The sequence below is a fragment of the Dama dama genome, chromosome 30 (genome assembly GCF_033118175.1).
Source record: "Dama dama isolate Ldn47 chromosome 30, ASM3311817v1, whole genome shotgun sequence".
Taxonomy (NCBI): domain Eukaryota; kingdom Metazoa; phylum Chordata; class Mammalia; order Artiodactyla; family Cervidae; genus Dama; species Dama dama.
Genome location: NC_083710.1, coordinates 50,706,070 through 50,778,158, shown reverse-complemented (window position 1 = coordinate 50,778,158; position 72,089 = coordinate 50,706,070). Strand labels below are relative to the sequence as shown.

The 72,089-nt window shown below is 39.6% G+C and overlaps 1 long non-coding RNA gene across 1 annotated transcript; it reads left to right on the top strand.

Annotated features, from left to right (window-relative positions):
- Window positions 1–18,827: 18,827 nt before the first annotated feature.
- LOC133049262 (uncharacterized) lies at window positions 18,828–47,053 on the top strand. Its single transcript, XR_009691257.1, has 3 exons — window positions 18,828–18,935; window positions 45,249–45,346; window positions 46,871–47,053. It is a non-coding gene; the product is annotated as an uncharacterized LOC133049262 (long non-coding RNA).
- The last annotated feature ends 25,036 nt before the right edge of the window (window positions 47,054–72,089 follow it).

Genomic DNA, 72,089 nt, shown 5'->3' with positions numbered 1-72,089 from the left:
AACCTTGAAAGCAGGGTAGTGAGGGATAAAATTGCCCAAATTTGCTGGAATTAAGACTTTTGGAAACTTAGGTATACTTGTATACATCAAAAAAGTTTCCCACTCCCTGCCCAACATGATAATTATTGTACTTTTAGTAATCTTTTATAGCAAATTATACATGAAGACAAGTTGCTCTAAATTCACGTTAGAATGCATTTTCACAGCATCTTCATATATTTGAACATTATAGAAATGAGATGTATAGGCAGAATATAGATGTATATTCAGGCTAATATTGAGGAATATATTGGTTCACAGATCCATTGGCATAATAGTTTGGTTCCCTAGAGTCTTCAGCCCTCTGATTAGAAATCACTGGTGTCAGGGGTATGGTAGTAATAGAAGGCTGGAAAAATAAGTACAGGTATTAACATAGGAGGATATTGAATCAAAGACTATGAAGTTTTCTTTAATTTAAAAGAAAGTGTTAAAAGTGTTTGAGCCTATAGTGATATGATCCACAATGTGATTTAGGAAAACTAATTCAGTTTGATGTTAGCTTCATAAGGGCAAAGGATTTTTCTGTCACATTCACCATCGGATATGAAAAGCCTAACATAGGGCCTGGGCCATGACAAGTGTTCAATTAATAAATATCTTTTGAGTGAATGAATGAAGTCATTTATGAAGACAGAATTTCAAAAGTATAGGGAGATAAAAAAATGTGATCAAATGATACAAAGCTTCCAAGGAGGATGAAAATGGAAAATGAGAACATCAAATTGTGAATAGTAAGGGTCTGAAATGATCATCCTAGCAGTCTTTCCTGTCAAGTGCAGGAACAGAGACCAGCCTAAGAAAGATGATTTAATGAAGACAATGACAAACCCAAGATGATTCCAGAAAGTCTGACATCCCCTTTGGAGAAGATTTCAGCATTGTCTACTGAAGCTGAGTTATACATATCCCAGGGCTTAGCAATTGCAGTGGCAGGACTATGGAGAAGGCAGTGTGACCTCTCACTATGGGAAATACAGAGAAGAAAACTTACTGAGGTTTCTTTCCCAAGGCATAAAGATTTAGAGGTGATGGGGTATCATTTTGGCAACTTATTCTCAAGTGGTTTATGGAGAAAAAGTCCTTTATGCTATACTTGCCTATTGCTTTAAATTTAAAAAATAAATTATTAAAAATGCTTTAATGATTTATTGGCTAAGTAAGTAAATAAAGGAAGTTTAAAAAAGTATGGCAAATCAACAAACGATCTACAGATAGATCAAGAACTTGAATGGGAGGCATTGTTACTACATAAGCAGGGGTGGCTTGGTTTTTGGAATCAGGAGAATGTTGATAATGTCAATAGATGGAAGGAGGATCAAATTTGAAGAGAAATACAACCAGAGCCTGTTCTAATCAATGCTTCAATCCAGCATACTAAATGTTGTGAGATGGTAGAAAGAAAGCAGTTATCAAAGAGACCAAGATTCTTCACTTTTGCCTTCAGGAAGATGGATTGCAAATGCCTCAAGACAGGAATACTTACCCTTTTACCTCAGAAGTGAAGTGAAAGTCACTCAGTCGTGTCCAACTCTTTGCGACCCCATGGACTATACAGTCCATGGAATTCTTCCAGGCCAGAATGCTAGAGTGGGTAGCCTTTACCTTCTCCAGAGGATCTTCCCAACCTAGGGATTGAAATCAGGTCTCCCGCATTGCAGACGGATTCTTTATCAGCTGAACCACAAGGGAAGCCCAGAGGCAACTCTAAAATATATTAGCAGGTGGACTGCAGGTCAACCTTGATGGGAATGGACATAACTGTTGGTAGAATTTTCAGTTCCAATGTCCCCAACATTCCTGGACCTCAGCTCCCACAGAAGGCTTTGGTTTAGCCCTCTTCCTGAGTTGGGAAGATCCCCTGGAGAAGGGGATGGCAACCCACTCCAGTATTCTTGCCTGGAAAATTCCATAGTCAGGCGAGCCTGGCAGGCTATAGTCCATAGCGTTGCTAAGAGTTGGACATGACTGAAGCAACTTAGCACACATGCACACAAACACAAGAATGCCAAAGGTGTAGGCTTCCCAGGTGGCACTCTGGGAAGTGGTAAAGAACCACTCTTGCCAATGCAGGAGACATCAGAGGCTTGGCTTTGATCCCTAGGTAGGGAAGACCCCCTGGAGTAGGAAATGACAACCCACTCCAGTATTCTTGCTTGGAGAATCCCAGGACAGAGGAGTCTGGTGGACTACAGTCCATTGGGTTGCAAATAGTTGGACGTGCACATACACATTCTTCCTGGTTACAAGCATACGAAGGCAGATTCCTTAGAGAGGATGTTGATGCTGTGTTTAATCAATGTCACGGTGGTTATACTCATCAGTATGTCATGACCATTCATCAGACTGTGTCCCTATGAACAGTTTCACAGTAATTGGGGCCTGTTTCTACTTATGTCAAAAGGGCTCTGGGAGACAGGGGTGCCATAACTGGGGTGCAAGAGACATACCTACAGAAGAAGTGGCTTTAACTGGCTACAATAGCAGATGGCTATTTTGTTGTTGTTATTAAAGCTAAGTCATCATATATTTGGTTCCATATCTAAAAGTGTTCAAAACTATTTGTAATTATGACAAAAGCAAGGTTAATTTCATTGATTTTTAATGCAAAGTATATAATGATAATATAAAACAGTACATAACTTTAGGTGTTTTATAATTAAAGTACATATGTAAATTCAGATCTAGTTTACTTTTTTATTTTTTCATTTATTTTTATTAGTTGGAGACTAATTACTTTACAATACTGTAGTGGTTTTTGCCATACAGTGTTTATTTTTGTGTGTTTACTGGCTTTCTTGCTTTTTTCCATTTTATTTTTATTTATTAATTTTTTTGGAGTATGGTTGCTTTACAATGTTGTGTTAGTTTCTACTGTATAGCAAAGTGAGTCGGTTATACATATACATGTATCCCCTCTTCTTAAGATTTCCTTCCCCTGTAGGTCAACAAGAACCCTGAGTAGAGTTCCCTGTGCTATATGGCACATGTTCTCACTAGTTATCTATCTTATAAATAGTGTGCATATATGTCCATCCCAATCTCCCAGTTCATCCCACTCCCCCCCTTTTCCCTTGGTGTCCAAAAATTTGTTCTCTACATGCCATAGCTAATGGCTATTTGGGGAGATTAAATGAGTAGGACTGTAATCTTTTTTTAGGAAAAATAATAATTATTTTTTTTAGTCCTTTATACACTGCAAAACTATCATTGCTGCCATCAATTGTGGAAGGCTGTTGTAATTCTGTTTGGTTAAACATGTTTGCAAAACAGGCATAACAGGTAGAGGAAGAGACTCACTCCATAGAATAAATAGCATTTATTTTTGCTGGAAGGGATACAGAATATTATATTATAATTATAGATCTTTAATCATCCCAGGAAAACTTTGAGATGCTGATGGAGACTAGACAAGGGCAATCCTCGGGTCTTCTTAAAGAGGGAGTGAGTCAACATGTAGTGTGAAGATCATGGGGTTTAGATTCAGAGAGTGGTTCTGTTTCATTCCAACTTTGTGGCCTTAAGCAAGCTAGTAAACCTCATTTTCTTCATCTCAAAAATGGGGCTAATGGTATGTTACAGGGTTTTTACAAGGATTAAAGATAATATACATAGAATGACTAACTACAATTATTATCTGTTGACTCATACTGAGTTATACTAGTTAGTATTCATTAGCTATTACTGCTTTTTACATTTACTGTATATGAACTACATTCTAATCCAGTCAGTTTCGAGGCTAACAAACATAGACAATCATCAAAAACAAGCAGAGACAAAAACAGATAAATAAACACTAGCTTTAAATGTCTTTTCAGGTGAAAGTATCTTTCTATAAATCTTCCTTTTTTTTTTTTTTAGGCTGCCATTCCTTAACCTCAAGAAAGAAAAAAATTCTAATAGGGAATGAAGACTAAGAAGCCTGAAATTCAATGAGAGTCAGCTTAAAGAGTTTGTTATGGACTATATCACTTCCCTTTTTATGATATCAGAGCATGTATAAAAATAAGCAAGCTCAAGAAAAGTTCATATTCAATTATGACAATATTATCATGTGATATTTTATAACCTTCCTCTAAATGGGATGGTCCTTTGTCCTGGTTTGCCTGGGACACTTATAGTTTATTTCTGTTATTATGGCTTAATTATTAACAGTTTCTACCATCCTTTCACTCTTAAAGGTATCCTAACTTGGACAACAAGTACGATAATGCTATGCGAAACAGTTTAGACTTGCATTTTTCCAAGAACTCAGGTTAGATGCCATACAACAGAAGGTATTAACTATTTTACCCACAACCTGTGTAAATTATACAAATTGGCACACAGACTGTGAAATGTTTTCACAGGAAATCTTCAAGGTAACATTTTATTACTGAATCATAATATAGCAAAAGAGATAAAGCAAAAAAGAAAGATTTACAGGATCGAGAGGACCAAAGCAAATTGAAACCTACGCCAGATCACTGGTGACCAGGGGAATAAGGAGAGCTTGGACATCACGTGTTTTTGTCATGCACTGGACATTTTGAAATTTCCTTCCAAAACTGATAAGAAAGAAAAGTATTTATTTTAATTCACTACAAAACTGATTTTTAAAAATATAAACACTAGGCAATATTTTTTCAAAAACAGTCAGAGTTCAAAACTTGGTTCATTTTGAATTCCCAAATGTTATACTCTGGAGATGAATTCATTGCATAGTATTAAAGAATAATGTGACATGGAAAACATCCAGTGTCTAGACTGCTCTTTCCTTTCCCTCTCATCATAGCTCTTTGCAGTATATCTACAAAATTTATAATATTTCCAAGGAGGTGAGGGAAACTGGGATTAGGCTTTGACTGATAAAAACTGAGATTTCTGGATTAACTCTAGAAAAAGTTTTGTGAGAAAATTAAAATCTATTACATTTTATAACTTAAATTTTGGAAAGAGTAACTACATGTATTTAAACAGTTTATGAAGTATGAATACACTAATTTTTGTTAGATGTCAGTGTATCACTTTAGAATTTTAAGTATTGTGGTTTTCAATATTATTTATTTACTCAGCCTTACCTCTACTGAGCTTATTACTCAAGGAGTAAAACAAAATGGATAGCTTGACATGAAACAAAGACAGATAGAACAGATAGTTGTCAATACCAAATACCAGATGTAAGTTATTTCAAGTCTAATGAGTACTAGGAAATTATAATCAAAAGGTAATCGTGAATTACAGATATTTTAATCTTTATCAACTTTCTATAAGCAAATACCCATAAGAAAAAAAATTCTGTTGATTCTATGCTTAAAAGATATTCATTCTAAATTCCCCTAATAACCGAAAGACCCTTCTGTCATGAATCAGTTAATAGTTTCCATTGCTGTGTATGAAGAGGCTAATGCATACTTCTTTCTTTTTTAAAAAATTGGACTATATTTGATTTACAATATTGTGTTAGTTTCAGGTATATAGCTTCAGATTCTTTTCCATTATAGGTTATTATAGGAAATTGAATGTAGTTCCCTGTGCTATGTTCTAGGTCCTTGTTTACTTTTTTTTTCTTTTTTTAATATAGTACTGTGTATATGTTAATCCCAAACTCTTATCTTCCACCTCCATCCCCACTATACCTTTTGGTAACTATAAGTTTGTTTTCTATGTCTGTGAGTCTACATCTGTTTTGTAAACACGTTCATTTGTATCATTTTTTTAGATTCCACATGTAAGTGATAAGGGGTTGCCTGGTGGCTCAGATGTTAAAGAATCTTCCTGCAATGCAGGAGACCAGGGTTCAATCTCTGGGTCAGGAGGATCCCCTGGAGAAGAGAATGGCTATCCACTCCAATATTCTTGCCTGGAGAAATCCATGGACAGAGGAGCCTGGAGGGACAGTCCTTGGGGTCACAAAGAGTCAGACATGACTTAGCGACTAACACACACACACATGCATGTAAGTGATATCATATGGTACTTGTCTTTTTCTGTTTGATTTGCTTTCACTTAATATGGTAATCTATAGGTCCATTCATGTTGCTGCAGATGGCATTATTTCATGTTTTTTTATGGCTGAGTTACTTTCCGTTGTGTCTATGTACCACATTTTCTCTTTCTCTTCATCTGTCAATGGAACACTTAGATGGGTTTTATGTCTTGTCTGTTGTAAATAATGTTGCTATGAACATTGGGATGCATATATCTTTTTTGAGTTTTCTTCCAGTATGGGATTGCTGGATCATATGGTAACTCTGTTTTCAATTTTTAAAGGAACCTCCATGCTGTTTTCCAAAATGGCTGCACTAATCTACATTCCTATCAACAGTGTAAGAGTGTTCCTTACAAAAAGGCCAATATACATTTAATTTTTTAAAAGTTAGTTATAGCTAGAACATGGAAGCAGCCTAGATGTCCATCAACAGATGAAAGGATAAAGTTGTGGTGCATATACACAATGGAATATTACTCAGCCACAAAAAAGAACACATTTGAGTCAGTCCTAATGAGGTGAATGAACCTAGAACCTATTATACAGAGTGAAGTAAGTCATAGAGAGAAAGATAAATATATTCTAGCGCATATATATGGAATCTAAAAAAATGGTACTGAACAATTTATTTACAGGGCAGCAATGGAGATACAGACATAAAGAATAGACTTATGGACATGGGGAGAGGGCAGGAGAGGGTGAGATGTATGGGAAGAGTAACATGAAAGCTTACATTACCACATGTAAAATAGATAGCCAACAGAAAATTTTGTTAACAGTCATCTTTCAGTGATGGGGTTATTCCTTTATATGGAATTGTATTTCCTAAATTACTTATGATCATCATAGAAACAATAAAGGTATGTCCTCCCATTTCCCTATTATGAAGGGGGAATTGTCATGGTAAGTAATATCTGGCCATTTTTCAGTTGATTGGGTGTGAAATTTAATTTTCTGTCCAGAAAACAGTCCTATTTATAATCTACTGAAAATCTAAATGGAAAGTGTACTTCATACCTGAAACTTTCAATAATAATGGAAATTTCTACAGATGGAGGTTGTGACATTTGCAAAAAGAAAGCTCACATAAAATGAAAGGTCACGTGTGTTATGGTGAAAAGCAACTCTGTGGGCAGGGCACTCCATTTGGAAGGGAGATTTTGTAATACCTCATGGTTGCGATTTTGAAGGTTGGCATCTCTTGATTTTACTCTCCACCCTGTTTCTTCTTACTTACCAGCACTACATGAGCCAGGTCTTGGGAACCTGGAGAAAGAGTAAGTGGAGGGAATTGGGAGAGAAGGAAATGATGACAACAATGAGAAAACCTTCTTGGCCACAGCTCAGAGAGCAATGCTATCAAGCTCGTAAATTTGGTGCTATTTTTATCTCCAGAAAAAACACAAAAATGAGCCCAAATGACTCCTCTCCCAACCCATGTACAAATTTTAAGTCAAAATTTAACCCAGAGGGGAAAAAATGAACGCAATCCATACATGTACCTAGCTAAATCCCTCACAAAGGAGCCTTCAGGATTTCTTCTCAGCCTAAGAAATAACTCCTAGATCTTCTGCTGAAATGATTCATGAAAAAAAAAAAAGCTAAATATGTTTTCTTAAGAAGCAAGTCAATGTGTCAGAAAAATATGATTGTACTAATCCAGTTTAACTTTTAACCTCAATAAATAAGCAAGAGAAGTTTGCAACCTGAACCTTTCTTACCAGTGAATGTTTCTCTTCCTTCTACTCCTGAAGAGTTTTTCTTTTTTATCCTGGGGATAAAGAGATAATATAATTCATCAAAATTTCATCCCTACAGGAATCTGGACACCCCCAAAATATGAACTAGTGAAACAAATTATGAAACTATCTTTCACAAATATTTTTTTAAACAAGAGGCAGTCACTCATTTGGATGCAATCTGGGGTGAAAGAAAAGAATTAAGGCAAGGCGTTCGGGAAGGCTTTTTCTACCATGAAGAGAAGCAGTGGACTGGGATCTGGACATAGCACTCCACCAGTACTATAGTCCTGAGGAAGTCACTTCCCTATCCCAGACTGTAAGAAGTGAAGAACACCGTCATGGTTGCCAGAGATAGGGATGGGTGAAATGAGTGAAGGCGATCAAAAGATACAAACTTGACTATTCCAAGATAAATACGTCCTGTGGATGTAATGTGCTTCATGGCAACAACAGTTAACACTGTTGTATGATATATTTGAAAGTTGTTAAGAGAGAAGATCTTAAAAGTTCTAATTACAAGAAAAAAAATTGCAATTATTTGCAATTATGTGGTGACAGATGTGAACTAGACTTACTGTAGTGATGCTCAGTCGGTAAAAAATCCACCTGCAACCCAGGAGACCTGGGTTCGATCCCTGAGTTGGGAAGAGCCCCTGGAGAAGGAAATGGCAACCTACTCCAGTATTCTTGCTTGCAAAATCCTTTGGACAGAGGAGCCTGGTGGGCTACAGTTCATGGGGTCGCAAAGAGTCAGAGACAATTTAGCGACTAAACCACCAACCACCGTATATCATGTTGCACACTTGAAATTAACATGTAAGACCATGTCAACTATATCTCAATATTTAAAAATGACATTGGCACAAAAAAAATGGGTCAACTAAACAGCTTTATATATGTCTTGTAGTTCTAAAATCTGATTATTGTAATAACTACTAGGAGGAAAAAGGTACAAGCCAAAATGTACAATATAGTTCCATTTTTGTAAAATAAAGTAGAAACATAGTTGTCGTTGCTGTCCAGTTGCTAAGTTGTGTCTGACTCTTTGTGACTCCATGGACTGCAGCACACCAAGCTTCCCTGTCTTTCACTATCTCCGGAATTTGCTCAAACTCAGGTCCATTGAGTTGGTGATACCATCCAAGCAGCTCATCCCCCTTCTCTTCCTGCCTTCAATCTTTCCCAGCATCGGGGTCTTTTCCAATGAGTTGGCTTTTTGCATCAGGTGGCCAAAGTATTGGAGCTTCACCATTAGTCCTTCTAACGAATATTCAGAGTTTATTTCCTATAGGATTGACTGGTTTGATCTCCTTGCAGTCCAAGGGACTCCCAAGAATTTTCTTTAGCACCACAGTTTAAAAGCATCAATTCTTTGAAGCTCAGCCTACTTTATGGTCCACATCTGTATGTGACTACTGGAAAAATTATAGCTTTGACTGTACAGACATTTTTGGCAAAGTGATGTCTCTGCTTTTTAATATGCTATCTAGGTTTGCCATAGCTTTTCTTCCAAAGAGCTAGTGTTTTACAATTTCATGGCTACAATCACTGTCCGCAGAGATTTTGGAGCCCAAGAAAATAAAATCTGTTACAGTTTCCACTTTCCCCCCACCTATTTGTGATGAAGAGACACAATAATAACACAAAAATTTAAGACAAAGGCTGGAGTGAACTTTAACCAAAATCATACAAATTGTAGCTTTTTCTAACTCTTCATCCAAGGGCTTGGTCAGTACTGTAATATTCCAAATAGTGACTTCTCCCAATCTGTGATTCAATTTTTTATTCTTCTAATGGTGTCGTTTGATGAACAGCTGTTAATTTTAATGCAGACTCATCTAATGTTTTTTCTCTTTAAATTAGCATTTTCTCTGTCCCACTTAACAAATCTTTGCCTATATCATGACGTGAAGCCATCAGTGGGTTATCTTTATCCTTCTGTCTCCAGTTGTCCCACCAGTGGACCAATGGAAGTGCTTTACCCCAAGGAAGTTTCATAAGCAGGTATGCCTTGCTCTAAAATGGACCTTCCTTGAAGGAAATTGAGGAGAAGACTTGACAATCTTTGTTCCACACTGTCTCTGCAAGTCCTCTGGGCATTGATTCTCTCTGTCTTTCTGGGAGACTCTAAATCTCATGCTGCATCAGTGGCAAATTTCCATTTCATCAATATTTTCTCTAAGCTGTCTTGAATCTTCAGCTAACCAAAACTGTCTGGTGTCCCATTCATTGCTCCAAGCAAGAGTGAATCTAGAATTTTTCAAGTCCTGAAATGTATACAGTTTGGGGAACACTTTTAAAGAAAAGAAAGTAGCACAACCCTGGGGCAACTCATGTAAACAAATAGAAAATACCCACAGCTGTCCTGGGAGGGGCCGGTCCAAGTAAGAGTTCTGTCCACAGGTCACAACTCCCTCTGCGGGATTCTCAGGACGAGGCTGTTTTGTATTCATACATCTCTGTAAACAAGATCCTTAAATTGGGCTACGTTGTTATTTTTAAGTCATTTTTCTTATTTTATCACAAGCTCCCACTCCTCCGACATTTGTTTTTCAGACACTTTCTCTCCCTGTTTTTATTACTAACCTCCCTTTGTCCACTTACAATCTTTTTAAATTAATTTTTATTGGAGTATGGTTGATCTACAATGTTGTGTTAGTTTCTGCTGTATAGTAAAAGGAATCAGCCATACATGCATATGCATATGTGTGTCTGTATGTATATATATATAATACATACATATATATATATATATCCCCTCCCTTTTGGACTTCTACTTCAGGTCACCACAAGACATTAAGTAGAGTTCTCTCTGCTATACAGTACGTTCTCATTATCTATTTTATACCTAGTAGCAATCATGTATATGTGTCAATCTCAACCTCCCAATTCCACCCACCCACTCCTTTCCACCTTGGATTTGTTCTCTATCTCTAGTCTCTATTTCTGCTTTGCAAATAAGATAATCTATACCATTTTTCTGAATTCCACATATATACATTAATATACATTATTTTCCTTATTCTGACTTACTTCACTCTGTGTGGCAATCTCTAGGTCCATCCACCTTCCTAAAACTGACCCAATTTTATTCCTTTTTATGGCTGCATGTTATTCCATTGTATATGTATATCGTATTTTCTTTATCCATTCTTCTGTTGATAGGCATTTAGGTTGCTTCCATTTCCTGGTTGTTGTAAATAGTGCTGCTATGAACATTTGGGTGCATGCATCTTTTTGAATTATGGTTTTCTCTGGGTATATGCTCAGTAGTGGGATTGCTGGGTCATAACCTTTTACTGAGTATTTTAGCTCACTTAGGAAAGTTCTTCATCCACTCTGTGTCCCTTAATATCCACAAAGATGACCTGTCCAACACCATCGTTTTTCATCTTTTGAGATTGCTCCTCTGACCCCATGTCTCCCTCTGGCCAACACTACTTTTTCTGGTCTCCTTCACAGTAAATCACCTTACAACAGCTTTCTGCAGTTACTAGCCTCACTTTCCTCACTCCCAATTCAATCCTCAGTCCTCTTCAAATGAAGAAAGTGACCCTCCCAAGTCAAGGATGAATTTCATGTTTCCAAAAACAGTGATCATTTGTCTTCATCTTACTTGTCATCTAAACAGTTGTTCACTCCCTCTTTAAAAAAAAAAAGAAAGCTTTATTTTTATTTTTCCTTGACATCACACTCTCCTGGTTTTCTCATATCTCCTGGGTCATTTATTCTCTCATTTTCCTTCAGAGCCTCCTGCCCCAATGATCAGTCTCTAAATATGGGAGTCTCAATCCTGACTACTGAACTTGTCCTCTTCTCCATCTGCACTCGTCACTGAAGTGATTTCCTCCAATTACATAGCTCTAAATTCTACTTCCATGCATGTGATTCCAAAAATATGTATCTCCACCATTTCCTCTTCCTAAATCTCCTGATGCATATTAGTTTCCTAGGATTGTTCTAACAAACCATTACACTAGGAACCGGGTGGCTAAGCAACGGAAATGTATTGTCTCACAGTTCTGGAAGCTAAAAATCCAAAAGTAGGATGTCGGTAAGGTTGGTTCCTAATGAGGGTTGTGTGGAAGAATCTGTTCCATCTCTCTCTCCCATCTTCTAGCCACTTCAGACATTCTTTGGCTTGTAGATGGTATTCTTCCTGTGTCTTCATATCATTTTCCCTCTATGAATGTCTGTCTATTGTCCTAATTTTACCTTGCTATAAGGACACATTCATGTTGAATTAGGGCCCACACTAATAACCTCATTTAATGTGATTATCTACAAAGACCTTATTTCCAAATGAGGTCACATTCATAAATACTGGAGGTTAGGACTTCAACCCCTTTTAAGGGGACACAATTGAACTCAGAAAACCATCTAGCTTCTTCCCTGACACTCTTCTTGGATGAGAATGTCAAACCCAACATGCACAAAATAGAAATCTTGATCGATGCTTTCCCCAACTGAGTTTTTCTTTAGGCTTATTTACTTTAACAAGTGGTGCCACCATGTACCATCTTAGGTATCATTCTTGAGGGGTCTCTTTTCCTCATGCCTCACTGTCAATGTATCAGTGAATTAAGTCAGTTCCATTAAATTGGCTACTGAAGCTGTTCACTTCTCTCTCTACCACTACCACTTTGATCCAAGCCACCATGATCTCTCATCTGGAGTGTGGAAATAGCCACCTCTTTCCATTCTTGCCTCACTACAACATAGTCTCCACTCTGCCTTAAGTTTGTTTGTTTTGGTCAAAGCAATATATACACATAATTGAAAAATATATGATAATATTTTAAACCTTCAGTAGTTCCTTAGACCAGCCCTTTCTTACCCTTTATTTCCTTGTTTCCTCTGGTGTTTGCTTCCACATTTCTAAATAATATGATTTCTATTTCTTGATTTGTGAATTTAGATCCTCTCTGCTGGCTTCCTTTTATGGTTGGTGAAGACTTAGTTTTTCTATGCCACCATTCTCCACTTCTCATTCTCTGTTTCCCATAGTAATACTACTGTTAATATTTTTATTTAGAATTTTTTTGTAATTTGACAACTTATCAGAGGTTTCTTTATTTTGTTTATTTAGCTATATTTTAATTCTAAAGCCAGGTAGTTACCTTTTTTTACATATTTTGTGCTTTGCTTGTGGAGGTAATTTTGTTGAGACTTTCCATGAGTTACAGATATGAAAATAATTTTATTTTATCCTCAAACTTGATGATAATTTGATTTGGTCCAAATTTTTAGGTTGAAAATGATTTTCTTTGGCACTTTGTAAGCATTCCTCCATTGCCTTTTGTCTGTAGCACTGTTACTACTGAAAAGTTGAATGGTGTGTTTAATGTTGTTACTTTGTAACCTGTTTATTTTCTCTACAGAAGCTCCTAGAAGCTTCTCTTACATGATGCTCTTATGTGTCCTAATGAAAGCTTGAAACAGGTCTTTATTATTCATTCTCCTAAAAATTTTGTAAACTTTTTCAATCTAAGGATTCATGTCGTCAAATTGGATGAAATCATCTCGTATTTCTTTCATTATGTTCTTTCCTGTTTTTTCTTACTCTCTGAAACACTCTGAGTTAAGTGGTATATATCCTGATCCTCCAAGTCTTGTCTCTTTTTTTTCTGTCATTTTGCTTCGGTTCTACTTTTTGGAACTCTATTTTCTTATATTTTTCATTTCATCTGAACTTTTTTTCTTTGTTGGTTCCTTTTTTAGTTTCCGATGGCCTCACCGACTCGATGGGCATGAGTTTGAGTAAACTCTGGGAGTTGGTGGTGGACAGGGAGGCCTGGCGTGCTGCAATTCATGGGGTCGCAAAGAGTCGGACACGACTGAGCGACGGAACTGGACTGAACTGAATCTCATATTAGGTATGCAACGTTGGTAAGAATCTGCCTGCAGTTCAGGAGACCCAGGTTCAATTCCTGGGTTGCGAAGATCCCCTGGAGAAGGAAATGGCATTGCACTCCAGTGTTCTTGCCTAGAGAATCCCACGGGCAGAGGAGCCTGGCAGGCTACAGTCCATGGGGTCCCAAGAGTTGGACACAACTTAGTGACTAAACCATTCAATATAGCATCTTAATGAAGACAAAAATAATTATCTTCTGAAGACAAAAAATAGTTATGTTGCTGTTTGATTTACCTCTGTTTCCTCCAGGGTTTTCCTTTCTGTTTGTGTTTATCTCTTTTTTATTGGAGAGATAAATTGGGGGTTATTGCAAATATTTTATTATCTTCTAGTTAATATTTAATAGTGCTTGGAAACAAGATCTAGTCCATGATCAGGACTGGTCAAGTGGTGGACTTCATTCTGAGTTTAGTAGTCAGGGAATTACGTGAAAGTATATTCTCTAGGACTTTTCAGTTATAGACCAACATTCGTACAACAGGAAAACCAGTTCTCAAGCTTTAGATTAATTTTCTATTTTTATCCTCAAGCTGAATGTATATGTCCTTCACTCTGCCATGCACTTTGGTGCCTTTGCTACTCAAGTTCAAATTCTCTGTAGAATATATGCTCTTTTTCTTTCCAAGGAGCAGCTGTCCTCGGTCTTTTTGGCACCAGGTACTGTTTTCATGGAAGACAAATTTTCCATGGACCAGGTGGGATGGGGGATGATTTGGGGATGATTCAAGAGCATTACATTTATTTTGCACTTTATTTCTTATTATAACATCAACTTCACTTCAGTGCTTGCCTGAGTGTTAAGTTGCTTTGGTTGTGTCCAATTTTGTGCGACCCTGTGGACTGCAACTCGCCAGGATCCTCTGTCCATGAGATTCTCCAGGCAGGAATACTGGAGTGGGTTGCCATGTCATGCCCTCCTCCAGGGAATCTTCCCAACCCAGGAATTGAACCTGCATCTCTTAAGTCTACCTGCATTGACAGGTAGGTTCCTTACACTAGGGCTACCTGGGAAGCCCCCATCTTAGATCATCAGGCATTAGATCCCAGAGGTTGGAAACCCCTGCCATAGAGGATATCACCTTGATGCAGGGCTTAGAATAGGCATCTGAAAACTAATATAATAGCTTCTCGTGCAAACTTTTCATCCAATCCATCTATTTCCAAACTTTGCTTCACCTTGCTCTGTGTGATTTCAAGTCCTGGGCAATAAAAATTGACTCATCCCTCATTGGTATTCTCTGCACATAGTTTGGGTTATAATTACCTGCATCTATCTGAGTCAGTTACCATTCCTCTGTCCATCTGCTTCCATTTTCCGAAAATATGCCGTAATGCTTTAGCTCCTGCTGTCTTCTCTCCTTTCATCATTGTTCTTAAAGTTTAATGCCTTTTTCTTCCTTTACTATTATTTCAGCAAAGTCTTTGGATATGGAGAAAACTACATGTGGCAAATCATTAACCTTAACATCATTAACCAAAATAATAACTTCCTGTTTAAAATTCTCCAGTGGATTTGTATCACATGAAGGATATCACAGTCATCAGCTGATTTTGTCCTCCAGATGTGAATTTCTGAGCCCCAAGAGTACCCAGGAAAAACAATACCTGGAATCCAACAGCCATCAGACTGCAGTTGTTCCCTGCAGTGAGCACTGAGGAAAAACACGTGATACTGGCCCCAAATAGCTGAGATGCATATGAAAGGAAGGATTTCAGTGAATCTAAACTCTTGTATCTTCCCATACATTTGTTGTTGCTGTTCAGTTACTAAGTCATATCTGACTCTTTGTGACTCCATTAGATGCAGCACGCCAGCTTGCTCAAACTCATGTCCATTGAGTTGATGATGCCATTTGATCAACTTATCTTCTGTTGCCCTCTTCTCATGCCCTCAATCTTTCCCAGCATCAAGATCTTTTCCAATGAATTGGTTCTTAGCATAAAGTAGCCAAAGTATTGGAGCTTGAGCTTCATCATCAGGCCTTCCAATGAATATTCAGACTGACTTCCTTTAGGATTGATAGGTTTGATCTCCTTGCAATCCAAGGGACTCTCAAGAGTTTTCTCTGGCACCACAGTTCGAAAGCATCAATTCTTTGGCGACTCAGGCTTCTTTAAGGTCCAACTCTCACATCCATATATGACTACTGGAAAAACCATAGTTTTGACTATATGGACCTTTTTTGGCAAAGTAATGCCTTTGTTTTTGAATATACTATCTAGGTTTGTCATGGCCTTCCTTCCGAGGAGAAAGCGTCTTTTAATTTCTTGGCAATAGCCACCATCTGCAGTGATTTTAGAGTCCCCCAAATAAAATCTGTCACTGTTTCCACTTTTCCCCCATCTATGTGCCATAAAGTTATGGGACTGGATGCCATGATCTTCATTTTTTGAATGTTGAGTTTTAAGCCAGCTTTTTCACTGCCCTCTTTCACTCTCATCAAGAGGCTCTTTATTTCCTCTTTGTTTCGCTAAATTCCTTAAGGTGAGAAATCTGATTTTCTTTACTTCACAAGAATATTTTGATATTCAGACTACCGGACCTTTGTTGCAAAGGTCTATATAGCCTGACTTCTCCCCCCACCTCCCCAGAGCAGTTCTTTCAGAGTTAGTTGAGATTGTGTCTCCCAAGCTTGACATCCTAAAAAATCCCATTAAATAAAACATAACCTTCAAAATAAAAATAATAATAATGAAATTCAAATATATCATCATGACCTTCAAGGCCTTATGTATCTGAGGCTGCATGCCTTTCTTTCTTTTTATTTTATTTTGTTTTTTTCATTTATTTTTATCAGTTGGAGGCTAATTACTTTACAACATTGCAGTGGATTTTGTCATACACTGACATGAATCAGCCATGGAGTTACATGTATTCCCCATCCCGATCCCCCCTCCCACCTCCCTCTCCACCCGATTCCTCTGGGTCTTCCCAGTGCACCAGGCCTGAGCACTTGTCTCATGCATCCAACCTGGGCTGGTGATCTGTTTCACCATAGATAATATACATGTTTTGATGCTGTTTTCTCGAAACATCCCACCCTCACCTTCTCCCACAGAGTCCAAAAGTCTGGGCCATACCAACCTGAACACACCCGATCTCGTCTGATCTCGGAAGCTGCATGCCTTTCTATCCCATCACTATCTTTCCCCCTTTCACTTACTGTACTCCAACATTTACCTCCTTCCAGTTGTTTAGAGTCTTTGTCCTCTAAACCTAACATGGCTTGTTTCTTTCTTATTCAGATCTCAGCTCCACATCACTTCCAAGAAGCCTTCCTGACTTTCCAAAGTACTGCTGCATCAGGATACTCTACTATATCAATTTGTTTATTTGTTTAGATAATGGCTGTAATAATCTCATATTTTTATATTTTCCAGTTTATAGTCTGTATCCTCCCCACCAGAATGTCAGCTTCCTAAGTGCAAAGGGTTCATCAAGCTTGCTCCCTGCAATGTCTGTATTGCATGACATCCTATGAGTGTGTTAAGTCACTTCAGTCATGTCCGACTCTTTGTGACCCCATGGACTATAGCCCACCAGGCTCCTCTGTCCGTGGGATTCTCCAAGCAAGAATACTGGAATGGATTGCCATGCCGTCCTCCAGGAGATCTTCACCCCATAGATAATAAATATTTACTAAATTATAAATGATAGAATGCTTCTGTGTTTAAGTGCCAAGCTGGGCAATATATACTTATCTCTCCTGATACAAGAAAAGAATTTTGGAAAACTTTAGAATTCATTCTAGAAGCTGTGCTCTAAAATTAGTTATTATAACCAAGGAGAATATTAGAGATGCAGGTCAAGGGCCCGGTATTTGGAAGAAGAACCAGGTTAGTGTGTGTTATGTAAACCAAGGGAGAAGTAAATGAGGAAAACTATGAAACACTGCTAATGTGTCTAGAATGTAGGACTAAGAACAGAGCTACAGGTTCAGTGACCTTTAAGAAAATAATTTCAATGGTGAGCTAAGATAGGAGACAGATTTTAGGAAGTTAAGGTGAAGATTGGGGTGCAGGTTGTGGGTACAGGGAACTCAGTTACAGTAGATTATTAGTCATTCAAAATCATTATCAGGGAAGGAAAGGGAACAGGGTAAGGCAGGATAAGAGAACTGTGGTCATAATTTAAAGTGATGTCAGTCTGCCTTGTTCTATAATCTTCTCTAATCTCACTCACCTCTCCTGGCTGGATATTTTCTAGGGGAAGACAGTTTTTCTTTTTCATTGCAGCCTCTTTAATGCTTATTGCTTCTGTCTCTGTGTCTTTCTCCATCCTTTCCTGCGTCTCCTTCTACCTGTCTCCTCTCCCTTCTTTTTCTCCATTGTTGATTTCGTTGTACTTCCTATCTTCACTGTATGTCTGCAGATGATTCTATAAATCAGTCGTTCTCAAAGGGTGGGCCCCAGACCAGTAGTATCAGCATCATCTGAGAACAACCTAGAAATGCAGGCAGTGGGTCTCACCTCAAACCTACTCAATAAGAAATTCTGAGTGGAACCCAGCTATGTATTAATGAGCCCTAAAGTGATTTTGATGTATGTCAAAAATTGATAACCACTGCCATAAGCTATATCTTAATTTCTGAGTCTTCTTTGAAGTTCAAGTTCTGGCAGTGTCTGTGAGCCAAACACGGCTACCTGTGCATTATCTCTGGCCATGTTCCCAGACCCCCAACTCTTCTTTGCCCAAAGCCTCACTGCTCACCATTCCTTATCTAAAATTGTTTCAACTCTCTCCACCATTCTAATTGGCCTTTAGAGCATATTAAACTTTTCCATATCCTCTTTAAAAACAAAATTAGTTTAAATAAATAATTTTAACACTGTGTATGTGGCCTGGCCAGTACAAATTTATTCTCTATTATTGATATCTTCTCTAGTGTGACTCAACTTAGCCAATTTAGGTATTTGGATCTTTGTATTTTTATAAATATTAAAGCTCTTTATACATTGGAGGAATGAATTTTGTTCATGGGTTAATATTTGAACATAAATATTTTCTTGTTCTGTTGGTGTCTAAAGTTTCATTGTTTTTAACTACAATGAAGCTTAAAAGTCAATACTATAATATGTAATAGAAAGAAAGAAAGTGAAAGAAAGTGAAGTCACTCAGGCATGTCCGATTCTTTGTGACCCCATGGACTGTAGCCTACCAGGTTCCTCCATCCATGGGAGTTTCCAGGCAAGAATGCTGGAGTGGGTTGCCATTTCCTTCTCCAGGAGATCTTCCTGACCCAGGGATTGAACCCAAGTCTCCCGCATGGTATGTAATAAATTGTAGACAAATGTGACTTTCTGTAATATTTTATATTGTTCAATAAGTAGAAAATTATCATTGCTATAGAATTGAAATAAATTTTATGTTGTAGATTCTAGTGTCTTTCCATGGCTTAAAAGAACGTGTAGCACTGTCCTTGGTTCATTTTAACTTATGGTATAAAAAACCATGGGATTCCCTTGTGGATCAGACGTTAAAGAATCCGCCTGCAATGCAGGAGAACTGGCATAAAGCTAATTATACCCCCAAATACTTATAAGTTAATGATTACTTTCCAAACTGCTTTATTAACTTCGGTTTTTGAAGGCAGTAGAGTGTAAAGGTTAAGATATGCTGCCAGAGCCCAGTGGCCTGGATTTAACATTAGCTGCAGCATTAGCTGATCTTGGAAAAATCCCTTTAACATTCAGCTCATTCGTCCCTAATGAAGCCATCATCAGCTCACTGGGACAAGGATACCAGTACGTTCAGCATCCAGCACTTAGTGAAGTGAAAGTGAAGTCCCTCAGTTGTGTCCGACTCTTTGTCGACCCCATGGACTGTACCGGCCAGGCTCCTCCATCCATGGAATTTTCCAGGCAAGAGTACTGGAGTGGGTTGCCATTTCTTTCTCCAGGGGATCCTCCCAACCCAGGGATCGAACCCAGGTCTCCTGCATTGCAGGCAGACTCTTTACCATCTGAGCCATAAGGGGGCTTCTAAAGTTAAAGTGAAGTCACTCAGCACATAGTAAGTGACGAGTAAATCTTAGCTATGTGGCATTTCAAAATTCATTAGATTTCCTCTCTGGCCTCTTACTGTGCCATTAATACATGTCTATTTTTGTACAATTATATTAATTATTGTTATTTCCAGATATTTACTGTTTTAGGCTGGTCTCATCTATTAGCTCCCTTTTTTCAGAAAATCATATAAAGTATACATGTTGTACATGACTGGCTTGACCAAGAAGCAAGGGAGCTTAGTAGGTAGAACACCGACTAAGGTGACTTGAAAGAGAAAATAAGATGCTTGTCCAGTCACGTGGGCCTTGGCAAGTGGGCAAAATGAATGTGATACTTTGACAGAGGAAAGACCCTTGGGACAGAGATAGTGTTTTAGATGGGAGAAAAGGAGGAAGACAGGTGAGTTATGGGAGGTATTATAGGAGAGAATCTATGTGAGAAGAAAACAAAGAGGCAAGAAAAGCGAAGAATGGAACAGTAAGTGACGCACAGCCCAATCTGCACAGCTCTCTCTCTGTGCCTGGAAATGAAGCCAGTACATCCTCTGGCACTTAATAAGTAGGCTTCGCTCACACACAGCCAACGACATGAGAACAAGACAGTAAAACGTGAATCTCTTCATTTAGTGCTCAGCTCTAGTCTATTTTACTTAAGTGTTTTAATGCAGAGTCACTGACTTTTTTTATTGGCTGGATAGTCTAGATATTATGTTTTGCTCTAAAACTTTGGAACCACGATTTATTGGTGCCTCTAAATATTTCTCAGTGCATATTTACATGAATTTTTAAAATCATTTCTACCATTTCAAACTTCTCTAAATACCTTTGACCATTATTTCAGCAGGCTCAATCATTTGGCCTTATTCCACATTTGAAATTATGATTTGTATTTCCTGATAGATTTCTCTCCAATTGCATTTTGACTCCTAACCTTCATTTTATATTATCTAAGAGCACACAGTGTTACCTTCAGAGAGGGTAGATGCATATTGCATTGGAAAGCTATAGTGGGTCTGATCCCTTGAGTTAGCCTTAAGGTCCATCCATGCCACTTAAAGTAATCCAGTATGCACCTTGGTAATTGAAATCCTTCCATTACCCTCACTCCAGCCCATTTAGATATTTCTCTTGCAGATGGAGTTCCTTCCATCAGGAGGTGAGCCAAATGGTTTGGGAAAGATGGGCATTTCCAACAAGGTTTTTGGCTGCCCACCAACAAGCTGGTTGGTGTTCATAATTCCAAGTTGACCCTTCTTAGCAAGATTTCCACTTATAAAGAGCACTGTCAACCCTGATCTTCATTCTAGGGGAACACTTGGGACTTGGGTTCACCAAGGCTCACGGTGCAACCATGAGAGAAGGTTATCTCAGATTTCTTTGTTGCTTAATTTTTTGCCACCAAAAAAAAAAAAAAAACCCTCACATTGCTTCTTATCCTCAGTTGTAAGGCAAAACTTTTCACACCATATGAAGTATTATCACATCTTTTTAAATATCTTGAACCTCACAGATGTCATTTTCACTTGAGTGCAATTTCACCCCAGAGTACAAGTTTGAAAAGAAAGGTTTTGGATATTAACAAAGCTAGCAAATTTCTAGGCTAAAGCATCAATAATGCTATTTAATGTGCTTAAACAGATGTACATTCTGTATTTGTGTATATATGCATCTGAACCTCAGCAGGAGAACTAAATAATTCAATGGAATGCATAGAGAAAACTAATGATCCCATATTCTAATAACTGTTTTATGAAAAGCTTTTCATTTGGCACTCAAAACTGCCTCATAAGTCAACACTTGGATAATGCAGTGAAGTTATATTTAACTCTAGAACTCTCCTCACATGCCAGGTTTCAAATATGTTTCTAAGTAAATGTCCTTTTTGGGCTTATTATGACTATTCCTGTCTTCCCTCAAAATAACCTCTTATGTATGTTCACTTCCCTTCTTTCCTTGACTTCTGGCTGTCAGATTTACACCTCTTCCAATCCATGTTATCTTGGCCTGAAGCAGCAATATCACACCCAAGGACAGGGAGCCCGAGCTTGACAGATGTTGCCAGAGATTACCTAGCAAATGTTTTCTTACAAGATCGATCCACTCAAGCAATGGCCCACAGCAGTATTTCAGAGAAGGTTTATAAGGAGCTACTGGAAGACTTCTTAATAAATCACTGATGGAAATCTGACTTTGCTGAAATAGAGAGAAGGTATACACAGCCAAATCAAACAGACAGGTATCCCCCAGAGCCAGCCCAGGGATTTGAGATGAGAGAGATGAGGTTGTGTTGCTTCTTGGCAAAGCGTAAAAGTTATGTAGCAAATAGGCTTGTTGTACATGCAGATACTGCAGCAATCATCACAGCTTCTTGCCCAGGGAGGATCCAGTTTAAAATCCTCCTGAAAATGCACTTTTCCAAATTCCACCCTGCAAAGATTCACCTTTATTGAAACACAAATAACTCCCCAAACAGAGGCTACCAAAATGCCTCAAGTGCTCTTGATTTTACCAGAAAATATGTGGCAGTAGGTGCATATTCTGTACATAAATGGAAGAAATGGGACACTGTACCTATTTTTCTATTCACCTGAAATGATCACAACATTGTTAATTGACTATATCCTAATACAAAATGTTTTTGTTGTTAAAAAAACAAAAATTTATTGTTAAATAAGTAAAAAATTTAAAAAAATTTTATTAAAATATGGTTGCTTTACAGTGTTGTATTGGTTTTCTACTGTATGACAAAGTGAAACAGCTATGTATATTACATATATCCCCTTTTTTATGGATTTCTTTCCCATTTAGGTCACCACAGAGCATTGATAAAATTCCCTGTGCTATATATTATGTTCTCATTAGTTTTCTGTTTTATATATAATATCAATAGTGCATATACGTCAATCCTAATCTCCTAACTGTACCTATATTTCTGATGTTTTGCATAAGCACTAACATCTATATTATAACACTTTAGTATTGAGAAAAATAGAAGTTTATATGCTAAAACTGTGTGTTTCATGTTCCTGAGAACTCTGACCTTTAAAAAGTTAGCTTTTTTCAGCTTGGCTTTTAATAGGTAACAAAATATGCTCTTACTGCCTATAATATACTATAGAGGTGTATGTGCATGTGTCTGTGGAGAGAGAGAGAAATGTGTCTGAGCTTATACATAACATTAACGGACACAGGAAAGTTCAGAGTTCTCAGGTATAACACTAACAAAGATTCATTTAGTGGCTTCAATACACAACATTAATGGACACAGGAAAGTTCAGAGTTCTCAGGTATAACACTAACAAAGATTCATTTAGTGGCTTATGCAATTACTTAACAATTTGTTGCTTCAGTCACAAGTTGGAAATCCTAATTACTAACATATCTTTCAGAGTGAATGCTCTTTAATTTTAAACAGTCCTGAAAATATGATTCAATCAAATTTCTCAAAAGAACAATGGTAGGCAAAGCATAAGACAAAATGCAAAAATCAAGCAGTGGAATTCAGGCAGTTGGGTCCAAGAGAATAATTTTCTCAATATAAACCATGAACAGGATCCTTTTTTATATTAAAATCTTTATGAACTTTTGATATTGATTGGTCCAGAGCCCAAATAAATGGAATATATTAAAGTCTAAAATTATATCCAGTGAAACCAGGTCCTTATAAAAGGAGTCCAGTGACTGGGGGCTTTGTCCCTTGGGCTTTTTCACAAGACCCAAGCAGCAATTATCTTCACCAAGCCCTTGAGACAGCCACACATCTAGATTTGGTGCTTGGGAAGCAGGTGAAGAGGCTCAACTCTGCTAAGAGTTCCAGGATAACCTGCCACTCCCGTAAATTCAGGTTTTTTTGAAGGCAACCTGAAAGATTAGTTATCAATCTTTTTTGCTTTAGATTTCGACAATCCAAATTAGGGATTTTTTTGGCATTATTTAGAGAAATACTGTCTTTCCAAGGAAGTTCATTCCAAAAGTGATTAAAATACATTCTCAAAACTTAAAAAAGAGATTTCTAATTTTAGAAGGATACTTGTTCTATGACCTATGGAAATACTTAAATCTCAATTCCCGGAAGGATGAATTGCCCTCTTCTTCTTTTTGGAAGCTATATGTAGAAAATGAAATACTGTGTTTGATCATTACACATAAGTATTATTCATGAAGGAAAAAAACCTCACATTACTTTTGTTTTCTTTATTCTGTCTTTTTATTCCAGGGCTGAACTCTAACACTGAGATGAGAATTTTGTAATCTCCCTCAACAAAAATTCCTTCACGGAAAATTTGGAAGGATCATTATGAAAATCGATCCTTTCTCAGAAAGCTGAAATAAAGTGAAAGTATTAAGCAAAATTTTCAGGTCAGGGCAGAAAACAGTTAAGGCTACTTTTCAAAGGATAATTCTGATTTAGGTATGAGGGATTGGCACGGACATGAGTCAAACATAGAAACCGCACCAAAATCAATACTCCATCAGTTAGGTGCACCGAATATTCAGGGGCAGAACAATAGCTTTCTCACCAGTGCTTGATTTGGTCCACAACACAGTCTTACAGGAGAGCAATGCATTGTAAATATGCTTCCCCTTTCATTCACTCACTCATTTACTTTTCATTCATTTTCCACATAGAGATTAATTTCATAAGTGCTAAGCCAGGCCCCACATTCAGATACAGAGGTGAATACAAAATAGTCTTCAGCTTTAATGCATGCACAACTAGGTTAAGAGTCATGTAAGTCAATACAGTCCAAAAAGGTGAGTACAATAAGAAAGGTATAGAGTAATAAAATAGGGGGAAAATGGATCCCTTGATTCAGTTTGTGCTTAGTTAGTCATGTCTGATTCTTTGTGACTGCAAGGACTGTAGCCCGCCAGGCTCCTCTGTCCATGGGGATTCTCCAGGCAAGAATACTGGAATGGCTTGCCATGCCCTCCTCCAGGGGAACTTCCTTACTCAGGAGTTGAACCAGGGTCTCCTGCATTTCCGGCGGATTCTTCACCAGTGGAGTTATCAGGAGAGAGGTATTTGAGCCAAGTTCTGAAGAATGCCTTGCGATGAACAGTCTGGTTGGATGGGATTCCAAACAGTGGAAACACGTGGGCATGAGAGACTGAGATGTGACAGGAATGATTGTATCATTCAATATGACCAGAGAGTGGGCTGAATTACAGTACGGAGAGAGGTGTGGCTGTGGAAGTGGACAAAATCCATATCCTAAAGGGAATTCTATGCCATTCTAAATGGTTTTCACTTGGTACTAAAGGTAATAGTGGCCCAAGTACCATTTTAAGCAAAGACATGGCATGATCAGACAAACATATTTTAGCTTTCCATTCTTTAATTTTTTCACTTTTATTTATTATGCATTTTAACACATAATAATTACACCATAATGCATAATATAGTTTTGAGTATATTTTAAATTTTAAAATAATTTTTGAATTTTAATTTGGTATATTCATATTCTCAAAAATCAAAACAATCAACAAGGTATACAATGAATTATCTCATATCCATCCTATCTGGAAATGTGCATCCCAAATACCTTTATCAAACAGATAGCTTTTATTAACTGCTTGCAAACACAAATAAATATTAAATATATATTCTTATTTTCTTCCTTTCTTACATTAAACTCCATATCTATGCTCAGATCTGCAGCTAACTTTTTCCTTACTTACTAATACACTTTGGAGATTTTTCCATATCAGCATACAAAAAGCTTCCTTGGTCTTTTTTTAACTGCCTAGCATTTAAAAAGGAATACTCTCATTGAAGTGTAAAATAAAATTGAGGAAATGGGAAATTATAGGAATTTAGGCAAGAAATGATAAGAGCCTTGAAAATTGATATATCTGAGAGACTGGAGAAATACCAAGGAGACAGAATCAGTAAATGTGGGAGATAAGTTGGGGAGGGAGGTGAGATCAAGGAGAAAAAAAATCAAAGATTTCATTGGGATTCTGGCCAGAGCAGTTGGTGAAACACTGTCAGATGATGAAACATTTACAGAGAGAAGGAAGTCACTAAAGGAGCAGGCTAGGGTAGGCAGGACTGGAGACAGAGGATGAGCTGCGATTTCAACATATGGAGTTTGTATCACCAGGTAGAGATGTTAGGTAGTAAGTATGAAGCTCAGGTAGCTCAGATTTGAAAAATCTGCCTGCAATGCTGGAGACCTGGGTTCAGTCTCTGAGTTGGGAAGATCCCCTGAAGGGAATGGCAACCCACTCCAGTATTCCTGCCTGGGAAACCCCATGAACACAGGATCCTGAGGGCTACAGTCCACGGGATCACAAGAAGTTGAACATGACTGAAAAACTAGGTATACACACATGAAGTTTTCCTAGGTGGTTTCTTAGGAGGTTTCTCAGTGGTTCAGTGGTAAAGAATATGCCTGCCAACCAGGAAACGGAGGTTTGATCCCTGAGTCAGGAAGATCCCCTAGAGAAGGAAATGGCAACCCACTCCAGTATTCTTGCCTGGGAAATCCCATGGAAAGTGGAGCCTGGTGGACTAGAGTCCATGGGATCACAAAGAATCAGACATGACTTAGTGACTAAACAACAACAATGAAGTTCAGGAGAGAGGTGAAATATGGAGCATTTAGAATCATCAGAATATAGTTTATTAAAACCTTCAATATGGATAAAATCATCTAGCATGAATATAAAGCAAGAAGATAAAAGCAGGTAATGATAGAATCCCCTATGGTAGTTGGAGGAAGAGAAATATGCAATACATGACATTAGAAATTAAAATTATTTTTGACAAATCTTGTCCCTTGGAGGTGTCCCCATACAGATATGTGCACGCACACACACAGTGTTTCGTGGTCAGAAATTTTGGAGATTCACAGTATACAGTACCATATTAAAAGCTAGTAACATCCTTAGAACTCATTTTTGGAAAATACAGTATCTAAGATACTGGATATTTAGATACATACTGGAAAGTCCTGCCTTTAGATGTGGAGAAGGTGACCTCAGCCCTGGGCTCTGTGCTTTTGAGGACCTTGTCATGGCTTTTGCCTGTTTCCTTTCCTATAGAATGAAAAATCCATGAGACTTGGAGTGTATACCCACCAGGAGGCTGGTCTACCCCTACCCACGTATCTACAACACACTCTAAGTATCTGGAAATCCCAGAACTTGCTTCCCTGTTGGCCCTAAATCTGCAACCAGGTCCCATGTGGTCCCTTTACCCAGTCTATCCTCCTGATGGCAGAGACTATCCACCCTCTGGTGGTCCAGAAGTGACTGGGGAGTGTGGAAGAAACTTTGAGGGGTGAGCTGATGTGTCCACACAAATATGAATGAGAACCCTCATGGTGCGGGTAGAGCTGGGGGTTGGAGGGGAAAGCTGACAGGAACAAAAGACTAGGGCCAGCTCTCCTACCTGCCCCAAAGGGACTGAAAATTCCAAAGTCAAACTAGCCTTCCAGGCCGTTGGAAATGTAGATTTATCAGATTGGAGGACAGCAGATATTTAATTTAGCAGTGTGTTAGCTTGATTTACAGCTTGTAAATATTTAGACATATGGCATATGGACCTCCATATGTATTCTGGAGCTGCCCCACATAGAGTATGGGATGGTCTGAGAAGGAATGACAAGAGGATAGGACAACTGAGAGCCAATGAGGAAGGGAGGAGTAACACCTCTAGGAGATACACAGTTTTAAACAAACAAGAGGAAAGCTCGGTTATTCAGGCAACAGCACAAGTTCTCATTCCTAGGGCCATGGGTCCTTTCTTAGGTCCTTTAATCTTTATAACCTTTGAGTTTACACATGTCTGAACTGAGATGCAGAGAGATCAGCCCTGTGCCCAAGTTCACACAGTTTGTAGTTGCTGGCGATTATTGCTCGGGACTCCCAACTTCCAAACCAATGTTATCTCTATCATACTTTGCTGCCTCAAAACTGGAGAACGCTAAGCCTTTTTTTTTTTTTTTTTTTTTTTACAAAATGAAACATCCCACTGAGACAAATGTATATAGTCTTCAGTTTATGGTACATTTGGAATTCATGATGAAGTCTTGGAAGGTTCTGTTATGCTGTCTTTAGGCATCATCTACTGAGGTTTATCCAGTTAGAAATAAGCAACCATGTTCCAATACTTCTTAGATACAATTATCTCACCCAAAAAATTACACATTAATATATCATGAAATTCACTGCTTAATATAGGTGTTATGGATCAACATTTGATAATTTGTTATCACAATCATTCAGTTTAGTCCATATTTAGAAAAAAAGAAAACATATATATTATATATGTGTATATTACCTAGACTAAATGCATTATATGCATGTGTATATATTATATATATATAATATATACACATATACATATATATGTGACATTAATATATAAACCTAAGAAAACCTAAAAATATACAGCATAAAACTTAGTATTGGAACTCCCCTGGTGGTGCAGTATAAAACTCTGTGCTTCCACTGCAGGGGATATGGGTTTGATCCCCGGTCTGGGAACTGAGATCCTACATGTCATGTAGCAAGGCCAAAAACAAAACAACAACAACAAAAACTTAGTATTATGTGTATATACCAGAAAAGGATCATTTTAGTGCCATATTGAGTCAATGTCAATTAGCCATAAAATGTTAATGATAAATTTTAAAATATGTTATATCAATAAAAAGCAACCTATTGAAAATAGGTTTATAGTTTTTAAAGACTTTATGGAGTTCTGCCAAGAAAACACACTGGTTATAGCAAACACCCTCTTCCAACAACACAATAGAAGACTCTACACATGGACATCACCAGATGGTTGACACCGACATCAGATTTGTTATATTCTTTACAGCCAAAGATGGAAAAGCTCTATACAGTAAGCAAAAACACAGCAAAAACAAGACTGGGAGGAGACTGTGGCTTGGATCATGAACTCCTTATTGCCAAATTCAGACTGAAATTGAAGAAAATGGAGAAAACCACTAGACCACTCAGGTATGACCTAAGTCAAATCCCTTATGACTATATACAGTGTAAGTAAGAAATAGATTTAAGGCACTATATCTGATAGACAGAGTGCCTGATGAACTATGGACGGATGTTCGTGACATTTTACGGGAGACAGGAATCAAGACCATCCCCAAGAAAAAGAAATGCAAAAAAGCAAAATGGCTGTCTGAGGAGGCCTTACAAATAGATGTGAAAAGAAGCGAAGCAAAAAGCAAAGGAGAAAAAGAAAGATATTCCCACTTGAATGCAGAGTTCCAAAGAATAGCAAGGAGAGATAAGAAAGCCTTCTTCAGTGATCAATGCAAAGAAATAGAGGAAAATAATAGAATGGGAAAGACTAGAGATCTCTTCAAGAAAATTAGAGATACCAAGGGAACATTTCATGAAAGATGGGCTCAATAAAGGACAGCAATGGTAGGGACCTAACAGAAGCAGAAGATATTAAGAGGTGGCAAGAATACACAGAAGAACTGTACAAAAAAGATCTTCACGACCCAGATAATCACGATGATGTGTTCACTCATCTAGAGCCAGACATCCTGGAATGTAAAGTCAAGTGGACCTTAGGAAGCATCACTATGGATAAAGCTAGTGGAGGTGATAGAATTCCCGTTGAGCTATTTCAAATCCTGAAAGATGATGTTGTGAAAGTGCTGCACTCAATATGCCAGCAAATTTGGAAAATTCAGCAGTGGCCAGAGTACTGGAAAATGTCAGTTTTCATTCCAATCACAAAGAAAGGCAATGCCAAAGAATGCTCACACTACTGCACAATTGCACTCATCTCACATGCTAGTAAAGTAATGCTCAAAATTCTCCAAGCCAGGCTTCAGCAATACGTGAACCATGAACTTCCAGATGTTCAAGCTGGTACATCTGCTGAGGAAAAGGCAGAGGAACCAGAGATCAAATTGCCAACACCTGCTGGATCATCGAAAAAGAAGAGAGTTCCAGAAAAACATCTATTTCTGCTTTATTGACTATGCCAAAGCCTTTGACTGTGTGGATCACAATAAACTGTGGAAAATTTTGAAAGAGATAGGAATACCAGACCACTTGACCTGTCTCTTGAGAAACCTGTATGCAGGTCAGGTTTAGAACTGGATATGGAACAACAACTGGATATGGAACAACAGACTGGTTCCAAATAGGAAAAGGAGTACGTCAAGGCTGTTTATTGTCACCCTGCTTATTTAACTTATATGCAGAGTACATCATGAGAAATGCTGGGCTAGAGGAAGCACAAGCTGGAATCAAGATAGCCTGGAGAAATATCAATAACCTCAGATATGCAGATGACTCCACCCTTATGGCAGAAAGTGAAGAAGAACTAAAGAGCCTCTTGATGAAAGTGAAAGAAGAGAGCGAAAAAGTTGGCTTAAAGCTCAACATTCAGAAAACTGAGATCATGGCATCTGGTCCCATCACTTCATGGCAAATAGATGGAGAAACAGTGGAAACAGTGGCTGACTTTATTTTTCTGGGCTCCAAAATCACTGCAGGTTGTGATTACAGCCATGAAATTAAAAGATGTTTACTCCTTGGAAGAAAAGTTATGACCAACCTAGACAGCATATTGAAAAGCAGAGACATTACTTTGTCAACAAAGGTCCATCTAGTCAAGGCTATGGTTTTTCCAGTGATCATGTATGGATGTGAGCGTTGGACTATAAAGAAAGCTGAGAAATGAAGAATTGATGCTTTTGAACTGTGGTGTTGGAGAAGACTCTTGAGAGTCCCTTGGACTGCAAGGAGATCCAACCAGTCCATCCTAAAGGAAATCAGTCCTGAATATTCATTGGAAGGACTGATGTTGAAGCTGAAACTCCAATACTTTGGCCACCTCATGCGAAGAGCTGACTCACTTGAAAAGACCCTGATGCTGGGAAAGATTGAGGGCAGGAGGAGAAGGGGAAAACAGAGGATGAGATGGTTGGATGGCATCACTGACTCAATGGACATAGGTTTGGGTGAACTCCAGGAGTTGGTGATGGACAAGGAGGCCTGGTGTGCTGCAGTTCATGGGGTTGCAAAGAGCTGGACATGACTGAGTGACTGAACTGAACTGAAAGAGTTTATAAACTATTTTTCAGAAAACAAAATGCCTTTGATGGAGTTGATTCTTGAATAAATCTGTGATGTGGTTGGATTGGAGAATGAGACCCCTTATCTACCTGGTTCCACCCAGATGATTCAAAAAAGAAGTTTCCAGAAGTTTAACATTTGACACAGATATTCACTTGTCCTCCTCCAATACCAATTCATTCCTTTCATTGCCTCTGCAGAATTAGAAAAACAAACATCATCTCTCTTAGATGTCCCTTGCACGCACTGGGCAGACAGGCTCAAAACTGTCACAGATTATTGAGGATCACAGAAGCCGAAACCCAATGTGCTTGAACTTACCTGGGGTCCCAGATCCCCGGGGAAAGATCTTGAATTCTGATCATATTTGAGTTCAATCTTAGACTGAGGTATGTGAAACTGTCCCTTTCCCCTCAAGGGAGAAAAAAAATCAGACCTTAGAAGTAAACAGAATATTGTTGATGCCCATACATGATGCCAGAGAGTCTAGGTCTGTGTGCAGCCACCAATGACCTAGCACCCACATCCCTGGAGCTCCTGAGTGATGGGGTGAAAGGACTGTGTCTTTGGGACCCAAGTCACTCTTCGGTGGGAGACTGCCAGGAAAGACCCCATCATGCAGAGAGTGAGAATCACCAGTTCCAGAGGAGACAGGCAGCAGTGACACCATGGACTAAGGAGCAAGGTGACCACGAGAAGGATGTAGAGTGACAACCTCTGGCATTGGAGGGTCCCACATCTATCTCATGGGACTTGGAGGGCAAAACCTTATATAACACCAACAAGGTGATGCAGAGGACACCTGACTTACACACAGAACTTCTAAGAACTTCCGAGAGAGAATTAAGGGAGACAGGGGAAGTCAGTCTCTATCTGTTATCAGTAGGACAGCACAGAGCATCACAATGCGGGCATTTACTTCAAATAGTATCATAGATGCACCAACTGCAAAAGCCAGGAACACACATAACACATATATATGCATGTAATTCATATTACATAATATACATAAATGCATATTGCATAACATTCATAGTGTTACGCTACATCTTTGACATTTGATCTCATTACTCAAATGGAACCTGGAATGTCAGGTCCATGCATCAAGGTAAATTGAAAGTGGTCAAACACAGGAGATGGCAAGAGCGAATATCAACATTTTAGGAATCAGTAGACTAAAATGGACTGGAATGGGTGAATTTAATTCAGATGACAATTATACCTACTACTGTGGGCAAGAGTCCCTTAGAAGAAAAGGAGTAGCCATCATAGTCAACAAGAGTCCAAAATGCAGTATTTGGGGGCAATCTCAAAAGCGACAGAATGATCTTTGTTCATTTCCAAGGCAAACCATTCATTATTACAGTAATCCAAGTCTGTGCCCCAAACACTAATGCCAAAGAAAGAGAAGTTGAATGGCTCTATGAAGACCTACAAGACCTTCTAGAACTACCACCAAAAAAAGACATCCTTTTCATCATAGGGGATTAGAATGCAAAAGTAGGAAGTCAAGAGATACCTGGAATAACAGGTAAGTATGGCCTTGGAGTACAAAATGAAGCAGGGCAAAGGCTAACAGAGTGTTGCTAAGAGAACACACAGGTCATAGCAAGCACTCTCTTCCAACAACACAAGAGATGACTCTACACATGTATGTCACCAGATGGTCAATACCAAAATAAGATTGATTATATTCTTTATGGTTGAAAATGGAGGAGCTCCATATCATCAGCAAAAACAAGATCAGCAGCTGACTGTGGCTCAGATCATGAACTCCTTATTGCAAAATTCAGGCTTAAATTGAAGAAATTAAGGAGAACCACTAGACCATTCAGGTATGACCTAAATCAAATCCCTTACAATTATACAGTGGAAGTGACAAATAGATACAAGGGATTAGATCTGATAGACAGAGTGCCTGAAGAACTATGGATGGAGGTTCATGACATTGTACCGGAGGTGGTAATCAAAACCATCCCCAAGGAAAATAAATGTAAAAAGGCAAAATGATTGTCTGAAGAGACCTTACAAATAGCTGAGAAGAGAAATGAAAGGCAAAGGAGAAAAGGAAAGATACATCAATCTGAATGCAAAGTTCCAAAGAATAGCAAGGAGAGATAAGAAAGGCTTCCTCAGTGATCAATGCAAAGAAATAAAGGAAAACAATAAATGAAAAAGACAAGAGATCTCTTCAAGAAAACTAGTGATACCAAAGGAATATTTCATCTAAAGATGGGCACAATAAAGGACAGAAACAGCATGGACCTAACAGAAGCAGAAGATATTAAGAAGAGGTGGCAAGAACATGGAAGAACTATACAAAAAAGACTTCAATGACCCAGATAACCATGATGGTGTGATCACTCACCTAGACCCAGACATCTTGGAGTGCAAAATCAAGTGGGCATAGGGAAGCATCCCAATGAATACAGCTAGTGGAGGTGATGGAATTCCAGCTGAGCTATTTAAAATCCTAAAAGATGATGCTGTGAAAGTTCTGCACTCAATATGTCAGCAAATTTGGAAAACTCAGGAGTGGCCACAGAACTGGAAAAGGTCAGTTTTCATTCCAATCCCAAGGAACAGCAATGTCAAAGAATGTTCAAACTACAGCACAATTGCACTCCTTTCCATACTAGCAAAGTAATGTTCAAAATCCTACAAGCCAGGCTTCAACAGTACATGAACTGAGAACTTCCAGATGTTCAAGTTGAATTTAGAAAAGGCAGAGGAACAAGAGATCAAATTGTCAGCATCCATTGGATCATAGAAAAAGCAAGAGAATTTCAGAAAAATATCTACTTCTGCTTCATTGACTATGCTAAAGCCTTTGACTGTGTAGATCACACCAAACAGTGGAAAATTCTTAAAGAGATGGGAATACCAGAACACCTTACCTGCTTCCTGAGAAACCCATATTCTTGTCAAGAAGCAACAGTTAGAATGGACATGGAACAACAGACTGGTTCCAAATTGGGAAAGGAATATGTCAAGGCCATACGTAGTCACTCTGCTTATTTAACTTATATGCAAAGTACATCATGTGAAATGCTGGGTTGGATGAAGCACGATCTAAATCAAGATTGCCAAGAGAAATATTAATAGCCTCAGATATGCAGATGACACCATCCATTTGGCAGAAAGCAAATAAGAACTAAAGAGCCTCTTGATGAAAGTGAAAGGGCAGAGTGAAAAAGCTGGCTTAAAACTCAACATTCAAAAAACCAAGATCATGGCATCCAGTCCCATCACTTCATGGCAACTAGATGGAGAAACAATGGAAACAGTGATAGACTTTATTTTCTTGGTCTCTAAAATCAATGCAGATGGTGACTGCAGCCATGAAATTAAAAGATGCTTGCTCCTTGGAAGAAAAGCTATGACCAACCTAGACAGCATGTTAAAAAGCAGAGACATTGCTTTACTGGTAAATGTCCATATAGTCAAAGCTATGGTTTTCCAGTAGCCATGTATGGATGTGTGAGTTGGACCATTAAGTAGGCTGAATGCTGAAGAATTGATGCTTTTGAACTGTGGTGTTGGAGAGGACTCTTGAGAGTTCCTTGGACTGCAAGAAGTTCCAACCAGTCAATCCTAAAGGAAATCAGTCTTGAATATTCATTGGAAGGACTGATACTGAAGCCAAAACTCCAATACTTTGGCCAGTGATGTGAAGAGTCGACTCATTGGAAAAGACCTTGATTCTAGGAAAGACTGAAGGCAGAAGGAGAAGGGGACGACAGAGGACGAGATGGTTGGACAGCGTTACTGACTCAAAGGACATGAGTCTGAGCAAGCTCTGGAAGATGGTGAAGGACGGGAAAGCCTAGTGTGCTGCAGTCCATGTGGTCGCAAGTAGTCAGACATGACTGAGCGACTGAATGACAACAAAAAGAGGGTTAATTCTTCAACCAACCTATCAACAGTCAAACGGATAAAGATGTGGCAGTCATGAAGAATGAAATCATGATGAAGAATGAAATTCTGCCATTTGTGGCAATGTAGATGGACTTGGAGGGCACTGTGTTATGTGAAATAAGTCAGATAGAAAGAACAAATGCTTTATGATATTGTTTATATGTGGATATCATTTGTATGTACATCCAACAAGTGAATACAGCAGGAAAGAAGCAGACTCACAGATATAGGGAACAGACTAGTGGTTACCAGAGGAGAGGGGTGGAGGAAGGGGCAATAGAGGAGTAGAGAGAAAAAGAAAGGGTTATTATGGGACTATATGAAATCATGTGTGTGAAACTTTTGAAGATTCTAAAGTACTATAGAATTTAAAGAATCTTTTATTCAATAAAAAAAATTTTTAAGAGAAAATACATCCAGATTTCATTACAGCAAAACACACCACACTAAATGGTAAGAATAGGGGCAGCTTCATGGGCTTGTAATCTGTGTCCAGAAGCCACATCTAGCAGAGCCCTGTGACTGATTTAAGAGATCTCTGCTCTTACTATCTTAAAATGTGTAATGATTTTTAAGCAAATAGGCCCCACGTTTTCATGTTACATCAAGCCCTGCAAATTAGGCAGCCAGTCAGAAAAGTTGCTCTGCTCTGTGCAGAGATGGTGTGTTGCCTGTGTAAATGGGTAAAGAGTTCATGAGTTCTGCTGCTGCTGGTAAGTCGCTGCAGGGTGTAGGTTGCCAATAAACATACAGACCCCCCAATTTTAGTATCATATGTGTTTAGTTGCTTATTCGTGACTGACTATGTGACCCCATTAACTGTACCCCAACAGGCTCCTCCTCCTCCATGGGATCTTGCAGGCAAGAATACTGGAGTGGGTTGCCATTTCTCACTCCAGGGGATCTTCCCGACCCAGGTATCACACCTATGTCTCTTGCACTGGCAGGCAGGTTCTTTACCACAGAGCCACCAGGGAAGCCCATGGAAAGAAAGAAAGGTAGGGCTAAGTCGTGTCCGACTCTTGTGATCCCATGAACTGTAGCCTGCCATGCTTCTCTGTCTATGGGATTCTCCAGGCAAGAATACTGGAGTAGTTGCCATTTCCTTCTCCAGGGGAACTTCCCGACCCAGGAACTGAACCCAGGTCTCTCCCATATTGCAGGCAGATGCTTTACTGAGTGAACTACACAGTAAGCCCCAGGGAAACGCATATGTCCCCATTATTCCATGGAATTCCATCCAATGTTGCATACTTATGCTAAAAAAATTATCCCTACTACATATAAAATTCAAATTTATATAACTAAAAACTGTTGTCTAGACTCTTAAGTATCGGTTATGCTTGACAGATAACCTTGAGCAGAAGATTTTTTCCATCCATGATTAGAAAGTCACCAGTCATTTTAGCATGTTATGTACTTTTGGAAAGACAGAACAAAATTCCCTGTGCAGAGGTCATCACTTTCCAGTCCATTTAGTAAATAAATTGCCCATTCATCCTTTGGGTACAGAATATTTATGTTCTGTGTTTGTGCTTTTCATTTAAGAATATATATTCAAACTGTTACATATATTTCTTGCTTTGTTTTGCTTATTTTAAATAGAATATATTCTTGAAAGGGCTTCCCTGGTGGCTCAGACAGTAAAGAATCTTCCTGCAATGCAGGAGACCTGGGTTCAATCCCAGGGTTGGGAAGATCCCCTGGAGGAGGGCATGGCAACCCACTCCAGTCTTCTTGCCTGGAGAGTCTATGGGATCGCAAAGAGGCCGACACGACTGAGTGATTAAGCACATAAGCACAGAATATATTCTTGAAGATGTTGTTCAATGAAAATTACCTATAAAAAAATTAAATTTCAGCTAGCTGTCCTGTATTTTATCTGGCAAACCTCATGGGGTAAAGATGAAATAAGCGTACTTTCCTAGTGTAATTGCTAATGGTGAAGTTCGCTCAGTTGTGTCTGACTCTTTGCAAACCAATGGACTATTCAGTCCGTGGAATTCTCCAGGTCAGAATACTGGTGTGGGTAGCCTTTCCCCTTCTCCAGGGGATCTTCCCAATCCAGGGATCGAATCCAGGTCTCCTGCATTGCAGGTGAATTCTTTAAAAGCTGAGCCAGCAGGCAAGCCCAAGAATACTGAAGTGGGTAGCCTATCCCTTCTCTGGGGGATCTTGCTGACCCATGACTTGAACCAGGGTCTCCTGCATTGCAGGCTGATTCTTTACCAGCTGAGCTACCAGGGAAGCCCCATTCTTTCACTCTCTAAAGGGTCTCGTGTATGCTTAGGGGCTAAGTCGTGCACGACTCTTTTGTGACCCCATGGACTATAGTTCGCCAGGCTCCTCTCTCCGTGAGATTTTCCAGGGAAGAATATTGGAGTGGGTTGCCACTTCCTTCTTCAGGGGATCTTCCTGTCCCAGGGATCAAAATCATGTCTTCTGCATTGCAGGCTGCTTCTTTACCACTGAGCCACCAGGGAAGCCTCCAAAGTGTCTTAGCTTGTAAAAATCAGCCTGTGGTCCATCTAGGTAAACGGCCTGAGGAGGTCTTGATGTATCTGAACAACTCTGTGGACCAAAGTGTTTGGAAAACTCTTGTTGAAGGTTGAGGTTCCTGTGCTGTTAGCTTTTAAAGAGACAGATAAGCAGGTAAAGATGGGAGGGTAACAGAAAAGCAAGGAGGTTAAAGATGAGCAGTGCCTAAGGGTCTTGTAAGAGTTAAACAGACTTACCGGATTTAGTCATCTTGAAAACTCTTTTCAATGTAGGATTATTCAAAAAAAATCCTCATATATCATGCCTAATTGCTCATGAATAAATCTTCAGGAGGCTTTCTTTGAATGGGACAAATTTGAGAAATGGAGGAGAATGTAAAAGTAATTGAAGCGTCTCAAACCAGCTGAGTCTTGGAGAGTTTGCCAAAATCTTGGTTGTGAAATTTTTAACCTCGCTTTTTTGGACTAATTGGTATGTTGATTATAATTCCCTATACAGTTTTTCCTTTAAATAGTGGAACACTTAAATGTGACACAATGACGTTTGCTAATAAACATAAATCCATAGACCCCTGACTCAGTTCCTAATCTCTGATGTACTGACTACCAGTTCCCTAAAGCCGTTTTCTTAAAACCCCCAGATTTCTCCTAATTGCGAAACTCAGCAGTAATTTCGGGGTCTTGTTACTCTTTCTCCTCCTTTGACTTCGAGGACACTTGCTTACCTGGATCTTCTGTATTCCCAATTTTTAGCTCCTCTTGCTTCCTCTGGCTCCACATCACCTTCACTGAGCTTAAATGCAGGTAATCCATAGGTTCTGTCACGGCCTTTTTGTCTGTCTTCTTTTTCTATATTTTCCCTTTTCAATTTCCTGTTTTTTTCATAGATTCAACTAATGTTTAACTGCTGGTGTGTTGGAGCCAACTTATGCAGCTCAGACCTGAACGTTAACATCGTTTCCTGGTTGCATGTGCAATGGCCTCATGTAGGGATAGAAAATTAGCAACCCCTCTCCCCATCCGGTATCTGATTCTTCAATGCTTAATAGGACGCCACTGCCTATACCAAGTATTCAAACCTTTTTCTCCCTGATTCCAACCTGTCCTGAAGCCTGATCTTCCACCTTCTCCTTTGTATGTGTCTTTAACTCTAATCAAATGAGACCACACTGTATCCTCCTTATGGCCATAAGCCATCCTATCACTCTGCCTTAGTTCTTGCTGTATTCCTCACCTCCTCCATGAAGGCTCCCATCCTGCCTCAGCCTTGCCTTCTGAACTTCTGGCCCAATTTGGGGGGCCTCTTGTCTGACATTTTTCACATTCTAACTTACATCACCATTATTTGTATAATTATCTTTCCTCCTTTACAAATGTAAAAGTATATATCAAAACACGAGTCAAGGACTTTCCTGGTGGTCCAGTGGCTAAAGATCCACTTGCCAAAGTGGGGGACATGAATTCGATCCCTGATCTGGGAAGATTCCATATGCCTCAGGGCACCTATGCCCATGCACCACAGCTATTGGGCCCATGTCTAGAGCCTGTGTTCCACACAAGAGAAGCCAGCACAATGAGAATCCTGTGCACTGCAAACAAGGGTGGCCCCTTCTCACCACAACTAGACAAACTCTGTGTGCAGCAAAGAAGACCCAGTGCAGCCAAAAATAAATTAATTTTAAAAAAAAGAGCCAAATATTTTTTATCTGTTTTTTAAAGCTAGTGTTTGCTTCTACTCTATCTAGCCTTCTAACTTAAATCAAATACAGGCCCTTCAATTACTGAATTTATTCAAATGGAAAAAATTCATATCTTATAGAGTATCTTTATAGGATAAGAAAATAATTTGGTTCAGAAGAACTGACTTTGAATCACTCTGATTGCATAAGTCTTTAAGAGAGATGCCAACATATTCTAATACAGCTTTGCCTTAGTTTTTACTGAGAACCAAGGGTTTTGTTTTTTTTTTTAATGTCAATAGCAATAGAAGAATCCTTTTAAGCTGGAAATAGAGAAAGCTATTACCTACTCATGGTAGATCATAGCTAACACATCACATTGAAATTGCTTCAACAAACATTGAGCTCCTCTTCTATGGAAGATGCAATATTATGTGTTACACCTCATAAAATACTTTGAATTGCCAGAAAATAGAAACCCTTCCTCAATTTTTGTGTGCTAATGGTATTGAAAACAAAGAGGGTGATTCACAGAGAAATCCATATTAAAATTTAAAATGCATTAAAATTAAATAAAGGGCATACTTCAAGAGCACATATAATTTACATTTGGGTAATAAGCGAATAGATACTTCCTTTTCAGAATTTTCCCTTGGTATTCCGTGAGCAATGTCAACTATTGATGCCTTCAGCTTATAAATGTAGTGCAGTCATAGAAACAGAATTTTAAAATCCATTTGCCTGGCCTCATTCACTCCAGAAAAAAAAAAATTCTCTATTTTATGTCTCTGTATCTACTTCCTGATAGCTTCTCTCATTTAATTTTACTGGTACCAATTGTGATGTGTGTGTGTGTGTGTACATGTGTGCTAGGAAATGTAGAACAGAGCAATGCTGTAATTCTTGAACTGTTACAGTCTCATATTACACACACACACACACACACACACACACACACAAGCATTGCATTAAGATAATAAACGCTCCACAAAGTCAATGAGAGTCAGTGTAATTTCACGGAAGTGGTGTACAAACATTGGAAGCCCAGAATTTCTTCCAAGCTGCTATGTTCACACCATGTAGAGAGTGGTTCTAAGTCTGGGCTCTGTATTTTTGCAATCCTATTGGACTAGACTCTCAAACTACAATCTTGTTACAGGTAGCAGGATGCAGGAGACGTGGCCTTCAGGGGAAATTTACTCTGCAGTTTCTCAGCAGGGCTGGACTCCATTCAGTAATTATCCTTGCTCAGGGGAAATCTAGGTTCTTGACATTTCTCCAAGAAAGGGCGGTGGGTGGAGCAACCAACCTCGACAGCCCCCAGAGTTACGTAGTGACTTGGAATGCTCAAGTGTGCCTAGCTTGCTTGGGGAAAAAGTATCAACTCTGACCTGAGTCCCTCGAAATAGCAATAGGACAGCCCTTTCCGAATCTTAGCCATTTCAGGCCTGCCTCCTTTACTGTTGACCTAAAAGAACTTTCAGAAATCTGCTTTGGGAAGACAGTTATTCTAATGTTAGAGTCACCCCCACACAGCACCTTTATGCAGCTGCCAAAAGGCACCTTTCTGGGCAGACGTAGCCTCAAGTCAAGGTGCAGGACACATGACCATGGTGCAAGACAGGTTCCCCTCACCCCACACTACTTTCCCACTGGGTACCCTATGCAGGGCACAGTCTACACATATAACAGCTATGTCTTTCACTATTCTTTTGCTGTTGTCACTTCAAATGTTATAAACAGAACTGCAAACATCAGGTATTTCAAGCTTAAAATTTACAATTTTCAGCAGCATCTTGATGACATGCCATTAGATGAGACCTGCTGATAATAAGCCCCCTGATACTGCACTGGCTTCCCACTTTGCCATATCCTGTCTGATTCAGACATGTCATTACCAAGGTTATAAGCAGATGTATCAAAGATAAAGCCTTACTGTAAGATGAATCTTGCCGTGGTTTGTCTATAAGACATGCCATAAAATTTTTCCGCATTATTGAATTATTTTGTCTGTCTTAGGTGACTTCATATTGCAATCTCTGTCTGTTCTACTCATTAGGTCATTAAATAACCTTGCAAAAGAATTGTCAATGTACTCCAACATAATTCTAGAGAATTTCCCTTGAGGTCCCTGGTGGTTATAAGAAGAAAAAGTTAACACCATGCTAGGAATACATTTCTTTTCAGCAAAGCCACTAACATAAACCACTGCTTCTTTAAAAAACTATTTTATTTTAGAGCATTAACAATGCTCTATTATTAGAGTATTAGACATTAACTAATCTCTAATTATATTAGAGATTATATACTCAATTATATTAGAGTATTAGAGATTAACAGTGTGTTAGTTTCAGGTTCAAAGAAGGCAATGGCAACCCACTCCAGTACTCTTGTCTGGAAAATCCCATGGATGGAGGAGCCTGGTGGGCTGCCGTCTATGGGGTCGCGCAGAGTCGGATATGACTGACCCGACCTAGCAGCAGCAGCAGCAGCTTCAGGTTACTGCAAGGTGATTCAGTTATACATATACCAGTATCTATTCTTTTTCAAATTCTTTTACCATTTAGGTTACTACAGAATATTGAGAAGAGTTCCCTGTGCTATACAGTAGGTCTTTGTTGGTTATTTCTTTTAAACATAGTAGTGGATACACTCCCTTTTATCTATGAGAGAAGAGGCCTTTGTAGGAGCTACCTTGAAGGCACAAGGCCCAGAGTTCATCTCCTTGAGGCAGGGGACCTCCTCACGTGAAAGGAATAAAAAAGCTCAAATGTCTTGCTGCTAACTGCTGCTGCTGCTGCTGCTAAGTCACTTCAGTCTTGTCCGACTCTGTGAGACCCCATAGACGGCAGCCCTCCAGGCTCCCCCACCCCCAGGATTCTCCAGGCAAGAACACTGGAGTGGGTTGCCATTTCCTTCTCCAGGGCATGAAAGTGAAAAGTGAAAGTGAAGTCACCCAGTCGTGTCCGACTCTTTGCGACCCCACGGACCACAGCCCACCAGGCTCCCCCGTCCACGGGATTTTCCAGGCAAGAGGACTGGGGTGGGCTGCCATTGCCTTCTCCGCTTGCTGCTGACTAGAGAGGGTTAAACAAGCAGCAGAGAAGTGAAAATAGATAAGGAAGACCCCTGCCACCTCTGGGCTGCCCTTCAGCACTGTACCGGGAGCAGCATAGGCCTTTACTGGATACCTTGGGCGGGGCGGGGGGACGATTATCACACAATGACCTGTGACATATATCGCCATGCAAACACTCAGGGCCTTCAGACCTGGAAAGTCACTCCAGAGTTTTCACTCAAGTTCAGTCCACTCCTTTAAATTCCCTGATGCCTGACTCCATTTTACAAATTCCCAAAACGGGTTCTATTTTTCTACATATTTGACAGAATGGAAATGCCTATGATTGTATGTGCCTCATTACAGAAGCATATCCTGACAGGCTTTTATTATTTTTTTTTTTTTGAAAAAAAATTAATAGCTATTTAATTTACCAAGAATGTTGCTATGATTAAGGACATGTTGGTTCCAATGGATTAGGGCAGCTCATCACATTTTACAAACTGCCAACATGTAGTGACACTTTCCTCCTGAGGATGAGTTTCATCAAATTCAAGTGCTGGTTTCTGGTTTATAATTCAATCCATTTCACTGACTCACAGAGGGTGGAGTAAAATGACACAGTTCTTTGGTCCTTCAGTCAGTTTTTCATATTACTGGGTGATTATGCATTTATCTCTTTACCATGAGAGGTGATATGTACAACAGTGTCCGTAATTACCACCCTGCCACTGACTTTCATGTGTTCTAGAACTGCCCTCAGATAAACATGTTGGATCAGAGGAAACAAATAAAACATAAGACTGTTATTAAATCAAGGAGAGTTAGAAGGACGAGGAGGGAGAAAATACCACAGCTGTGCCAGCTAGAAGGCTGTCCAAAAGGAGACTCCAGAAACTCTCCATCCCCAGGTACATTACGTACTGGCTACAATTACTGCCTTCATAAAGGGATGCAAAGCACTGGCCAGACATAGCCTTAACAAAGCATGCATTGTACACACAAGGACATAGACATATAAATACGGAAAACCAAGTGCTCTCACTGTCGAAAGAAGAAATTAACTCGTTTGCACAAACAAGTTTTGGAACTGGTTAATTAGATTCAGACTTTAGTCTTTCCCTCCTCTCCCACACCCTGACTTTGCCTGGAATCAGCAATTTCCTATATTTTGGACCAAAAGGGCTCAAATAGCTATTGAAATGTGTTCAGGGAGGGAATTTAGAGAGCTTGGGGTTTGTGTGACAGCTGGGAATTCTATAAAGATGTACAGTGACATTAAATCGTAAACTTTCTGTAGTACATTTGTGGTTGTTGTTCGTTTTGGTTTGCTTTTTCTTCTAGTTTTATTGAGATATAATTGACACATAGTACTGTTTAAATTGGGGACTTCCCTGGTATCTCAGTGGTGAAGAATCCGCATGCAATGCAGGAGACGCAGGGGACATGATTCAATCTGTGGGTTGGGAAGATCCCCTGGAGGAGAGCATGGCAACCCACTTCAGTATTCTTGCCTGGAGAATCCCAGGGACAGAGGAGTCTGGCAGGCTATGGTCCACTGGGTCCCAAAGATTTGGACGCTACTGAACACACACGCTGTTGCTGCTGCTGCTGCTGCTAAGTCGCTCCAGTCGTGTCCGACTCTGTGCGACCCCGTAGACGGCAGCCCACCAGGCTCCCCCGTCCCTGGGATTCTCCAGGCAAGAACACTGGAGTGGGTTGCCATTTCCTTCTCCACTGCATGAAAGTGAAAAGTGGAAATGAAGTCGCTCAGTCGTGTCTGACTCTTCGCGACCCCATGGACTGCAGCCTACCAGACTCCTCCGTCCATGGGATCTTCCAGGCAAGAGGACAAGAGTGGGGTGCCATTGCCTTCTCGGGAACACACATGCAGCACTGTTTAAATTTAAGATGCTCGAGATACAGTTTGGCTAAAAATAAAAAAAGAAAAATGTATAAAGCATAATCCCCTAAATGAGAAAATGGCAACTGTTTCCAGTATTCTTGCTTGGGAAATTCCATGGACAGAGAAGCCTGGCAGGCTGTAGTCCACAGGGTCACCAACAGTCAGATATGACTGGGGACATGAGCACATACAACATAATAATTTGACTTGTATCATGAAACGATGACCACAAGAAATTTAATGAACATCCCTCATTTCATATAGAAGCAAACTTTTTAAAAAACAGAAAAAAATTTTCCTTGTAACAAGAACTCTTAAGATTTACTCGTTCAACACTATATGTATACACACACACACACATATAATGTACTGCAATGTTAATTATATTTACCCTGTTTTACATTACATTCCTGTGTGCACGCTAAGTTGCTTCAGTTGTATCTGACTCTCTGTGACCCTATGGACTGTAGCCTACCAGATTCCTCTGTCCATGGACTTCTCCAGGCAAGAATACTGGAGCGGGTTGCCATGACCCAGAGATGGAACCTGCATCGCTTATGTCTCCTGCATTGGCAGGCAGGTTCTTTACCACTAGTGCCACCCACAAATACTTGCTTATAATTGGAACTTTGTACCTTTTGACTACCTCCATCCAGTTATCTCTCCCCCGACTTCTGTCTGTAGTGCCTTTTGTATTTAACATATATTCATTTCTAGTTAAGCCCATTTAAAATAGAGACAGTTCAATTTTGAATAGATTGCTGGTTTAATGTTTGGACACATGTATAAATTGAGTATAGCCAGTTGTGGGGCATCTATGTCAATAAAGAACAATAACAGCATAATGACAGAAAATGAATGTATTCGAAGGTTCCTGTGTATGTCTCCGGGAAAAGTGTTTCTAGGTTTATGTTTAAATGTGTGCTTAGTCTCTCAGTCACGTCCAGACTCTTTGCAACCTCACGGACTGTAGTCCACCAGGTTCCTCTATCCATGGGGATTCTCCAGGCAAGAATACTGGAGTGGGTTGCCATGCCCTCCTCCAGGGGATCGTCCCAATCCAGGGATCGAATCCAGGTCTCCTGCATGGCAGGTGGATTCTTTACTACCTAGCTACGAGGGAAGCCCTGTTACGTCTGAATTCTGGGCATTTGAAATAATTCAAACAAAATAAGAAGCTCCAGTTCTGACAAAGGTGGTGGACCAGCCACCTTCCCGTTCCAGGGACTCCACATCTCCTTCCTGCCCCTCACGCCCTACAAGAAGCTGGCCATAGACATGGCACGTGCAAAAGCAAATGTGAGCATGGTTGTGGGCAAACGACTTGCAGACAATTACAACTTGATCGTTGCCGTTGATACGTATGAAAAGAATTACAAGAACGTTCTCTTCTTCAGAGGCAAAGTCCCACTCTTATTTTGTCTCTTTCACCCTGATAGTGGGACATCACGTGGTGGTACCTGCTCTGTTGTGTCCGACTCTTTGCGACCCTATGGACTACAGCCTGCCAGGCTTTTCTGTCCATGAAATTCTCCAGGTAAGAATACTGGAATGGGTTGTCATTTCCTTCTCAAGGGGATTTCCTGACCCAGGAATCGAATCCTGTCTCCTGCATCTCCTGCATTGGCAGGCGGATTCTTTACCAGTGACCACCTGGGAAGCCCTGTAGGAAGAAGGTACTATAACCTCTGCCATGACTTTCTTCCACGTTAGTTATTCTAACTTAAGCTCTCTTGGTGACATTCACCAAAAAAGCAACAGAATGCTAAAGACACGTCTGCCATATTTATGTTGCATTTTGATTTTCCTTAATCCAAAGGAGGTTCCTTCAGAAATTTAAACCCAATAAGTAAAATGATATTAAGTACAAATCCAGTCATTCTGTCTCTTGGGGCAAAGCAGCATTTCTCAAATCCTTTCAGGCAGAGTACTAGTTCTAAAAGCTGTTAACAGATCCACCATGAAGTCAAGTATTTCAAACCAAGTAAGTTATGAAGCATTTCCTTCTGGATGACCTTCTTGAAACTTCTTGAGGAACTCATAACAAAGGCTCATGAAAGTACTGTTATAAAGAAATTTCTTCTTTGTTGAACCCATGGTTTTCCAAAATTCTTTGAGAATAAAACTGTTTTTGAGAGACACTTACAAGCATCTTGTAGAACAAAAGTAAACAAAACTCATGTTTAGAAAATGCTACTGTTTAAAAAAACAACAGGAGTGAAATAACTATTATATGGATGTAAAGGAACAAAATCCACACAAAAACAGGATGTTTTAATAATATGCTAGTATTTTGTGGTGAAAAAACTTTTTACAAGTCACTTGCTAACCCAGGGACTGAACCTGTGTCTCCTGCATCACAGGTGAATTCTTTACCCCTGAGCCACCATGGAAGCCTACAAGTCCCTAGAAGAGTGAATTTGTGAATCATACTTTTCACAAATAATTTGAGAAAAGAAGTCCGCAGTCCGCAGGCTGCAGACCAATAGTGGTCCATGGCCTGTTAGAAAACAGACTGCCCAGCAGGAGGTGAGTGGTGAGTGAGCGAAGCTTTATCTGAGTTTATAGCTGCTCCCCAACACTTGCATTACTGACAAGGCTCCGCCTCTTGTCAGACCAGTGGCAGCATTAGATTCTCACGGGAGCTCAAACCCTACTTTGAGCTGCACGTGTGAGGGATCTAGGTTGCAAGCTCCTTATGAGAATCATCCTAAAACCATGCCTACTGCCTCAGTCCATGAAAAAAAAATCTCTCCCACAAAATTGGTCCCTGGAGCCAAAAATGTTCGGGACTGCTGATTTAAAATAAACATGCTTAAGTAGTTCATTTGTAGCTCTTATCAGAAGGAACTAAGGGTCTATACCCTTGAAACACAACACCATGGATGCCCATGACAAAATGTTGGATAGTTAGGGAGTTTGGGCATGTGCATGCATGCATGTGTAGTTGCTTAGCTGTGTCTGACTCTTTGCAACCTGGGGATTATAGCCCACGAGGCTTCTCTGTCCATGGAATTTTCCAGGTAAGAATATTGGAATGTGTCACCATGTCCTTCTCCAGGGGATCTTCTCGACTCAGAAATCAAACCTACCTCCTGCATTAGCAGGCAGATTCTTTGCCACTGCACCAAACTGGATGGACATGTACACATCGCTGCATTTAAAATGGATAACCAACAAGGACCTATAGTATAGCCCATGAAATCCTTCTCAGTGTTATGTGGCAGCCTGGATGGGAGGGGAGTTTGGGGGAGAAATGGATACATATATATGTATGTCTGAATAAAATAAAATATAAATAAAATAAAAAGTTTTTTTTAAAAAAATTGTTGGATCCACATTTACTTTTGTCCTGATCATGGAAACTTGCTTTTTTAGGATGAGTCCGCCTCACCTGCTTCATTCCTGGTTTATCACACCCATGTGGGGAGAGAACGCGGCTTCTCTTGGCTATGTATTCCTGGTCCCTAGCCCTGGCCTGGGTTCCTCTGATCCTCTCTATCCTTCAGGGACCCAACCCTGGTCTCCGGCATCCACTGTCAGCACTGTTCATGTGAGTCCTCTCACAGCTCATTCTTCTCCAGCCAGAGCTTCTGTCTTATTCAACTTCTTGCACCTATAGTGTCTAGAATCTCAAGTACAGCAGTAAATTAATATCAACAAGTCAATGTTAAAGAAGCACTGACTTTTTAAAGGTGATGGAGAAAACAAAAATAGGAGGGGCTACAGCCTAAGGCGGGGGGAGGATACCTAGTCTTATCTGCCAACTGCTTTAATCTTCCTGAGAACTACTAATTTATCATGAACGTATATTTTAATTTGTCTTTCCATAGCAACCATCTCTTATTTGGCATCTGCCAACCATGACACATTTTGCCTGGAGATTTGGTAAAATTACCCAACAGAGGAGGACTCAACTCAATTTCCCCTTTCTTATTTCTCTTTCTTACTACTTCTATTAGGGCTTCTCCCTGGCCAAAGGGTTCATATGCTTTGCCAAGTCTCATGGCATTCAAAGTAGGCCTGGGAAACCCTGGGAGACAGGAGTTGAGATTCTTCTGGGGAGTCGATGAGGACAAAATTATTTTCATCATATTAAGATGATCCTTATTAATTGATTTTTCTCTCACATATGTGCTTTTATAAGTGCACACATTTCTACCAATAGAAACCTCTGCTAGTAAGAACCAGTTATCTAGGTTCAATTAATGGAAGTTGCCAGGCAAAGTGCTACATAATTTCATACATACAAATATTTAATTGTTACTGCAATCCTAGGAGTGAGATACTATGTCAGCTCTGCCAATGAGTACATTGAGTTTCAGAAAGGTGAATTTACACATCCATAGCCTGCAGAGCCCTATACTCCCCACAGCCAGAATTTGAATCTGGATTTATCTCCAGTGTTTTGACCTCTACAACTCTACACTAACATTTTGCCTGAATAATTCTATTATTCTCCTTTTAAGAAACAGCTAGGGGCTTCCTTGGTGGCTCAGTAGTAAAGAATCTGTCTGCCAATGCAGGAAACGTGGGTTCAATTCCTGGTCCAGGAAGATCCCACAAGCCGAGGAGGGGCAACTGAGCCCGTGCCCCACAACTACTGACCCTGTGCTCTGAAACCCGAGAGCTGCAACTACTGAACCCACGTGCTGCAACCGCTGAAGCCTGCATGCCCTAGAGCCCATGCTCTGCAACAAGGAAGCCCCAGAACCATAACTAGGGAGCAGCTCCAACTTGCCACAACTAGGGAAAAACCCACCCAGGACAGCCCAAAAAACAAATTAATTACAAAAAATAGGCAGGGCTGTGTTCCAATAAAAGTTTAAAAAAAAAAAAAAAAAAAACAAGAGAGAAAGGGCTAGCACCTACACAAACAACTTACTCTGTAGATTGTGTGATAATGATATTTGCATCTTTCCGGATAGATAATTGAACATGATGCTCTATATGACTATCTGTAGATGTGATAATTTTCCATTAATTCGCATGTGAGCCATCAATTGGAATACTATCTTCTTTTGATCAGAAGGATTTTTTTTGAAAGTCAGGATCTTCAAGACTGAGTGTTCTCAAAAATATGAGCCCTACTCTGTGATGCTGGTTATGTGGCATGATATGCACAGATGGGGGATGTCTCTGAGTTTTCTTTTACATGGTCTGTCTTTGACATTTTAAGAAAGACTGGCAGGGTGGGATGATCTGAGAGAACAGCATCGAAACATGTATATTATCAAGTGTGAAACAGATCACCAGTCCAGGTTGGATGCACGAGACAAGTGCTCAGGGCTGGTGCACTGGGATGACCCAGAGGGATGGGATGGGGAGGGAGGTGGGAGGGGGGTTCGGGATGGGGAACACATGTAAATCCATGGCTGATTCATGTCAATGTATGGCAAAAACCACCACAATATTGTAAAGTAATTAGCCTCCAACTTATAAAAATAATTGGGGAAAAAAAAGAAAGAAAGAAAGACTGGCAGGACTGTGGTTTCCTATTAGACTTGTAAATGCAACCAGAGAACACTGAACAATGCGCCACCCAAAAAATAAATAAAATTTCAAAAGTGCTTCCTGAGCATCTCAGTAAGATCAAAGAGGTCAGTGGTATTTTTGCTGGGCTTGTGTTTTATGAAATCAAAATACTTTTGTCTTATTGATCATTCATCTGGACCTGCCAATCAGCCAATATGGGTCAGGTGTCACCAAGGTCCAAAAAAAAGCAGTTACTGATTACATGGTACCAACCAATTGACAAAATCTATTCTATATGCTCAGTTGCCTGGCTGCCATGGATGTTACAAGTCAAACATATTGGTTTGCTCATTAGCCATTTAATTAGTTTTTTCTGCATGTGTAATTATTCTGTTATTGTGGTCATGATGAAGGCAAATGTTCTTTGACCATTGCCTCTGCTGACAATAAAATCTGCTGTATAGATGTTTTTAGTCGGGCATTATACCTGTCTTCTATGACATGATTCCTTTTGACAATAAACATGTAGAAAAGGCTTTCGATCATATTAAAAATTGCTAATTTGAAAATCTAAACATGCGCATTACAGAGTGCAAATGACTCTGACTCCATTTGAATAACTCCCTGTATGGCCTTCATAAGAAAGTTCACTGGGGCCCATTGTTTGGGATATTATTGACTTAACATTCATTAAGGGACTCATAAAAGTGTACTTCCTGCCTGGTCAGGGCATAGTGTTTAAGCTGTAAATATGGCAATATGGGTGTAAATATTGGCTTAAAACTCTTCTTTGAGTCATTTATTTCCTTTACCTTATTGTCTCTAAGTCACATTCTCCTCTGTTTGGCCTGGCCCTTTCCCAGTCTCCAAATGTGCTATCTGAATTCCCAGTGGCTGTTTTGTTGGGATACTTCCCGAAAGAGTCAGGGGGCACTGAAATAGGGTAATTTTTGTCCTCACTCTGTTCCAGACACTCTGTAGTGGCTGAGCATGAAGACAGCACTCCACTGGGATGACCTTTGATTCTTGGCAGAGGACAGATATTTCACTGAGGGAATTCACTCTGCTTGAGGAGTCTCTAGTGTTTGTCGAGATTTCTGTGGAAACAAACATGTGGAGGGTCTTTGTGGAACAGTCCAGAAATAATTGAAGAAGCCAGGAGACCCCCTACCTCCCTCCACAAAAAAAAATGTCAGGCTACGCTTTCTTTCCAGGACTCCTTAACTGATGCCGTTGTGTCAATAACTGCTATTTCCCAGCACTTTCTCTTTTCCCTTTTACTGAGAAAGATACAAAAGTCAACTGAATCAAGACATAAATTCATTTTTACAGCTGAATAAGCTTTGTCTTTGGTTGTTTTAAAAATGAAATAAATGGGAAAATATTTGTTAGAGAATAATAAACACACCCAGGTATTTGCTGCTCTTCTTGGGCTGGACTGAGATTGAAGTGGCTTGGTGAGACCACCTGTGTTTCTTGGTGCAAGCCCAGCGGAGCTTCAGAATCTGTGTAGTTGGATCCAGTCCAGTGACCTGGCTGCATTCTTGGATCTCTTACTCAACATGAGGCATCAAGATCACTGGAAACTTTAACAAAAACATCAACAACTAGAAGAGCCAGCGAGCCTATGGTTTGACCCCCAGCCTGCACACCCTCACATCAATCTATCTCAAATCTTCTGGGAACATAGTTCAGCCTTCGAGGCAGGAGAAGGGGCAACCTGAGGGTACAGCTGTTCAGTCTCCCATAGGAGATGAAGAATCTGCAATCACCCCAAAGCACACTTTGAGATGGTTGCTTTTTCATCTGCTTTCCACTTGGCCAAATGGTTGCCTCCATAATAACTCTAAAAGCACCCAACGAAAAGCAGCACACTCTGGAGCATTCCAATATGGGATCCAATAAAAGAAACATAACTCAAAATCATTTCAGAAACAATGAATACATTGCTACTCAGAAGCAGCTCCTCAAGGAGGCTTGCTCTTCTGCCCAATAATGTAAAACCATCCAGAGAACAGTAGCTGAGGAGGAAGGAAAAAGACAATAAATTTTATTTCCTACTTGCTCTTTGGGATACTTCAAAATAATTCGAATACTTTCTGAAGTAGTTGTTTTGAAAGTCTTTATTCAAGTTCCCAAAGGTCTGCTTAAGTTTAACTACCTTATCTGAAAATGATGGTAAAAATGGCCATATCAACTTTAATAGTAGGAAGAGTGGGCTATGGATAGGATAAGGATCTCTGCTAAGTCAGCCAGCCGTGGTCTCAGGATCCGGTCTTCCGGGCCCCATTTGTGTGACCTTGGACAGGTAAGTTAGCCCCCGTTAGACTCAAAGTTCCCATGTAAAATTGAAAAGATAAAATAAAGATTTGGTTTCCTACAGTGTGTGCACGAACACACTGAGTTATTAGGTATTATGTGAAGATAGATTTTTACTTCTATTTATCTTTAGGAAATACTGTATTAGAGTTAAATGGAGTTTTATGACAGGATTGGGAACCTCTCTTAATACACTAATTACTATCATAAATTGGGGGGAGGTTGTAATATGCAATATCTAAACTTAGTTGACTGCAGGACTCTTGTTCACAGAGAATTATGGGAGTAGTCTAAGGCTGCTTCCAGCCCTAAAATTCTATTTTTCAATCTGAAGTAGCTAATTGAGAATTGGCATGTTTACAAAGGTCATCATCACAGCCATGATTACTCATCAGTGAATGATGTACTTCACAGTTGGATGTGTGGGAATGTGGGACAGACCAGGCAGATATAAAGTCCTACCTCAGTGGGATGGCTTTCCTATTTTCCACCTCATCTCCTCATTCTTGGGGGGCTGATCTCTCCTGAACATATGGCCTTGGTCAGGGTGATAAGGCTCCAGACATCATAATGTAAACTGCTATTTCTCTTTTTTTTTTTTTTGAAAGTGGCTCAGTCATGTCCAACTCTTTGTAACCCCATGGACTATACAGTCCATGGAATTCTCTAGGCCAAAATACTGGAGTGGGTAGCCTTTCCCTTCTCTAGGGGATCTTCCCAACCCAGGGATCGAGCCCAAGTCTCTCATATTGCAGGCGGATTCTTTACCAGCTGGGCCACAAGGGACACACAAGAATACAGAGTGGGTAGCCTGTCCCTTCTCCAATGGATCTTCCCAACCCAGGAGATGAACCGGGGTCTCCTGCATTACAGGCAGATTCTTTACCAACTGAGCTATCAGGGAAGTCCATGGCACCCTGTAATTCTCCTTACTTTCCCTATAGGCCAGGCAATTGACAAACTGTTTTTCTCTACTCAACATTGTACCCACCACACCTACATCATTTCTTTTCCAGAATATAAAACACATTTTATTTGTGAATACTGTAAAGCAATAGACTCAGTTACAGTTTTATACTTTAGCTAGAATAGTTTCCTCAATCTAATATTCACGTATGACTGACCCTTGCTCTATTTTGAATTTTATAAGTTTCTTTGTCTTTGTTGTGCTTATAGCTTAGCAGTGCAGGTTAGGAAAGCAAAAATGATAGTAAATGTGAGTAACTGAATTGGATTTCCAGTGACAATTTTGTTTGTGTGTTTTTGTATCTCCGTTGTCTTCTTGTCCCAAATTGTAAAAAGATGTAGCAGTGATCTGTGACTACTTTGTGTATATGGTAATGAATATTAAGTTAATTAGAATTGTAAGTAGATTAACATTTTAATTATAAATTGAAATGTAAAGTTAAAAAAATAAGTGACAAGCATGTTTCCCTGGCAACAATTATTCATCAATCTCACTGTAATGATTACATTAATTTGTGGTGGTGCCAAAACATATTTAATGCATGGAGGCCATGAAAATGCTCCTCTCAAATCTCCTGTTGCATGGAATGTATTTGACTGATGGCTTTAGCTGCTGCTCTCTGAATCCACCACTGGGTTTGAGCAAAGGTTGTATTTCCCAGGAGCATTTCTGAGAGACACAGAACTTCTTTGATAGGCAACTTTGGCTTGAGGACTCTATCAACCTTGCCATAACTGTTCAGCTGAGCTTCTAAGACCCCAGTTTCCCCTTGTCTCATGCTCCTGCTCAGTCGTGTCCGACTCTTTGTGACACTTCAGACTGTAGCCCAACGGGCTCCTCTGACCATGGGATATTTTAGGCAAGGCTACTGGGATGGGTTGCCATTTCCTTCTCCAGGGGATCTTCCCAACTCAAGGATTAAACCCGTGTCTCCTGTGTCTACCGTATTGCAGACAGATTCTTTACCTGCTGAGCTGTCAGGAAAGTCCCTTCTTCCTTTCCTTTCTCTTTCAAAAGTGTAAGACCTGCATTGTGGTCCACTGGCTGTCCCTCTTCATCTTCCCTTACTGGCATTTATCCTAATAAATCTCTTGTATCACTTATTTTATCTTGGCTTCTGGCTTTTAGAAGATCTGAGTTAGCATGAATCAATTCCCTCTTTTTGAACATGAGTTTCTGTCAAGTTTTTTGCATCTGTTTTTAATAAATAGCATTGCAACGAAATACCTTGTAAGATCTGATAACCATTATTAATTAATTCTGTAGGATATGATCTTGGAGATGTAACTGTGGGTGGCACAGAAAGTATATTTTTTAGGGCCTTTGAAAATATACTTGAAAAATTGCCCTCCAGAAGGTATTCCAGTTTACATAGCCAAAGCAAATTACTTTTTTCTTTTGGGTTCTTTTAATGCTTTTTCTTGGTGACTTGTGAGTTTTACATACTAAAGGCAATAAACTTAGTGAAATAATTTTGCTAGCAATTATTGACATAAATAGTCCCAAGTCAAATAACCATATTAAATGAATTCCACCTACAGTAATAAAACTTAAACCTCTCCCACATTCATGGGTACATACACAAATTCACAATATCTAGAAAATATTATACATGGTATTATTAAATTGAGCAAAGCAAAATAGAATGATTTGTCTTTTGGAGGAACTTGTATGGAGCCAGTAACATTAAGAATTGCTGGTAAATCATCTCAGTGAGCAGCTAACAGAATCTGGCCAGAGATAGCAAAGGAATTTTGTGTGGGCATGTGCATCAGTTTACTTTCCAAAATAATCCCATCTGGATGCATGAGAAACGTTCTATCTGTGTCAGCTCATTAGGAGACAAGGTTCAAGCAAACATGCTCATTGATTTACCATGCTGGATCCATGAGAAATGAGTCATCCATTGCAATTTGCTCCACCGAGTTTGGGATGGAAGATGATCTACATGCATTTTCTGAGTTGCCCACCGATTTATAGTTTAGAAAACCATATTTTATTGGCTATCTGTAAATCGGGCATCCCAAGCAATTTGAAATTCATGGAGAGGGAGAGAATAAATGGTCTCAAGCTCAACTCTCATCTTAGCTGATTCTCTGACCATTGAGGTCAAAGGCACAATGTTACTAATTTTAAGTAAACTAGCCCTGTACAAAGATATCTCATAGAATCCATAGTTTATAGTACTGAATCTCAACATAAAAATGGGCTTTGAAAATGTACTTTAAGTACATAGTGTAGAAGCTGTACCAGTTTTCTCATGCAAACACTTGTAAACAATGCTTATTTCTTGTTCGTTTCTGTAGACAACTACTGACCAACTCTTGGATGCCCAAGTGAATAGCAAAAATCTTTCTCAGCCCATAATGGACTGTACAGGAGCTGCAAGGAGTTATAAAGAAGGCATGACTCCCCACCCTTAAGGTTTCCCTGGCTAGTAAAAAGCAGAAATGAATATGCCTGAAAACCATTTATGCTCATTTAAAAGCTTCAAAGTATCAACTTACTTTTAAGGGGCAGTAATAGAGAAAGGGAGCTTAACATTTGCATTATTGAGTTGAGCAAAAGAAATGAAACCATGAGACTATTAGAAGGACCAATGAAAGATGCTGGCCTTCAGAATATTGTATCTTCATTTTCTTGGAAAATGCTTGCTATTTTAACTTTTCAGCATATCTCTTAAAGCAATAATCTTTGATGATTAGTGTGTTAATATTTTTACAATAATCTCTCCATTTGACTCTGACTTCTAGACTTTAACAATAGGAAGGTATGTGGTTGTGCATGTGTGTGTATGCGTATGTGTGTGATAATTTTAATTCTGTGTTGTACATTGCAGTTAGAATTCTTTTCAGCAGAAACTAACACAATATTGTAAAGCAATTTTCCTCCAATTAGAAATAAGAGTTAAAACATTAGGGGAAAAAAAAAAAACTTTGAGGAGAACTTTATAACTAGAGACTCATCTCTGGGGAAAATAAAGTTTGATTTCTCAAGACTGAGTGTTCTAGGCAGGAAGTGACCAGCGGATGTCCTCCATGAAAAGAACAAAGAAGACCTAGTGTCCAAGAAGGAAAGAATCCAACACAAGAGGAACAGAAAGAAATCCTCAGAATTATAGTGAAGACAGATTCTCACGTTGACAATGGAGCACCAAAAGTGGGGAGGCTGGTTCATACTACAGAGATTGGTCATCTCCAGAGAAGACATCTTTTGAAAGTGAAATTGACAAAATAACAGTTGTGCTAAAGGCACAAATTTGGGCTTGAATGAATAACAATGATTAATTCCATGGAAAACCAAAAAGTAGTGCAGAAAAAGAATGGCAACTACATTTTACTATAGAATTCAGCTGCCAGTGTTTTCACAATCACACTAATACAACCCTAAAGAATGAACTAAGTAGTGTTATAACTGTAGTAGGAGAATGGGGAACAAGAAGTGAATGATGGGATGTGAAAGAGACCCAAGTCCTTATTTTCCAAAGTGTAAAGTCAAGAAGTAAAGCATAAGTAGGTAAGTAATGCCTGCAACTTCAAAATTAAGAAGTAGTGAGATAAGTGTGTTCTTTAGCCCTTTGGAAGTAAATACCAAAATAACCAGGTATTTGAGCTGAAAAGTGGTTTCCACTGAGGAAATGGAATACAGGGACAAGCTGTTGTGTATCTCAACAAGCCTCCTACAACTACACCATACTTTAAACTACGTGTGTGTTTAAGTTGTGTTCAACATATAACCTAATGAAATTGAAATTTTGCATTAAAAAAAAAAAAAAGATCAATGAGCACTATGTTTGATAGGAACCCATACCTCCCACCTCTGCTGAATCTAAATCCTGGATTGCTATAGCTCTGGTTGATACAAATTAGCCCTTGTGCCTACTTATCTCAGTGAACTCGCCATGGGACAAACAGGTCTGAAGGTTCACATTTTGTAAAGAAGATCATTAAACACATCTCATCCACTACCTCCCTCTGAGACTGGCACCCACTGAAACATACTCTCAAAGATCAGATGGGAATTAACTTAGCTTGTATGTTAGTTGTAAGCCTGGACTAGAAAATAAGATTTGCCTTTTTAGTGGAGAAGATACTTCTTTCAAGTTTTCCAGAAATCTAGACTTAGAACCCCCGATGGGGAGGACTGTGGAGCAGCATGTTTAAGTCTGCAGACAAGATGCTCCCACCAGGTGGGCTGCTAACCGGCCCTAAGGTAGTGGGCACTGGGCCCTGAGCCGGGTGTGTCTTTCACAAGACGGACAGGTGTAGGATAGTATGTGTCCACCCTCCAGGGAGACTAGAAGCTCTTAAGAGGTTATAATAAAGGGAAGAGGGGAAAGGGTATCTCTTAGATAGAGAACTAGAGAGGGCCAGTAACTCCCATCAGTCACTCAACAGACACTGATTATTACCCTAACCCAGGCATTGGATGCCAAGCTCTTTATAGTTCTGGTGCTTTGCAAACTCTGACGTAGTGAAAATCAGTGGTTCCTAGCCCCCTGACAACTCACGTCTTTTCCCATCCTCTCTCTCTTTGTTTCTCATCTTTGTTCTGGGAATGATTCTCTCCTCTTCCATTTTCAAATCAGGGTGCAATATTTATTTGACAGATTCTTTTTTCTTTTTGTTTGGAGGAAAATTGTTTTACAATGTTGTGTTAGTTTCTGCTGGACAACAACATGAATCAGCTGTGAGTATACATGTGTCTCCTCCTCCTAGAACCTCCCTCCCATCACCCCCTTCCCACTCCTCTAAATCATCGCAGAGCACTGAGCTGAGCTCCCTGTGTTATATAGCAGCTTCTTATTCCATTTTCAAATCAAGATGCAACATCCATTTAACAGATTTCTAAAAACAACCCAAAACTAAAACAACAGCCAAACATTAAAAATATAAGATAGCAAGAAGAGAGCAAGCAGCTGCATTTTATGTTATGCTGCAACTAAGTAGTATTGAACTGTTTTGTAGCCAACAACAAAGCAAACAGATAAAAATTTTCTCTGCTGATCCAGAAATATCTTTTATGCCTTTTAGAAACTTTACACTGGAAGAAAGAGCCTTCTTATGAAATCCTTTCTTTCTCTAAAATCAGAGACAAAGTTATTTCATAAAATAAAGCTTCCGCTTCTTTATCATTATGATCACCTATAAATCTGGAAGAAAGGACTAGGGGATGTTGTCTGCATCAAGGTGAACTCCCTGAGGAAGCAGGGATAGCCCTCCATGTATCCTTGTCAGCTGATGCAAATTCACCACATTTTGGAGAACAAGCAGTCACTCTGGGAGAAACTGGGGAGAGTCAGAGTCTAGTTAGGCATGAAATGAGATTCTGAAATTAAAATATATAGAAAGAAAGAATAAGCAGCAGAAGTAAAAAAGAACTCAAAGACACTTTGCTTTGAATTTTTTCCTAGTACACAGTAGTGCAAAATTAAAGCAGCCCAGTGCATTTGCAACAGAGTAGGGAAAAGAGGCCAAATGGCTACCCTTTCTTGAGTGCCCATGTATGCCAGATCCTAGGAGATATTGCCTTGAACCCTCACAAGGACCTTGCAAGACAAACATTTTGACCCCCTTTCGCTAGTGAAGACTAAAGTTCAAGCTGGTTAAACAATTTGTCCAAGGTCACTGAGTTGTTACTGAAATGAAGCAGGACCCTATGGACACTGCCTCTTCTACCACATCCTCTGCCTGGCTTTTGTCTGTGGAAAAATTTAGTTAAAGAATAAGTTTAATCAGAGACGTGAGAAATGCTGAAACAAAGGGTAACCGTCAGAGGAGACTGAATAATAATAATGTAGTCATTAAGCATAGTCAAGGACCTTTAGCTCATTCTCAAGTGCTGTAGCTAATATTCTGAGCCATATCCTGTGAGCTGTCTTACAGATACTAAAACCCCAGGTGGAAAAGTTAACTACATGATGACCAGACTGTACCCAGGACTTGAGCTGCCACAATTCCAAGAACAGGCCACCGAGAGATACGAACCAATGGACCTGGAACTGAAGATTAACTGTACCTAAAACCATCAAGATGATCCTGGTCAGACCACTGATGACCAATTTGAAGGTAACTGTTATAGATGACTGTGCTATTTCTGCATTTAGCCACCGCCACCCCCAACTCTGTCTATAAATGCCCTCACCCCCTGCTCGTCGGCAGAGAAGGGGAAGAGTTGGCCTTTGGACAGACACCCACCACCCTCCCCGACCCCCACCCCCAGTTGCAAGCATCTGAAATAAAGCAAACCTTCCTTTCCACCAACCTGGCCTATTTGTTGGCTTTTGAGTAGCAATCAGCCAGACCCACACACTCCTTTCAGTAACATCACTGGGTCCTAACCTTGACCCATCAGATAGATTCCAAAGCTGTCCCTTTCTTCGCCATTCCAAACTGCCTGTCAGTATGTTGAATAGATGTTTCAAAAAAAGTTTGTCAGACTATTGAATAAATGCAAGAAGTGGGTTCAGGAAAAAAAGACTAAAAACTATGAAAGTACAACTATTCAGAAGATATAAATATGCATAAGACTTGGGTAAGATTTTTGTGTTTTTTGAAAAATGTACATCTGGAAGTGAGATTTTGTTGATGGCTAGAAAAAGAAAGAGGAGGTCTGTGAGTAAAGAAAACGTGCTTTTCCTTGGTGGCCCAGTGGTTGAGAATCTACCTTGCAATGTAGGGGATACAGGTTTGATCCCTATTTGGGGAATGAAGGTCCCACATGAAGTGGAGCAACTCGGCCTGTGTGCCACAGCTAGATAGTCTGCAAGCCACAGTGAAAGATCCCACATGATGCAATGAAGATCTCATGTGCTCCAACTAAGACCTAACATAGCCAAATTAATGTTTAAAAGAAAAAACAACCCAATCAAAAACTGAGTGGAAGACCTAAACAGACATTTCTCCAAAGAACACATGTTGATGGCTAACAAACACGTGAAAAGATTGCTCATTATTAGGGAAATGCAAACCAAAACTAGAATGAGGCACTACCTCACACCAGTCAGAATGGCCATCATGAAAAAATCTACAAAGAATAAATGCTAGAGAGGATGTGGAGAAAAGGTAACCCTCTCGCTCTGTTGGTGGGAATGTAAGCTGAAAACCATTATGGAGAACAATATGGAGATTCCTTTCAAAACTAGAAATAAAAAAACGACCACATGACTCAGCAATTCTACTACTGGGCATATACCCTGAGAAAACCACAATTCAAAAAAGACACATGTACATCCACTGTTCATTGCAGCACTATTTACAATCTCCAGAGCCTGGAAGCAACCTAGATGTCTATTAACAGATGAATGGATAAATAAACTGTGGTACATATATCCAGTAGAATATTACTTGGCCATAAAAAGGAAAGAATGTGAATCAATTGAACTGAGGTGGATGAACCCAGAGTCTGTCATACAGAATGAAGTAAGCCAGAAAAAACATCATATATTAATGCATATGCATGTAATCTAGAAAAAAAATGGTACTGATGAACCTATTTGCAGGGCAGGAATATAGATCTGACTTGCAGACACAGCAGGAGAAGAAGAGGGTGGGACAAATTGAGAGAGATTAAAACTGACATATATACACTGCTGCTGCTGCTGATAAGTCACTTCAGTCTTGTCTGACTCTGTGCAACCCCATAGATGGCAGCCCACCAGGCTTCCCAGTCTCTAGAATTCTCCAGGCAATAATACTGGAGTGGGTCACCATTTCCTTCTCCAATGCATGAAAGTGAAAAGTGAAAGTGAAGTCTCTCCGTCATGTCCAACTCCTAGCGACCCCATGGACTGCAGCCTACCAGGCTCCTCCATCCATAGGATTTTCCAGGCAAGAATACTGGAGTGGGTTGCCATTGCCTTCTCCGCATATATACACTATCGTGTAAAATAGGTAGCTAGCAGGAAGCTGCCATATAACACAGGGAGCTCAGCTCAGTGCTCTGTGATGACCTAGATGGGTAGGATATGGGGGATGGGAGGGAGGTTCAAGAGGGAAGGGATATAGATAGATAGATCGATAGATATGACTGATTCGCATTGTTGTATGGCAGAAACCAACACAACACTGTAAAGCAGTTATCCTCCAATTAAAAAAATAAAAATAAGTCAGTTTTGTAAGCAGAAAAAAAAAGTTGCTAAAGAGGAACAAGTATTGCTTCAAAAAATAAGGACCCTAGGGCAGTAATGGAAGCCATCATGGGAATGTTGAAAGCCAACAGAAAATGATATGAATAGAAATTTAAAAGAAACAATTATCCTGGCAACAAAAACATAGATTAATTTTTATGTCAATTCTACTTCTGATTTCAATGATGTTATGCTGGGGAATAAATGTGACTCCTAATTAACTCAAAGCTATGTAAGAATCTCATGCTCATTAAACTTCATAAGAGCAAGGAATAGAATACATATTTCAGCATCTTAAATGAATTTAACAAATGATAGTGATACTTCTCTCTCGGGATATTAGGTACTAATAACATTGCTTATTCATGTAAATGCCAAATGTTTTTTAAGTCTTACGTTCTACTTAAATTAAGACTATCCATAAATTCTATGCTATGGCACTAAATTCTACAGGCTATTTATGTGTCTTAGGTTGTTTCTTTGTTACCAGTTTTATTTGTCTTTTATTGGATCTTTTTTGTTAAAAAAAAAAAAGATCTAATCACTCTTATTAGCTTCATTGCCTTCTTTAATTAAGTGAAAAGTGTTAGTCACTCAGTCATGTCTGACTCTTTGTGACCCCATAGACTGTAGTTCACCAGGCTCCTCTTTCCATGGAATTCTCCAGCCAAGAATAATGGCGTGTGTAGTCATTTCCTTCTCCAGAGGATATTCCCAGCCCAGGGATTGAACCTGGGTCTCCTGCATTGCAGGCAGATTTTTTACTGTCCAAGCTACCAGGGAAGCCCCTTCTTTAACTGACTGACTATTAAATCTATTGCATTATCAATTCCACCATCTCCCTTGTGTCTAATAGAATCTTTGAAGATGCATTCCTTAAGCAGAATAAAGGGTTAATCACCAAATATGTGATGGAGGAAAAATGTGGAATTTCCATTCCATTTTTAATAATCTGCTTTTTCTACCAAATATCCTCTTCCTCTTCTATCACCCCTAATGCAAGATTACCATCATCATAGTCTATCCTTTTGGCCACATCACCACTAAGTCCTGGATAAATATATTCTCTGGGAATACTATTGTGATTTGTGAGGCTTTAGAATTACTCCAAGTGTATACTGATCTCTCAATAAATCAATCTTTTCAAACATGGTCCTTGTCTTCCAGAAGGAGTTTAACTCTCTTTAGCCTCATTTTCCACTACTTTTCTTCAAATTTCTTCCACTCAAACTGGCCTACTATCATTCCCCTTCTATGGTGTGTGTGTGTGTGCTAAGTCACTTCAGTCATGTCCGACTCCTTGTGACCCTTTGGACAGTAGCCAGCCAGGCTGCTCTGTCCATGGGGTTTTCCAGTCGAGAATAAAAGAGTGAGTTGCCATTCCCTTCTCCAGGGGATCTTCCTAACCCAGTGATCGAACCTGAGTGTCCTGCGTCTCCTGCATTGCAGATGGATTCTTTATTGCTGTGCCACTGGGGAAGCGCTCCCCTTCTGTAATTTGTTCCTATCCCCTTATATTTGTATGAACTCTTCTACTGAAGGGGCTTTCTCTTCCCAAGTCATCAGGCTCAGTGCAAATACCACAGCATCCAAGGAAACTTTGTTTTCCTCTCTGTAATTTCTCTTCTAAACTTCCTTATTGCACATACTTAAGTTATTGATCAATCTTTTATTCTAATACTTTTGTCTTCCACATAGTAGAACTTCATACATGTTTGTTGATCAAATTGATGAATAATAAAACTTATAGTGTTGGTCTCAGTTTAGCTTGCAAGAGTTCCATGTCTTTCCCTGCCACTGGAATGGGAACAGAGGTGTTGGTATGCATGTTTATGCCCTCCTGGCACCTTTTAGTGTAATATCACAAAATAGACATTCACTGCATGTCTACTAATTCAAAGTAAAGATAACATTCTGACAGAGAACAAGAGAGTAACTGCTATGAAAAAGCTGAAGGGTGAAAATATTGTTACTACAGAAGCGGTGTTAAAGAATACAGAAATGCATTTTAAGATCTGACTAATTGCCCTGATCTTCCCACTTAACTTGGTATTCTAAACTAAGCTAAGAAAAAGTAAAGCATCCCTATAGATATGAAGGGGAGATTAATGAGTCTTAATTCTGAGAAGGGGTAGACAGGTCATATCTCTTTACCCCCCATTTAGTGACACTATAAACTGGTCTGAGAGATGTGGCATAAGAACGGCTGTCTACAGAAATCTAAGTGTTTTCCTTAAAACAAAACAAAACAAAACAATAACCCTGTTGAAAAATACCAAAAGTAGCAGACAGATTGTTGAGAAAAGCTTGGTTAGGAAGATAGAAACCTGGCTTCTATTTCAGGCTCTGCAACAGATAGGCTATGCCAGATGTACCCAGTGAAACTTGTGAAGCAGTGTCCTTAAAGAGATACAGCATGCTACTCTCCTCTCCTTTTTTCATACTTGCTAGTCAGGAATGCTTATATGATGGCTGGCATTAGAGCAGCCATCTTGGACCTTTCAGTGATCTTGGAAATGGAATATAAGAGCAAACGAACAGAGCATAGATCGTAACCCTTGACTCTAATGTGTGAGAGAAGTAAATCTGGCAGACAAATAAATTTTCATCTTGTTTAAACCAAGAAAAGAAAGAAAGAAGAAAAAAAACCGCTGTCTAGATCCTTGTTCTCTTGTTATCTGTGCCTTCCTGGGATCTATAGGCCTGCAAGGGGTGATAGAGAAGTTGTCTGTCCTGGTAGGCAAGACCACCTGTTGGTCCCAGTGCCTTTAAATGCTCTTAAAGACTGTGGAGTGGGAAGAAGTGAGTACATAATGTCATGGAAAGAACTTGATCTGGAGAATCAGACTGATCTCAATTTGAATCCTGGATCCAATCCTTTCTAAAAGTCATTCCACTTCTTGGAATCACAGCTTCCTCATCTGAAAAAGAAAGGGGAAGAACATCTGTACCCCATGAGGCCATTAGAAGGATTTGAGGATAAGTACATAGTTGGATGGGCTTCCCTGATGGCTCAGCAATAATGAATTTGCTTTCAATGCAGGAGACTGCCTGCAATGTAGGAGACGTGGATTTGATTCCTGGATCTGGAAGATACTCTGGAGAAGGAAATGGAAATCCACTCCAGTATCCTTGCCTGGGAAATCCCATGAGCAGAGGAGACTAGCAGGCTATAGTCCATGGGGTCACAAGAGCCAGACATGACTTAGCAACTAAACAGCCAACCAACCATCATCCAGAAAGATGGATAAACAGACAGATGTTCTCTAATGCAACACCTAGCATTCCTCCCCGGCAAAAATGACATAGTGCTTGCACCTTTGTTGAGAAACTTAATTGGAATGGATCCCATATTTACTGAATTTAGAACCTGAAGTCATTTGAGATCTTGAACAAATACTGAGACTAGTGTAGATATATCAAAACTCTGAGACAATTGTGTTAATATTAAGTAAATCAGATATCAGGGCAGTAAATATTTATAGCAAATAAAAGCCATGGAAAGCTCTATTGTGTCTTAGAGATGAAGAGTGACTCATTGCTGCATGTTCAGGCAAAGTGGAGTTGAGAAAGAAATTGCTTTTTTGTCTAGTTACTCAGCAAGGCTTTGGGAAAGAGGTGAAAATAGGGGGAGAAAGGGGCCGAGTTTAGCTAACAATAGGTGGTGTTTCCAGGAATAAGGATTAAAAGAGAATGAGGAGTTGATTAACTCATGTAAAAAGACAACTCATAGGGACAATAAAATAGAAAGAAAATAAGAAACATCTGAGTTTCTCTTCCTGATGTGTGCTTACACAATCTCATTCTATTATTTTCTCTTTTATCCATTCATCCATTTGATCATTTAACAGGTTTTTAGTAGAAACTATGTGCTAGGCAATGAGTGCTGAGAACATGATGGAAAGCACTGTGGACCCCACAGTGTGGTGGGGTAAACAATCTCTGGAGTGTGTAATTATAAAAGCAAAGATATACGCTATAAGGAAACCCTCAGTTCGCACCTCCATATAATAAAGGATTTGACTAGATAATTATGTGTCTCTTCCATCTCCAAAACTATGTTTCTGAGTGATAAAATACACTTTGCCAATTTGCACTTTACAATTTGGCAAAGGTCATCAAACACAGAACACTGCCTATTTCCAACGTTCAGCACATCTGATATCCCTGAAGGGCTGGCTATTACCTAGGCATGCACTTGTATGTACACTTGTCCCCACAAGCCTTCAGACCTAACCACACACACTCATGCCTGGGAGTGGCAAAAAAACACTCAGGGAAATATGGACATAAGAAAATTATCTTGGGAAATTATCATGGGATTAAGATGATGCACTGAAGTCAATATGCAGATAACTGCATCAAGTATTTGCCCTTTTTTATAACAATAATAAAATACTGTCTTTTAGGGACTAAATTATTTATCTTTTTCTGTCCAGTGGTTGATCTACCTTTAACTCTATGAAAGAAAGAAATTTTCATGTTTTAAACATACAGTGAGTTGTTATGATTTTTTATTTAAAAAAATGTCAAATAACTCAAAGCTGTTTAAATGCTAAATGTCTCCCCCTTCTTCTGTTTTGAGTCACTCATCTCAGATGTGTTAGTCACATTCCTTAAGGCTGAAACTCATTTTATTAATTTCAGAAGACTTCTCTTTATGTAAGAGTATCTGGAGTTCTACAAGAGCATTAGAACAAGATCAGTCTGTTCCTAACGTGACAAATTATACGGTTTCTATGTGAACATTGCCCTTCTTCATTCAGAGTCAGAGAGCATGAGAGTCAAGATGACTCATGATTTCCTGACACTGGTGGAACTAGTTTACTTCTACAGACCCCTTAAATTCCATCAGAGATGAACTTGATCCTTCCCAAGTGCAAGCAACTTTTGGAAGATCACATTCTAGATAAGTGATGCATCATTAATAACACATAATCTCAGTATAAGTTTAGCAATAGAATTGTATCAGTCAAAATCAGGAAAAGAGCTGAGAAAGCCATCTTGCTAACCCCCAGTGCTGTCCCCAGACAAGTCAACATTTAAACTTTCTTCTGCAGATGATTTGTACATGAAAGCAGCTTGGTACTGTTCATTTTGGTGAGGAATATCAACATCTTGATGTTACAAGCGAACATGTAGAGACCAATTGATTTCAAATCACAAAGGAAGTCACAGATAGATATCCCAATGGCATGCCAAAGCTCAAACCTCCTACAGGGTTCAGGAAGCCTGGCTGCATTTCTATACCGGACTGAAGCCACTTTCTTCAGCACTCTCAAATTCTAAACCATCCTATATATTCCTCTACTTCAAAGACAACCTAGGTGCCCAATCAGAGTCCAACGTATCTCGATACCTGTGTATGTATAAGTAGAATGAGTACATAAGGTGATAGGGAGAAAATAGACTTTGTAGGCCAACAGAATTGCATTAGGACTTCTATTGTTTATGTCTATGTCTATTTTTTAACTTTCCTCCACCCAAATTTCTTCATCTGGTTAAAAAAAAAGGGGTGGGGGGATAATGAAGTATATTACACAGGGATTTAAGAAGATTAAACAAGATAATATACTTAACATGTTATTCCACAGTTAGTTACCATCTTCTTCCCTTCCTAAAAACGAATGGTGGTTTTCTCCTCAAAGAATATTGAATAAGAATAGATTTAACAATGTCCTCAGAAATTGGGATTAATGTATACATACACTACTATATATAAAATAGATAGCCAACAAGGACCAACTTTATAGCACAGGAAGCTATGCTCCATATATGTAATAAAATATATGGGAAAAGAATCTGAAAAGAATGCACACACATATATATTTATGATTGAAGAATGCTCAAACTACTGCACAATTGCACTCATCTCACACACTAATAAAGTAATGCTCAAAATTCTCCAAGCCAGGCTTCAGCAATACGTGAACCGTGAACTTCCAGATGTTCAAGCTGGTTTTAGAAATGGCAGAGGGACCAGAGATCAAATTGCCAATATCTGCTGGATCATAGAAAAAGCAAGAGAATTCCAGAAAAACATCTATTTCTGCTTTATTGACTACACCAAAGCCTTCGACTGTGTGGATCACAATAAACTGTGGAAAATTCTGAAAGAGATGGGAATACCAGAGCACCTAACTTGCCTCTTGAGAAACCTGTATGCAGGTCAGGAAGCAATAATTAGAACTGGACATGGAACAACAGACTGGTTCCAAACAGGAAAAGGAGTACGTCTAGGCTGTATATTGTCACCCTGCTTATTTAACATAAATGCAGAGTACATCATGAGAAACGCTGGGCTGGAGGAATCACAAGCTGGAATCAAGACTGCCAGGAGAAATATCAATAACCTCACATATGCAGATGACACCACCCTTATGGCAGAAAGTGAAGAAGAACTAAAGAGCCTCTTGATGAAAGTGAAAGAGGAGAGTGGAAAAGTTGGCTTAAACCTCAACATTCAGAAAATTAAGATCATGGCATCTGGTCCCATCACTTCATGGCAAATAGATGGGGAAAAGTGGAAACCGTGTCAGACTTTATTTTTCTGGGCTCGAAAATCACTGCAGATGGTGACTGCAGCCATGAAATTAAAAGACACTTACTCCTTGGAAGGAAAGTTATGACCAACCTAGACAGCATATTAAAAAGCAGAGACATTACTTTGTCAACAAAGGTCCGCCTAGTCATGGCTATGGTTTTTCTGGTGGTCATGTATGGATGTGAGAGTTGGACTATAAAGAAGGCTGAGTGCCGAAGAATTGATGCTTTTGAATTGTGGTGTTGCAGAAGACTCTTGAGAGTCCCTTGAACTGCAAGGAGATGCAACCAGTCCATCCTAAAGGCGATCAGTCCTGGGTGTTCATTGGAAGGACTGATGTTGAAGCTGAAACTCCAATTCTTTGGCCACCTCATGTGAAGAGCTGACTCATTGGAAAAGACCCTGATGCTGGGAGGGATTGGGGGCAAGAGGAGAAGGGGACGACAGAGGATGAGATGGCCGGATGGCATCACCGACACAATGGACGTGGGTTTGGGTGGACTCCGGGAGTTGGTGATGGACAGGGAGGCCTGGTGTGCTGCGGTTCATGGGATCACAAAGAGTCGGACACAACTGAGCTACTGAACTGAACTGAACTGAACTGAATCACTTTGCTGTACACTTGAAACTAACACAGCATTGTAAATCAGTTACACTACAATTATTTTTAAAGTTAGGATAAAGAAGCAGTTTTCCCAGAAAATCAAAAGGAAAAGATAATTTTCCAAAGAAAATAATCAGTTAATTACTAATGAAGACTCTAGATCAAAGATCACGTGTTAGTTCATTTCAGTTCAGCCGCTCAGTTGTGTCTGACTCTGTGATCCCACGGACTGCAACACGCCAGGCTTCCCTGTCCATCAGCAACTTCTAGAGCCTGCTCAAACTCATGTCCATCAAGTCAGTGATGCCATCCAACCATCTCATCCTCTGTCGTCCCCTTCTCCTGCCTTCAATCTTTCCCAGAATCAGGGTCTTTTCCAAGGAGTTAGTTCTTTGCATCAGGTGGCCAAGTATTGGAGTTTCAGCTTCATCGTCAGTCCTTCCAATGAATACTCAGGACTAATTTCCTTTAGGATTCACTGGTTTGATCTCCTTGCAGTTCAAGGGACTCTCGAGTGTTCTCCAACACTACAGTTCAAAAGCATCAATTCTTTGGCACTCAACCTTCTTTATGGTCCAACTCTCACATCCATACATGGCTACTGGAAAAACCATAGCTTTGACTAGATGGACCTTTGTTGGCAAAGTAATGTCTCTGCTTTTTAATATGCTGGATAGGTTGGTCATAGCTTTTCTGCCTAGGGGCAAGGGTGTTTTAATTTTATAGCTGCAGTCACCATCTGCGGTGATTTTGGAGCCCAAGAAAATTAAGTCTGTCAGTGTTTCCATTGTTTCCCCATCTATTTGCCATGAAGTGATAGTATGGTGGTTACCAAACTAAATTCTTCTAGCTAAGCTTGGAGTTCATTCTGTAGCAAATACCCCTAACACTGCCTCTCTTGGACACAATCCAAAGTTTGTTGCAACTTCACTGCTTTTGGCAGTTGAGACTAAGGGGACAGGTGATGGTGACAGGATGAGCTTTCTCTGACAGTCACCTCTAGCCCATGGCATCCTTCCCAGCCTGTTAGGTTTAGGCAGGATGGAGGCAAAGCATAGGGCTTAGCAGCAGTGACAATGGTGTCATGTTCTTCAAATTCTTTCTGAAAAGAGAGAGTGTGTAAACAAATAAACAAATTGAAGAGCTGGGAAGCATCCATAGATACTAGGGAAAGTGAAAAGACTGGGTTTTAAAGTCAGATATGCTCTCCACCAGGATTTCCCTGTAGCTCAGTCAGTAAAGAATCTGCCTGCAATGCAGGAGACCAGGGTTCAATCTTTGGGTCAGAAAGATCCCCTGGAGAAGGAAATGGCAACCCACTCCAGTATTCTTTTCTGGAGAATCCCATGGACAGAGGAGCCTGGTGGGCTACAGTCCATGGGGTCACAAGAGTTGGACATGACTTAGCTACTAAACTACCACCATGCTCTCCACCACTTCTTAGCTCTGTGCTCTCCAGTGAGATTTTAAAGCTCCCAGAGCCTCAGTTTCCTCACAGTCATGGGGAGCAATAGTATCTGATGGTTCTTCTGAGGATGAAAAATATAGTGTATATAAAAACAACTTGAGGAAACTATAAGTAAGGTGAAAAGACAGCCCTCAGATTGGGAGAAAATAATAGCAAATGAAGAAACAGACAAAGGATTAATCTCAAAAATATACAAGCAATTCCAGAAAAATAAATGACCCAGTCAAAAAATGGGCCAAAGAACTAAACAGACATTTCTCCAAAGAAGACATACAGATGGCTAACAAACACATGAAAAGATGCTCAACATCACTCATTATCAGAGAAATGCAAATCAAAACCACAATGAGGTACCATTACACGCCAGTCAGGATGGCTGCTATCCAAAAGTCTACAAGCAATAAATGCTGGAGAGGGTGTGGAGAAAAGGGAACCCTCTTACACTGTTGGTGGGAATGCAAACTAGTACAGCCGCTATGGAAAACAGTGTGGAGATTTCTTAAAAAACTGGAAATAGAACTGCCATATGACCCAGCAATCCCACTTCTGGGCATACACACTGAGGAAACCAGATCTGAAAGAGACACGTGCACCCCAATGTTCATCGCAGCACTGTTTATAATAGCCAGGACATGGAAGCAACCTAGATGCCCATCAGCAGATGAATGGATAAGGAAGCTGTGGTACATATACACCATGGAATATTACTCAGCCATTAAAAAGAATTCATTTGAACCAGTTCTAATGAGATGGATGAAACTGGAGCCCATTATACAGAGTGAAGTAAGCCAGAAAGATAAAGAACATTACAGCATACTGACACATATATATGGAATTTAGAAAGATGGTAACTACAACCCTATATGCAAAACAGAAAAAGAGACACAGAAGTACAGAACAGACTTTTGAACTCTGTGGGAGAAGGTGAGGGTGGGATGTTTCGAAAGAACAGCATGTATATTATCTATGGTGAAACAGATCACCAGCCCAGGTGGGATGCATGAGACAAGTGCTCGGGCCTGGTGCACTGGGAAGACCCAGAGGAATCGGGTGGAGAGGGAGGTGGGAGGGGGGATCGGGATGGGGAATACGTGTAAATCTATGGCTGATTCATATCAATGTATGACAAAACCCACTGAAATGTTGTGAAGTAATTAGCCTCCAACTAGTAAAAAAAATAAAAAAAAATAAACAACTTGACAACAAGGTTTCCAGACTGGACTATTGTATAGATATCAGTGTTCTTCCAACGTGCAGAGATACACTGACCTCAAAGGAGGGTTTGTTCAGTTTTCTCAGACAAGTAAGTCAAACAGAGAAAGACAAATAAATATCATAAGATATCATTATATGTAGAATCTTAAAAAATGATACAAATGAACTTATTCACAAAGCTGAACCTGACTCACAGACAGAGAAAACAAACTCCTGGTTATCAAACAGGGAAGGAAGGTAGAGAGTCTGGGATTAACAGATATGCAATTCTGTAAATATAATAGATAACCAACAAGGATCTACAGTATAGCACAGGGAACTATATACAATATCTTGTAATAACCTAAAATCAAAAAGAATTTGAAAAGAAGATACATATATATATATATATATATATATATATATACACACACATATATGTATGCATATCTGAATTACTTTCAGTACACCTGAAACTATTACAACTTTGTAAATCAACTATATTTCTATTAAAATTTTTGTTGTATTTGAAAAAGTGCAAGGGGAAGCCTGGAGCTTCCCTGCTGGATTAGATGGTAAAGAACTGGCCTGTCATTGCAATAGAATCAGGTTCAATCCCTGGGTCAGGAAGATCCCCTGGAGAAGGGAATAGCAACCCACTACAGGAGTCTTTCCTGGAGAATTCAATGGACAGATAACCCTGGCAGGCTACAGTCCATGGGGTCGCAAAGAGTCTGACATGACTAACACTTTCACTTTCAAGGGGAAGAAAGAAATGTAAAGGTTATAAACAGCTTTGCTGCAGGCTGAGCTTTTGTCTTCAGAGAGACATCTGGGTTGCAGGCTAGCACTGCTTGTTGGCTGCCTTTCCTTCTGACTCCACACTACCCATTATTACAGCAAGCGGGCCATTGCTGGCCCATCCTCCTGGAGGATGCAGGGAACTTCCAGAAGCAGAAGGCAGCTTTACTGTTGTACAAGAAGTGGGAACCTCCAAGTCATGAAGCATTGTGTTGAACCTCTATCTCTTAGGTGTTGTGTTCACCCTGCTCTCCATCAGTCTGGGGGACTTACTTGAAAGCCCATACCCTGGGAGCCCCGGGACCACCAGTGGTCAACTAGAGCCAACACAGAGCCCCCTTGGGCCTTCTAAACCATCCATCCAGAAGGGTGTAATAAAACCTCCCTCCATTGGCTATAACCTTAGAACACTGTCCTAAATACTTCCAGCTGTACCAGTTAATGGTACAGGCAAGCTCAGCATCCGTGTTGTCAGATCAGAGAACTACCTGTTACTAGGCCCTTGAAGGGCCTCTCCATCTGGATACTTCTTGCTCTGGAAAAGCCTGTTTAATTTACAGATGTGGGGGGTTGCCTGTGGCTGTGGAATGGAGTGACCTCACTCTTCTCCCCAGTCTGCCGTATGTTTTGCTGCACTTGGCAGCCTGGCTCCATCTTCTCTTAGATGAGGACTCATGCTGCAACTTCAGCTCTTGGGAGATGGTGTTATTTTCAACCCTGCTTTCTGAGCATCTGCCAAGGATTCCTTTGGACTTGGGTGTCTTATGGTCAGTTTAATTG